This window comes from Medicago sativa, chromosome 7, assembly GCF_051527215.1.
Source record: "Medicago sativa cultivar Bolivia chromosome 7, Bolivia_mono, whole genome shotgun sequence".
NCBI lineage: Eukaryota > Viridiplantae > Streptophyta > Magnoliopsida > Fabales > Fabaceae > Medicago > Medicago sativa.
Window position 1 is genome coordinate 77,782,494 of NC_140755.1, and position 72,089 is coordinate 77,854,582.

Genomic DNA, 72,089 nt, shown 5'->3' on the forward strand with positions numbered 1-72,089 from the left:
ATACAAAAAGAAAAGGGAACACTTCAAAGTTCAAAAGAGAACCTCGATCATACATGGAAATTAAGCATAGTGAAAGTAGAAAATGGAGTGGTGTGGTCATCAAGTTCCCCGTGTCCCAGGCCTTGTAGTGAACATAATATCCTGAAGTCTTGGGAACTTAGTACCTTTGATTTTGTTATTGGCATCACCAGTGGTCTCTCTAGGGGGTGGCCTTGTACCGAAAACGTCTTGCATGCCGGGGAACTTATTAGTTCCTTTGGTGTTGTTGTTTGAACCAGACATTGCTAAAACAAAAGGTGTATAGAAAAGAAGTTTTTTTTTTTAGGGAAAGGGAAGAAAAGAAGTTTAGAGGGTTAATGAAATAGTGAGGAAATGTGCAATGAGAACAATGGAGAGAGGCTTTATTTATAGTACCAATGACAGTTAATTTATTTTAGATCTACTAATTTTTCCCAGTCGTTTCTGTTTTACGGTATTTAAGTTTTACTTTTAATTAATTGATCTCTTTCATTTTTCATTCCATTAATCTAGTTTTACAAGGGTATGTTATATTTTTTGTCAAAAAAAAAAAAAGGGTATGTTATATTTAAATATAATATTTTAATAAAAAAAATATTGCGACGGGGACAACTTGACAAGGGTATTTAATGTTAACTTTTTGACGAGTTTGTCTTTGTCATGTTGCTGGCAAATAGTACTAATTTTGGTCTTTAACCGACCAATGGATGAGAATTTTGTTGAACAATTAAACATTGATGAGACTTTTATCTATTGATGATCCTATTATTTTAGAGAAGGATCTATTAATAAGCCACGTGTCTAATCTCTGTTTTCAACTCAACTGCACCGTCAACAGATACGTCATGGCAATTCGTTCTTGACTTTAGTAAGTTATGTCGAAATTCGGTTGTTTATTAATTTTATATAGAAGAAAAAACCAACCTCACTTCTTCTGACTTGAATAAGGAAATTGTCCATCTTAAGAGATTACTAGTATTTTCATTAACCCTTTATATATTATTGATGATATTTATCTTTCAAATTCCAACTTTCGATTGGTAAAATATTATATTTTATAATGTCCAAAAACAAAAGGCTAGCGTGGGAGATGTGTATTCAACCTGCATAAGTGATATATATATATATATATATATATATATAGAGTCAGGATCCGTTGACACCAGGTGATTCGTTGACACCAAATCGTATCCGTCTATATATTTAATCAAACGGCTAACACTGATCGACATGATAAATTGAGTGGACTTCTTTTACAATCACGTGTTGCAGGTTTTCTTTTATCCTTGCTGGTGACTGTGTTTCCAGATTTATACCTCCATCTTCAGCGTCAGATCAAATTTAACTTTTATCCCAACAAAACCTTATAGGAATTATAATTGTCTCCTTCCCCCATTTAACATCAATTGACACGGGATACATAAGAGATTATTTCATCCTTGTTATTTGGTTATATAACATTGTAAACTATCTTTAATTGAATTAATTCATTGAATTATAATTGTCTTCGTTATTGGCACGGGATTCCACTTTTTAATTCAATGAATTGATTAAGTAATTTATTTTTTATTGATGGTGATATGAAATTGTTAGGAACGAAAATGGAACTTGGTTTGTTGTGAGAGAAACATGCTTGATTATGGTATCACGAGACCAGTGTTGGAGATGTAACAATCAGTTAAAGAAGACGAAGGATAACCACTTGTTTTTCGGCAACAAAAGATATGAAAAAGAGAAAATCACTCGTTTATTATGGAAGTCAATCAAAGAGAGATCACAATAAGGTTTAAGTAAATAATTATGAACCTTTAGATCAATTTGAATGGATGGTTGTGATTTGGTGTCAACGAATCCGTTGACACCAGGTGTCAACGGATCCTGACTCATATATATATATATATATAATGATGAGAGTAATTATTGTGAAAGATGGGAGGAGTAAATATAGAACTTTAAATCTAAATCAATGATGGATATTAAAAGATCCAATTAAAATGGTCTATATTTATTTCTCTCTTCTCATCTCTCACAATAATTACTCCCAGCAGTCCTCATGAGCTTAGCTCAGTTGGTATGGATAATGCATAAAATATGCAAGGTCCGGGGTTCGAACTCGACCACCACCCAAAAATAATAATTACTCCCAGCATTTGAGACATCCTAAATAATCAAACCAATAAACAACAACTACTATAAAAGAAAGACAAAATTACACTTCTTTTCCTTTAACTTAATTTCAGATAATAATTTTACAATAAACAACAACTACTATAAAAGAAAGACAAAATTACACTTCTTTTCCTTTAACTTAATTTCAGATAATAATTTTATCTTTTATAATCTTTTACGTTATTTTTGTGTTTTTGTTCACTTACATATGGATTTGACCTCAAAAGATTAGGGGTGGGCATGGTTCGGTTAACCCAAAAAACCGAACCAAACCAAACCGAAATTTTGAAATGGTTCGGAAATTTAATAATTTATAATATGATTGATTGTTTTGAAAGCACCTATAATATTTTATGGGTTCGGTTAACCCATAAAATAAACTGTTGTTTTGAATACGTTGTTTTTTGAAAATAAGCTGTTTTGAATAAGTTGTTTTTAAAATAAGGTGTTTTCATAAAATAAGTTATTTTTTTAAAATAAGTTGTTTTTCAAATAAGCTGTTTTGAATAAGCTGTTTTTTTAAAATAAGTTGTTTTTTCTTTAAAATAAGCTGTTTTTAATAAGTTGTTTTTTAAAATTAGGTGTTTGGCATAAAATAAGCTTTTTTGAATAAGGTTTTTTTTTTTTAAATAAGCTATTTTGCATAAAATAAGCTGTTTTTCAAATAAGCTGTTTTGAATAAGCTATTTTTTTAAAATAAGTTGTTTTCATAAAATAAGCTGTTTTTAAAATAAGGTGTTTTGCATAAAATAAGCTATTTTAAATAAGTTGTTTTTTTTGGAAAGATCCAACAAAGAGTTCAAGTGGTTTCCTTCATAAAATAAAATAAAAAGTTCAAGTGGTTTGGTTCAGTTCAAACGGTTCGGTTCGTGAACCATTATAATGGTTCGGTTATTTTTGGTTCGGTTCGGTTCGCGCAGTTCTGTTCAGTTCATGGTTCTCTTTGCCCACCCCTACAAAAGATCATATCAATCAAAAGGACAAAAATAAAGATATAAAACAAAGTTATTATCTTTTTGAAGGAAAAGTTATTATCTATACTATATATAAAGAAAACTACCCCTTTCAGCACACTTTTGGGTTGGAATTTTCTTTCCAAAAATACCCTTAATTTTAAATACAAATAGCCAATTATAAAATAACACGTGGATTAATAATCAATGTCACTAATCGTCACCGTTAACTTTCTTTTACCACCGTTAACAACAGATCAAACTCACAAAAAGTTTAAAAATTATATTTGCATTATTTATGTTTCTTCTCATGAATTCAAATCGATCCAGAATTCATCATAGTACCCTCTGATCACATCTCATCACCTCTAAAAAAATTAGAAAGTTCCAAGGCTCACGAACTTGATTAATACTTCTGAAGCACCATTGAATGGAATATCTTTAAGGTCCACTTCATGAATTGAATATCTTTCTGTTTTATCCTTCGAGCAATTTACTTTCCGCCAACATTACAATTCAAGCTTTGTTTTTACTTTTCTTTGTTAGAAGAATGAATGAATCAGAATTTGAGAAAATCAAAGTTGAACAATAATCACTTATGAAAAAAAAAATCCAAAGTTTATGTTTTTTCCTGCTTTATTTCTCACGAGTCTATGAGTTTTTTTAATTTTTTTTTAAACAAAAATAATAGCTGATGAGGATTGGACTATAAATCCTCTAAAAAAAATTAGTAACAAACGTGAGCAAAAAATATTGTTAAAGATTGAACTTTAAATCCTCTAAAAAAAAAATTAGTAACAAACATGAGCAAAAAATAATGTTAAAGATTAGACTTTAAATCCTCTAGAAAAAGATTAGTAACAAACGTGAGAAAAAAATAATGTTAAAGATTGAACTTTAAATACTCTAAAAAAAATATTAGTAACAAACGTGAGCAAAAAATAATGTTAAAGATTGGACTTTAAATCCTCTGGAAAAAAATATTAGTAACAAACGTGAGCAAAATATTATGTTAAAGATTAGACTTTAAATCCTCTAAAAAAATATTAGTAACAAATGTGAGCAAAAATTAATGTTAAAGGGCAGACCATTCTCAATGTCGGAATCTATCTTCCATGACATGTTTTTAGTCATGGTCAATTATATGTAGCTTTATCGAGAGGAGTTTCTCAAAATTCAACAAAAGTTCTCATTAATGAAGGGAAAATAGAAGGAGAAGATGGAGACTTTACGAAAAATGTAGTTTTTAAAGATATTCTTTTTGGATTTGATTCCATGGGTTTATCATTATACACATAAAGGAGGAGCCGTATGAGATGAAAATCTCACGTACGGTTCTGGAATGGAGATTCTTTGAACCGAATGACGACCGTAACGGATGTCGGCTCAATCTGAAGGAAATTATGCGGAAGCTTTACAAAATTATTATGAGGCTATGCGACTGGAAATTGATCCCTATGATCGAAGTTATATACTTTATAACATAGGCCTTATACACACAAGTAACGGAGAACATATACTCCCTCCGTTTCAAAATGAGTGTCGCTTTAGCCAAAAAAAATTGTTTCAAAATGAGTGTCGCTTTCAGTTTCCAATGCAATAATAACTTTTTCTTTTCATTTGTACCCTCCAATTAATACTCTGTACACTACTTCCAAAGTATTACTTTTAAAACTAACCAATAGTTAATAAGGATAATTTGGTAAAATAACCATTCTCTTTCTCTTAATCATTGCATTTCTTAATATGTGTGTAAACACCTAAAACGACACTCATTTTGAAACGGAGGGAGTATTAATTATATTAATATTTTTGTTGTTATATTAAATCCTCTTTATCTTATTAAGGTAATATTAATACTAGTACTTTTGCTGAACCACATACATCATTAATTGAATGAACCTAAAAAGTTAAATTTGCTTATATTTAGGACCGGATGGAGTAACTCCGAGAATTACTATATTCCAAATTCCAAATGTCATCACCAGTTCTACACGTGCAGTCGTGCACTTTGATTGTTTTTGTTTTATATTAGGTGAGCCTCCATTGGCCATCCTCATGACCAGTACACGTGCACTTACTAATTTTCAATTAAAGTGTTTTAGCCGCAAATTCTCTATCATGAATTGAAGAAAGCAAGTAAATTTGATTTTTGTAAGAATAGAAAATTTAAGATGAGAAATATAAATAAGGGTCTTGCTAACCAGTGCCCTCAGGGCAATGGTTAAGGAAACCAAAAGTAGTATATTTACATTGAATTCAACAATGTTTTGACTTTTAAAAAGTTAAATTCTTCACTTTTCACCATTTTCCAATGCAATGTTTCTATTTTTATCATCTTAACCAATATCACAAGGGCACTATTTAGCATTTCCCTATAAATAATAAACGATTAAAGAGATGCAATTTTTCAAGGGTAGATTTTGGCCAAAAATTAAGGTTATAAAGAGTTCGTTTGCTTCATTGATTCTCTTAGATTCTCTTATTTGTATCAACCTTATTAATGGTCCAAGGAGAAGTTCCACATATATGATGCGTTAATTAAAGATATCAATGATTTGATTTTTTAATGCAATGTGACAATTTCTCACACATTTAGAGAGGATAACCGGTGTGCGGATTATTTGACGAAACTTGAAGCTTTCTCAAATAATAACAGTTTAATCTATGATGCACCTCTGGAAAGCTTGCTCAATCTTCTTAGAAATGATGTTATATGTGCTTTCATCCCTCGAGAGTAGTTCTTCTTTCTTTTGGTTTTGTTTTGTTTGTTGATTAGCTTTGTAAAACAAAAATAAAAAATTACTTACTTGGCTGAGTAACAATTGGCCACAAGGGTTGCCGTTAGCCGGGTGTGGGATTAGTTACTTTATTAGTACAATTGACTTTTAGGGCATGTTTAAAGTTTGAGATTTATGAAACACATGATATTAATTCTAGGTTTAAACGTGTCTTTGGTCCCTGCATTTTCATCACTTTTTGCTATTAGTCCTTACATTTTTTTTGTTTGGTTTTAGTCCCTGCACTTTATAAAAAATTTGGTAATCGTCCCTCTGTTTACTTTTCTGTTAAAATAAATAAATAAAACTAACGGACTGCCACGTGGCCCAATCATTTCATGCCATGTGGAACACTAAAGACAAAATTATAAAATTAAAATAAATCAAATAAAATATATTTTTTAATTATTATTATTATTATTATTATTATTATTATTATTATTATTATTATTATTATTATTATTATTATTATTATTATTATTATTATTATTATTCAGAATTAAAATGAAAAAAAAACTCTCTCCGTCCCTTAATACTTGACACAGTTGACCTTATTACGCATATCAATGCATAATTTTGAGCTTAAATATCTTGAATAATATATTAGAAAAAATTACGAAAATTTGATATTTTGAAAATATTCATTGAGACAAATCTAACGACATCTTATATGATATTTTTTATCTTTGTATATTAGTAGAAAAATATGGTCAAAGTAAGTTAGGTCAGAATTACACATTTTCAAATGGGTCGTCTATTCCGGGACGGAGGGAGTATATTTTTTTAATTATTATTATTATTATTATTATTCAAAATTAATTAAAAAACAATTATTTTATTTGATTTATTTTAATTCTGAAATTTTGTCTTTTAGTGTGCCACGTGGCGTGAAATGATTGGACCACGTGGCACTCCGTTAGTTTTTTTTTTTAACAGAAAATTAACAGAGGAACCAATACCAATTTTTTTATAAAGTACAGGGACTAAAACCAAACAAAAAAAAAAGTGTAAGGACTAATAGCAAAAAGTGATGAAAGTGCACGAACCAAAGACACATTTAAACCTTGATTCTAACGCAAAAGTCTTAAATGAAAATGAAATAGGTTTGGGTTTGAATTTGATTTGGTCATCAGATTGCATCCTCAAAATGACTCATGTTTTGTGTCGATGAAGCCATGTTTTATTTCTCTTACAAAAAATGTGAATATGGATGAGTCAAGTTGAATTGGTCACACTATTTTTGAAGCATAACAACCTGGCACTACCACGACCAATTGGACGCATGTGAATCCCCCTTCTTCGTTTTCTTCTTCCCCAAGATAAATTCATTAATTGAATTTGATCTTATTCCAATTTTACCCAGCATCCATTTGTGCTTGTTTTGTCGTTTTATTCATCATCTCTTCATAAAGTCACGCTGCTATAATTTTCCATGGGGGAAACACCATTAATTTGACTACGAATAATCAAATGTACTATAGTCGGTGTTGAATTCTTCTTGGTGATGTCTTTGCTGTTCTTTTATGACTTAATTGCATCCCTAATTTGGTTATATTTTCCTCAAAAGCAGCATATTCTTCCAAGTAGACAGAAATATAATGTGATGTACTAGTGATTACGTTATTTTATAGTAGTCCATAAATGTGTAAGAAAGTGGTAAAAGGATTGGGACACCGAAGAAGATAAGACTTCAACTCTTTCTAACATTTTCTCCTCCCCTCTATCAATATATTTAACAAAGTAGTTTTTTTTTTAAGAGAATAACACATTTCAAGTTTTGTAATCTAAAAAATGTTAAATACATTCTGAATCATAAAAAACTTCAATAAATGTAAAAAAGTCAATTGTTTCACGTATGATAATAAATTAAAGTTGATAGGTGTGCTAATTAATATGTCGTAAAAATGCATATGACTATTTTTTTAACCTAGCCGCGCACCATATGCTAATCTCAAATCCACGGTCACCAAATATTATCTTAAATCTTGGCAGGCCATATGACTCAATCAGTGCTTCCTTGCATTTTGATTGGTTTTTCTTTACATAATTAATCGGACAATACATCATAATATAAAATTTGCTTCCATAAAATTTGCTTCCATATAACGACATAAATGATGTCAAAAGTTTTTGTCAAGCAAACTGTGCTTTGCCTTTTCTTTTTAGGAGTTTTTGGTGTTCAAGTAGGCTGATACCACGCCTAATCTCGTCATGTTTCTTAGACGTACCAAATTTGACGTTCAATTTCGAGTTTTATATATTGTTTTTTTCTCTATTTTTATAGACATATCGGAATTATACTCCATCTACCGTTGAATAGTAGATACATTTCTAAAGTGAGTAATTGTAAAATGTAAAAATTAAGACTTGTTATTATAACAAACTCGTGATTTGTTATTTACACGCTTAAGCCCTCTTCTTCTTCTTCACAAAACTAAACTGTCGTTATCGTTACCTTCTCGTCACGTCAATGATGCACTGCTAAATTTCAAAAGGGGTCGGAATCCCTTTTGACCACAAATAAAATAACAAAATATGTAGTATATACACAATAGTCATACTAGTTCACACTGCTTACAATGATCATAAGACATTCCACAATATACAAATCAAAGGATTAAAATTGGGCGGTGTTGAATTCTGCGCCTCATGCATGCATGAATTGACTTTGTGTTTATTAGTTTGGGTATCTTTCTTCTTAAGTATCCTTTTTCTATAAAGGGACAGAAAAGTACTAGAAATTCTTTCCAGTTTCATATGTAAAAATAAAAGAAATTATTTCTAAGTAGTTAATCTAGCTTGTCAAAAAATAAGTAGTTAATTTTACTTAATATTTATAATATACTAAAAATTATTTCACCCGCAATTTTTAACAAATTTGTCTAGCTTAAATATATAATTCATTAGTTTAGAATACTGAACCAATATTTAAACAATAAAATATCATTATTTGTTGTATTTCAATTCATCTAACTAATCTTATTTCCAAAAAAAAAAAATCATCTAACTCCAAGTAATATTTCAAATAATATTTAAACAATAAATGCCCTTTTTTTAAACTTATTTTAACATTGTTAGCATGTTTTTTTTAATTAACTACACCTAAAAAACTCAACGAACCAACCAATAAACAAAAAAAAAAAAAGGTGACCTAACCTAACACATGACATCAATCACGTCAATGAAGACTGAGTTTGGTTGTGGATCCCACTTAGATTTTCTTGCCGCTACACTGACAGGCTAACTAACTCTGACGATTATATTCCTATATGGCTATACACGTGCACTTGGATTGTCTTGGTGAGCCAGCAGAAGTCGTTGGCACTTGGTAGCAGCCAATTCTCCAACATTAATTACTTGTCATTCTTGTGGGAAAGTGTAAAAAAGGACAGAATTGGACTTAAAATGGACAAAAAAAAAAGACCTTAAAAAGACAGAAAAAATAATTAAAAGAAAAAATAATTAAAATTCGAAAATAATAAAAAGGAATAAAATAATAAGATAAAAAACAACTTAAAAAATAAATAAAATAATAATAAAAGACTTAAAAGTGTTGCCTTCGAAACCAAAATGAGGTATTTTAAAATACCTCTCCGCCAAAATTTCGTCTGAAGCGATGAAAAATTCCGGTTTAAAATACGAGTAAAAAATGGGGAATTTAGGTCAAGAAAATGGAGTATGACAGGTCTCATTTGTAAACTCTAGTATAAGGCCAACTCCAAATATGAAAAAGGTTATTCTCAAGGTCTAGGAAGGAGTGTGTTGGCATGTCCTTTGTTTGCCCCCACCGCACACTTTGGAACAAATTGTCAGAAAAGACATGGCGAGAAATGGAACGTGGATGGACCTCCGACTCTATGCTGAAATAGTTGGTTTTGAAATGGGTGACACCATTCTTGCAGAACTGATAGAAGATACAATATTGAATCTTGTGAGTCTAAATACAGAAAGTTGATGTTTTGTGTCTCAATTTGAATTGAAGGACAGCAAGAACGACATTAACTTGTAGATGACAACTCAGAGGAACCTCATGCACCAGAGCAGCATTAACTTGTTGAAAGTTAATGTTTTTTACTTCAAGGGAGGTAAAAAAAAAATTATACATCATGCAGGAAGAATAATGAGGTGTCTTAAACTTTTTAAGGCATGAATGGACTTTGGTACTATTTTTTTAATCATTCATGATGGAACATATAATGTGAATGAGGATACTCAATAAGAAATAATGAAGTCAAAAGAAAAATGTAGGAAGTTATAACCAGTTGCACTTGCTTCTTGCAAAAGTACTAAAGTAGGTTTGTTTTCAATGATAATCGACAATGTATCAGTTTTATTTGGTGTGACATACTACACCCTGTGAGGGCTAAAGGTGTTTGAGTGTAGACTTTGTAAAGTTTGATTTGTTGATCACATTAGTTGGTGTGTTATTTTTTGGTTTGACACCATATTTTGTATATTTGTTTTTTGGTTTAACCTATTGTATTGAGTGTGGGTGGAAATAATGAAATGTGAACTCAACATAGCATAGTATTCAAGAGAACAAGTAGAAATATGAAGGAGAATTAGTCATTTTAGTCCCTGAATAGGAAAGGAGTAGTCACTTTAGTCCCTGAATGCAGAGAAATTGCAAAACAATCCCTGAATGTAGACTTTGTTGGTCAATTTCAGGGACTAAAGTGACCAACGGAGTCTACATTCAGGGACTAAATTGACTAACAGAGTTTTCATTCAAGGACTAAATGGACTACAAAGTCTACATTCAGGGACTATTTTGCAGTTTATCTGCATTCAGGGACTAAAGTGACGACTCCTTTCCTATTTAGGGACTAAAGTGACTAATTCCCCAAATATGAATAATATGTGACACATTAAAGCAACTGGATCACTGTAGGATGCTTTGAATATGTTTATGTGAATTATAAGCTACTGATTTTGCTTCTTTTCCATGTACCTACCTTTCTGCAAAGGGAATGAGATGTTCAACATCAATCGAATTGATATTCAACATTAGTTTTAGAGATCTTTATATCAAGCATAAGCTAATTTTTGTTTATCAAAATTACTTTATTAAATAATTTTCTTTCATCTACTAACATAATTAAAATTAGGGGAATTAGTCACTTTAGTCCCTGAATGGGAGATGATTCGTCACTTTAGTCCCTGAATGAAGAGAAATTGCAAAACAGTCCCTGCATGGTCAATTTCAGGGACTAAAGTGACTAACGGAGTCTACATTCAGGGACTAAATTGACTAACGAAGTTTGCATTCAGGGACTAACGTGACGAATCCCTTCTGATTCAGGGACTAAAGTGACTAATTCCCCTTAAAATTACTATTTTTTATAATTAAAATTACTATTTTTTTATTAGAAAATTATTTCTCTCAAGTAATTGCATGTTGGCTATATACTTATTCCTTAAAAGTGAATAAATGAGAAATTTGAGGTTCAAACACTGGCTCCGACACATTGCAATACATTATCTCTTCCAATTAAACAATTTCAACTTATATACATTTCTTATGATAGTCAAAATGCGACCCTTTCAACTTATACATCGAATATTGAATAATTTGATGACTTAGTATAGATAAATTATAACAATTATTTTATTAAAGTTACTATTTATTAATTAAAAAAAAACTCAAAATCAATTTTGATTTTACAAAAATTAGTTTCGTACCATCTTTTTTATGGAAGCTTAGTTTGTGCCATTTAATTTGCATCATTGAAACTACAATAAATCATTTTTGTGTTCGGGGTTCGAACCTCAGACCTTTCATATATTATGTATTATCTTTATGCTCACGAGGACACAATAAATCATTTTATTATATTGGCACGTTCAGTGTGCCCTATTTATGTGTCATGATTTACGTGCGCTTTATCTATTTAAGGAATCCACGCCTATTTACTTGTTGGCCAAAACGTGTGTTTTTTGTCCAGAATCAGATGTGTGATTATTTCCTAAAGTAGTGACAATATTTTAGAAAACTTTGGATGTGATTTGGTTCTAATCCTTGTGAGCAGATCTTTTGATGGATCATCATTGTTTTCTAAAGCCCAACAAGAAGGTCAAGCCCGTACTACTTCAGACTATACGAGGAAGGACGCAAAACCTAATTCACTCATTCAAGCTGTCATTTACATATTAGAGCTTTTAAGGTTCTGAGTCATTGTTTATTGTGAGCCTTTTCTTGTGTCACCTTAATACATGATAAGGACTGTGTTTTATTGAGTTGTAATTGTGTATACTACTCCTAAGCTTTGAAGCACGGAGGTAGTTTGTGTTTGAAGGTAACTTCATCATTGTTTTGTAATCAGATAATCACAGGGTGTGTGATTGAGTGGAAGTGAGATTAGATCTCAGATCTAGGAGTTCCTAGGTTGAAATCAGTACGGGTAGGTCCTAGGTTATTAGTGTAAATTTGGAATTTGCTGAGAACTTAGAACAAGGACAACACTAGTGGATTTTCTTCCTGGCTTGGTAGCCCCCAGATTAGGTGTGTTTGTCATCGAACTGGGTTAACAAATCTCTTTTGCCTTTTACTTTATGTCCTTTACTTTTACCTTGTTATGTTTGTTATTGTTAGCACGATGTTTAAACATTAATCATTAATCTCAACATTTGTTTTGTGTCTGGTGTTGAAACATGGTATAAAACATTTGAAAGCTAACGTGCCAAAATTAAAGATATGGATAATTGTAAGTAAAAAATGGAGGAATTTAATTTGAAATCACTCTTATAAGAAAATCAAATTAGCATACGATTGAAATAAAAATATATATAAGTGAAATATCAAGAGAAAATAACGGATCTGATTTGGAAGGATGAACATTACCTATATATATTTGACAGATACTACCCACACCCCAAATAATCCAAGTTACACCCCAAAGTTACTAATATATCCTTTATTCATGTTCACTGCACATTAATTATGTATAAGTAAATTCAGTTTACATGGTGTATGTAAACTCAGTTTACGTAGTGTATGTAAACTCAGTTTACATGAGTTAAGTAAATTGAGTTTACATACATTACGTACACTGAGTTTACATACACTATGTAAACTGAATTTACATACACTATGTAAACTGAATTTACCTAAGTAAGTTAAGACTGAGTTTTAGTTCATGTAAACTAAGTTTACGTAGTTTATGTAAACTGAGTTTACATACACCAAGTAAACTGAGTTTAGGTGTATGTTATTCCTTTTTAGAATATGTACGTAAACTAAATTCACGTGAGACCTATATGTAAACTTAAATTACGTTACATTTCTACGTAAACTTAAATCAAACAAATCGATGTAGATAGACAAACGTGAAATTAACAACAATTATAAACATTCATAAATCATAGAGCAAACGATAAATAGAAACTCGAAGAAATTTATGAAATTCACTTACTTGTATTAATCGAGTACGTATCGATGGAAGAGATGTTGATTCAATTGACGATTTTAGTAGGTATTGATTGCATATTCATGGTAGTTTGTGGGTGAAAAATGGATGAGGGTTCAGAATGATAGTAAAAGAAGGGTTTTTAGAAATTTAGATGAAGAGGGGTAATTTTGGTATTATTGTAAAAAAATTAATAAATTTGGGTGTAACTATGATTATATGGGGTGAAACTAGAAAGAGTCTATATATTTTAATCAGATATTTAGCAACAAGGCTGATTTTTTTTTTGGTGGTGGCCGAGGTTTGAACCCCGGACCTTGCATATTTTATGCATTGTCCTAACCAACTGAGTTAAGCTCACGAGGACCAACAAGGCTGATTTAACTCTATAACAAAGTTCTCGACCAAAACAAGAATTGAAACAATAAATAATTAAAACTTGTTAATAATACGAGAGAAAGCCACAAACATGTCTCCTGATGTTTCTTTTCGTACTATTGAATCAAATGGCAAGCATAAAAACAAATCATGTAGTTCAATAGAAATAGATAAAAATAAAAGTAGACTTAAACCTTTAAATGCAATCATTCTAAAATATATTTTAAAAACTTGAGTTTTGACTAGTCGGAGGTAGGAAAAACATATTAGGTATTGTTTAAATTAAAGATCAAATACTCGCAATGATAATTTTAATTTTAAACTTAATCTACAATTAAAATTTTACTTAATTTAGAAATTTAAGTGTTGGTAGTATTAATTAAATAAAAATATATAATAAATTCATCATTAATTTAAACAAAAATCAATTGTAGAATACTATATAAATCACACAATTGATTTTCACTCATTCTCATGAATTAAATATGATAGTTGAAGTCGTTCATTTCAATCACAAAGAATAGCATCAACTACATGCATGAAACCATCAATATTTCTTGCAAACAATGTATGTCTTTCTAATTATTCATGTATGAAATATGACTCATGTAGTCATGTATGTCATGTGAAATGAATATTATATATATATATAATAAATACAAAGTTATTGTGAATTTTAACTTTTATTACATTTGTGTATTATGTATTCATTATATATCAAATAACTGATTTTTTGTTTTAAATCATCTCATAAAATTTATAACGTTCTATCATTTTATTGACAAATTATTCTATCAAAATAAATTTTATGCACAATTTATAAATAAAATATATTTTTACTCTTTTTCTTTCTTCTATTTGTGCACATGCATAAAAATAAAAGACATTTTTGAGAACACAGTAGTATCCAAAAAAAAATTAATCCTTTAACCATAGTTTTAAAAATTGATTTGATGATCAACTCAGTAAGGGTACTAGGTCATTGACTCAGTGGTCAAACCATTAAATCATTGGTCGAACCATGTGATTGAACCAAATAAAATCGAATGACTCGTTCGAATAACCCGGTCTCTATAAAATATATATATATATATATATTCTAAAAAATAATATCATATGTATAGTATTTTTTTTAAGGATCGTATGTATAGTATTTTTTGGACAAAATATATTTTAGTATAGTTGATGTAAAACAAGTAGAATAATACGGTGGTTAAACTTCACAACCATGCAAATGGTTCGAGTCCTGAATAATTTGAAAAACAAAACAAGAATAAAATGGTTGCAGTGTGTTGAAGAGTTTGGATACGATGGCCGACATCAATAACAAACTTAGTAGTCTAACTGATGATATAATGAAAAACATGTTTTCTAATGTTTATATTGGTTAATTTCAATTGTTTCATTTAAATTTTGTTTTTTTTTAATTAATCAAATATATTATCAACTCCATATATTTTTTAATTAATCAAAGCCTAGACACGAGATGCATAGCAACCAAAACAGCAATCATCAAAACAGCAATCAGCTTGCGATTGCGATTCATGTAAAATTAAATAAATCATTCCATTCATCAATAAAAGCATGAAACACAAAACGAAAAAACAGATCGAGTTCTTCGTTGATTCACCCTGTCACGATGAAGAACAAAAGCATAGCAATGAGAACGAGAAGGATCAATGCAAGGCCAATGACAAACTCCATTTTTGCACAGCAAAATAAAGAGATGAATGATAATTGAAAACGAAAAATGAAGAAAAAATGTGTATCAAACAAACAAACCTTTCTGAGGATTTGAGAAGAAGAGAAAGATATTGAGAACATAGAGAAATTAGTGTAGTACACTTTTTGAATTTCAAATTTAACTTTTGCTCTTATATAAAGTTAGAATTTTGCTCTTTACCCAAAAAAAATTCTCATTCCCAATTGAAAATACCATTTTGCCCCTTTATTAATATTCAACTTTATTTTTTAATTTATTTAATACGCAAATTCACGTCGGGTTTAATTAGTGTTCGAAGACATTATATTATTAGCGTCAAATTATTTTTCTTAACGGTACGAATTGTCAAATTAATTCTATGTTGGCTCCATTTGAAAACATAAGTGGACCTTCTTATCAAATATTTCCATTTCCAACATACGAGAACTATATACACCAAAGTCTGAGATTTGAAATTTGAATGGAAGAGAGATTTTTAGGAAATCCACCAGCATGTGAGCATCCACAATCCTCATCCGTCTCTAATGAAACACTCCTTCCACCTCCGATCACTATTATAACAAAAAACTATATTTTAAATTTATTGAATAACTAATGTATCTAATCAATAATATAAACTAGACATGTCAATTTACAGTCAACTCGAAAAGGCGTGGGAAGCTAACCCGTAGGGGAACTCCACCCACCCAGTTATCAATCCAAAAATAAGTCTCTTCTCCTCCACCTACTACCCTTCAAAAATTATCTTCACACCAACTCCCAAACCGTCACCATTGCGAATTCTACACATCATCTGCCACCACAAAGAACTCTCCCTACCACTCTCCTTCAACCTACCTCCCTCCTCCCCGTACCTAGCCTTTAAGACTTGATACCATAATCTATCATTCTCTTCTAACATCCGCCAACACCACTTTCTTAATAATGCAACATTAAATTCACATAACCTTCGCACCCCCAAACATCCTTCCTCCTTTGGAAGACAAATTGAAGTCCTATCTACCCATGAAATTTTCCTAGATTCCTTACAACACCCCTCCTCCCCCCTCCCCCCACACCCCAAAAAAAAAGAAATAGATTCACTAGAAGAATATATACCTGTGGGTACCTTGAAGAAGGAAAGAAAGTATCGGCTCCTTATTTCTTCACTATTCATATCGGCTCCTTAATAGCTATCTTATCAACTATCTATGACTTCATTTTTAAAACAGAATCTTATTAGTTGAATCAAGTTTTAAATTTTTTAAAATAAAATCTTATTAGTTGAATCAAGTTTTAAATAAAAGGTATTGCCAACAAGTGCTCATTGACCCCCTAAAAAAAAGTTGATGAATGACATTTGTTAAGAAAACAACAATTTTTAAACATTCAAAAAGTTGACTATACACTTTCTCACCATTTCTCAAGATAACATTTTTATTTTAATTTTATTAATAAGTGTCCTAAAGACATTATTTAGCATCTCCATTAAATAAATTAAGTTGGCGTGTTTTCCTAAATTAAAATAATATTTATTAGAAAAGTCAAATACTTCAATTTTCAATACATTAGAGGCAAAAAAATTATAAAATCTTATCATTCAAAGTACTTAAAAGTGCCTCTTTAACATTTTCCAATATAAATAATGAGAAGAGGGAAGAAAATACAACGGTTCAAAAGTATAAGAGGTATTCAAAGGAAGACAATTGTTGTAGTTGGAAGGTTCATTCTAACTACAACAATTGTCTTACCTTTAAATGGGGTAAATTCAAACTTGCCAAATAGCAGGGCTCCAACGTTCGTCCGGCATACCCATGGTTCCATTCAAAAGATTAAATTATTGTTAGGCTTGGTTTAAATAATGGTATTGAAATGTCAAAAGAATGAGGTTCACACCTTGACACTTCAATACCTTTATCTAAACCAGCCTAACAAGAATTTAATCTTTTGAAAGGAACAATGGGAATGTCGGTCGAATGTTGGAGTCCCGCCGTTTGGCAAGTTTGAATTACCCCATTTAAAGGAAGACAATTGTTGTAGCTGGAAGGTGCATTCCCTACCTAATCACGATCTTATGGCAGAATCAGACTCTTGATGATATTTTCAGTTGATCTCAACAACGTTACCCGCATATCGATCCATTGGAACATGCCGTGCTCCCAAAACATGCTCGTCACGTTTTCGTCGTTCTTTAACTCTACCCAAGTGAATGATACTCCCCTCGTCTAGCGTTGGCCATTTATACCGAACATTTTGCACCCTCCTTGTGTCTCCGGGGTTGACTCCTTGGTTGAATTCATCCAGTTCATCCTTGAAACCTCTTAACGTTACACCAAGACACCGAACCTTCAACCTATGAGGTTCTCCACCGTTGAATTGTGCATGAACGTCGATCCACCCGACCATTGTTTCAAATCTACACAATAAGAAATTGAAAACAATCAATGAAAAACTCATTCAAACATTTCATCAAACACTTGAAGTGTAAATTTTACATAAACCCTAAAATTCATAAAAATAACCCTAAAATGTTTTACCCTAAAAAAAAACATAAAAATAATGTAAAATATAACAAAATTATTCAACTTATATCTAATCTTAAAAATAAATCATACATGTAAATATACTTAAAAACTAAAATAAAAAAATAAATATAAAATACCAAAATAAAAAATAACCCTAAAATTCTAAATTATAACATAAACATCATGCAAACATTTTAACAACATTAATCAACTAACATCTCCTCTAAAAATGAATTATAACATGTAAATCTACTCAAAAACTAAAATAAAATAAATATACTCAAAACCTAAATAATAAAAACATTTATAACAACTAAAATGTAAGTTAATAGCATTATAATTACATACTTGTGATTTTGTTGAATTAATTTGGTTGGATTTGGTTGGGTTTTTTACAGAGATTTGGAAAAAAAATTGTAAGATGAGATGAATAATGGATGAGAGAGCTTCTGCCAGATTTGTAGCAGAAGATCATCGACAGTTAACTGCCGAGGTTTTCCTCGGTAGTTCAACCGGTTTTGAAGAAACTCGACAGTTAACTGTCGAGGGGTATTTGGGTAAATTACTCGTGTTTCTCAGTCTTTGCATATGTGTCAACCAGAATTTTCAATCTATCTATTCTATATATATCTTTGAATTTGAAACTTGAACTATTCTTATGCAAGAGTTTTGATGATGTGGCATGTCTAAATGAGCTTCAATTTCTCATTCTCTATTGATTGAAACTTTGTCACTCTATAAAGAGTTCTTTCACTATTTTTAAACCAATTCAATGTCTAATTATATAACTTCTACAACAAAAAACTGATGCTTTAAATTAAATATGTAAATGTATGTGTATATTTAAAAGGTTTCATATGATTAGACCCATTGTCTTCTTTGAGCAAAAAAAAACCGTTGCTTTTATAACTTAATATTTAAAAGGTTTGGTTTATCTCCACAAAATGGTCATTAAATCACAACCGATGCAACTCTTGGTGGAATTTACAAGTGGCTTTTAAGAGTTTATTTTTGAAGGAGGATTTTAAGAATTAAAACTACTTTTTTTGACAACAAGAATTAAAACTACCTAACTATTGTGTGTAGTTTTAAACAAAATATTGTTCCAAGCCAAAAATTAATTTAATAAAATAAAATTATATTAGTATATACAGACATTTATCAAAGAAACGAAAGTAATTTTTTTTATGTGATCTATAAAGTATTTTGACCCATGAGCTTAAATATGTTTAAAACCCACCAATTATTCTAACACATACATAGTTATTCAAAGGTTCGATCATTGAATACATGATAAAAAATTCTTTTAATGAACCAATCGTTTTCACATATAAAATCTCACCCTCCATTATTGATTCATGAAGAAAAAAAATTACATACATAATTTAACTTCTTTCCATTTTTCTCTAACATGCAATTCTTAGATGAAACTCTTCAAACTCTTGGTGATACTCTGGAATTTAGTTTTGTTGTTTTTGCTTATCTATCTTACTCTTCACATATATCTTGATTATTCATTTAGTACTACTTTTCTACCTTTATTTTTTATTTTCTTTTATTGTCTAATATATATGTGACTATATTTTCCGTGTGAACAAGGAGAAAAGGAAAAAATAGGCTTCTATTTTTGCTTTCGTTGCACCCTTGATGCTCTAGCCTTAGAAAAACTACATCTCATAGCGTAAGTATATGTCTTTTACATTAATACTTGCCTATACTGAATTAAATTATGTAATTTTTATTGCAATTGTTTTATGTAGTAAATTTTATAGGTTTATTCTAAAAGATAAATTTAAATTAATTATTTTAATTTTTTAAGTCAGAATATTTTATTGTTATACTTATGAGTTTTATATTAAATTGACAACAAGTTGATGTTGCAGACATTCAATCAAAGGATGACAGACCGCGATGAATTTAGGAATATAAAACATGTGTCTTATTTTTAAATATATGTTGTATACAAAGTGTTTGTGATCTATTTCGATGTCATGAGAATGATAGAAACTAAGTGGGAAGTAAAAGATTTTGAAGTTGTCATCCATGTTGTGATATGGTTATTGTAACATAAGAATGAAAATGATGGAACTCGACTATTCGGTGATTTTGTCTCTTTTTCTCTCATATATATTGAAAATGCAATTCATGTGCTTATATAACACTCTTTTGGATTTTCCTATCATTTTTAATATTAAGTTAGAATTATGATTATGTGTAACTATTTGAAAAACTTTTCACTTACCCCTATCTAATAATCTCTAATACTATTAATGTAATTAAGATTCACTTACATAAAAAATTCACCCTTCTTTACTTCATACACATATATGAAGTAACCTTTGAATTGTGTGTGATTGAATAGTACTAAATGAATTCTCATCTTAAAATAATAGTGATGTATTCTCACTATAATAGTGCTATATAGCAAAACATAATAATAAAAGAAAAAAGTCAAACAAAAATATTGGAGAACATAAACGTGATCCAAAAAAAATAATAATAATAAGATTACGTAGAGTGACATGGAGGTAAACTAAGTTGTTGACTAAAAATGTCCGGACCAATTATAAAAGTCGGAATAGAATCCCAAAGGTGGAGGTTACGTAGGAAACTTTAAAAGAAGCTAATTTTTCAACACAAGAATAAATCTTTTTAATAAATATGAGAGACCTTAAATAAGATAGAAAAACAAGAGTAAGCACTTACGTCACATTGCGTAGTTTTCAAGAACATGATAAAAAAAAAGAAGGTAATCTTATATAATTACACTATTAGGATAACTATGACATGTGTTTAAACTTATAGAATATTATAAGATCCATCAAAAATCATATTCACTATCCATAAAATATTTACGTAAACCTACGATGTAAATCATGACAACTTCCGATATTTTTAAACAATACACATATTATTAATATAAATCAATATTAAACATAATCGTATCACTATATTTCAAAAAGAATATATAAATCTTTTGATAAAAAAAAAATTACAAATCATTGAATTATATATGAGTATGCTTATCACAATTTTTATTTTCTCATTTGAAAGAAAAAATACAAGCACTATTTTAATCAAACCCGTGCAACGCACGGGTTATATACCTAGTACTTAATAAAAGTACCTTAGTAAAATTAACTTTTTCCATTTATAGATTTTTTTTAAATTGTCAAATGTAGAGTTTAGTAATGCTGGGATAAGAGTTCTTTGGGAATAACAACAATTTATAGTTAGTTATAAGTATTAAATGAAAGTTAAATGAATGTTTAGAGACTTAAAAAAAACAGGCACTTAAGAAAAAGCCGAAAAATTGAAGGATTTTTTTTGGAAATCATGACATTTTTGGGTCTTAATTCGTTGCACCTTGCGAATGACCACATGCACCCTCCCCTTGGCACTTGCAATAGCACCAAGACAAGATCCAAATTTTTTCAACACCCAATCTTCTTTTCCGGTCGTAGGTAGTGTAGTTTCAAAGAAAGTTATGAAGAAAAGGAAGACTTTTTTTTTTTTTTTGCGTAGAAACAAGTATCACAAGGTGAATCTGACTTATAACAATTGGAACAAAAGGAAGATTTTATTGATATCAACAAGTTTATCAAATGATGAATGACCAAATCGTATATTCTTCCCCTAACTCCTCTTCCACATGAAGATGAACCTCTACCATAAGATGGAGAGTATTATGCAGCAGCCAAGATCTTAGATTCATCAAGAGGGAGAATATCATTCCTTTCTTGTTGCACAAGTAAATAGTAATCCCAAGTAATGGAATCATGATCTTCATTGGGAGAACGAGGTAAAACACCACCATTGATGAAATGGTGTTTATGTTTTAATTCAAAGCAACAATGATGAAGCGTGACCAAAAATAGTAATTGGATCCATTCAACTAAGGCGTTGTAAGAATATTTCCTGGATTCTCATTGAGATGCATGAAATAAAGGTTTAACATATCATTTTGATAATCCTTTTGATGAGTAGGAACATGTCCTCCATTGACACTACTAGCGATACTATTCATAAACATGATAAAAGATGAAGATGAATTGCAGAAAGATAACAAAAAATATTTTTGTTATAAGCAGTATGATTATTATAAGCAGTGTAATAGTTCACACACACTGCTTGATATTCCATAATATACAATTCAACGGATTAAAATTGGGCGGTGTTGAATCTGCGCCTCATATGATAAAATTCACACAAGCTAAGTAAAATTAAGCTAAATAAAATTCATGCATAACGTGTTTTAACAATTCGTGCTCCATTCGTGCATGTGGTGTGTCGCACCATTTAGCACTACTCATACTAAAACTTATTTCACCCGCCTCATTATAAAAATGCCCTTTTGACAATATTTGTCTATCTTAAATGCATAGTAATTGATTAGTTTAGAATACTAAACCAATATTTAAACAATAAAGTATCATTATTCGTTGTATTTCAATTTATCTAACTTCTCTACTAACTACGTACATTTAAAACATTATTTTAACAAATCAAATTCATTTTATCATTAAAATTAACCCAGCTAATTTTTCTTTAGAATGTGCAAAACATAGACACATAAAATAAGACAGGGAGCAGAGTATTTCTCATAGAAACTTATTCCATGGTTATGCATGAAGATCAGATAGTGACAATACTTTTTTTTTTTGAGAGAAGATAGTGACAATACATGACATTTTTTGTTGTTTATATTTTAGAAAGGATAAAGTACACTTTTACTTTTCAAACAAATTACGTGAACGCTATACAGGTCTGGCTCCAGCCATCCAATTTTGCAAACTAACCTAATTTTTTAGAAAAAGGATAAGTGACAAAGTATCATCATTAATTAATATAGTAATGAAAGAATTAGCAAGGCATATATGATGTCGCCAAGACCATTAGACCTAGTTGGATCCACGTAACCTTTGGCATATACTTACTATTCCGTTCTTAAATTTCTTTTATGTCCTGCTAACCGGTGCTCCGGACACTGGTTAAGCATACCATAAAAGGGAATTATTATCATAAAAGGAAACTGTTTTTGACTTTATTATAAATTAATTACACAATTTCCAGGGGCGGAGGCAGGAATTTAAAGCTAGGGGGACTGAGTATATGGAACATAATTTGATTAAAAAATAATTTTTTAAATACAAAAGGTATATAAGAAACCCTAAACTAATATTTTCTTTTTTGATATAGATAGACGAATTGACAAAATTATTATAAACTCACGCACATAAATATCGGACGGGGTTCGAACCCCGATTATTGTGTCCATCAAACAATTTTGAAATTTTTTGTCAGTTAAGCTAGAACTTGTGGGCAATTTATAACTATATTTAGTATGAGAGGAATTAATCCGTAAGTATAGTCAACATACATTAATATCTTTTATGTATGGGGAGGACCATATCAATATATTTTACGAAATTTGAGATAATTTAAAATAATATAAAGTATAAAACTATTGATATTAGTTGTCAATTAATCTAATAACATGGTAAAAAAAATACATTTTTTGATAGAAAGAATAGACATATTAATTAGATTAATTGGGGGGACCGTCACCTAATACATACCTTACTAAACATTTTAACCTAGTTAATTGTAGCATATAAAAAAATCATTGCAAATGTAGGGGGGACCATATGGCCCCTAAAGGCCCCCCACTACCTCCGCCACTGACAATTTCAATGCATTAACTATTATATAATATTCATTTTTCATATCTTTAACCAGTGCCCCGGGGGCACCGGTTAGCATTTCCCTTTTCTTTTAAAACGATGGAGATATCTTTTTTGAAGGGAAAAAAAATGGAGATGTTAACCCATTGAATGTGATTGATTCTAATTCAATAAGTTAATATCATATTTTTGATAAATAAAATTTAATATGATTCTAATTAATAAATGTCCATTCTTAGCAAAATAACACTTTATGACCGTAAAGCATAAAGTTATATTTTCTATAAATTACAAAATTTATATTTATTTTTTGGCTTCAAAATAAAAGTTGTCTTTTTTAATTTCTTAATCTTTTTTTTTCTTAATCTAAAGATATACTTGTTGCATTTTTTTAAAATTATCTACACATGAAAATCCCAACTAACCAACCAAATAAACAAAAAGAAAGAAATATGTGACCTAACCAAACACATAATCAATAGTAACGTCAATGAAGACATGAGTTTGGTTGTGGTCCCCACTTAGATTTTCTTGCCACTACATTGACACACTAACTCTAACGATTACTCTCTCCGTCCCGCAATAGATGATCTATTTAAAAATGTGCAATTTTGACCTAACTTACTTTGACCATATTTTTCTACTAATATACAAAGATAAATAATATCATATAAGATGTCGTTAGATTCGTTTCGACGAGTATTTTTAAAATATCAAATTTTTCATAATTTTTTCTAATATATTTATTCAACATATTTAAGCTCAAAGTTATGCATTGCTATGCGTAATAGGGTCAACTGTGTCATGTATTATGGGATGGAGGGAGTATACTCCTATATGACAGTACACGTGCACTTGGATTGTCTTGATGACCCCACGAATTCGACTTAGGTAACATAGTGGCGGGCTATGTCACATGACATAGCCAGTAATATTGTGCCACGTGTCATTTCTTTTTTCTTTTTTTTTTTAAAATAAAATAAAATAAAAGAAAACAACAAAAGTGGAACACGATCCCTCACTTCTTCTTCTCCTTCAAAACGCTTTCGTCGTTCCCTCATTTCTCCCTGTGCTACCCACCCACAATCAGCTGTGCACAGGCCGCCTTCACTTCTCCACCATTCACCGCCTCCTTCCTTCATCCCCGCCTCCCTCTGCCGCTGGAATCATCTATGCACAGGTCACACAGGTACCGTCGATTTTCATGAAGTGATGGATTGATGAAATGCGTCGTAGAGATATTGTTTCTTGGTCAACTTTAACATCTAGTCTTGTTAAAAACAATCTTCCAGCTGAAGCACTTTCTGTTTTCCAACAGATGCAGAAGGGTCATTCTAATCTTCAAAATTCGCTTGATTGGGCTATTATGTTGAGTTTGATATATGCGGTTTCAAGCATAGGTGTGATTGAGTTGGGTATTTGGGTTCATTCTTTTACTGTCAGGATGAGGATTGTTATTACTGTTCCATTGGGTACTGCTCTTATTAATATGTATTCGAGATGTTTGATGAAATGCCGGAAATAAATATAGTCACCTGGACTGCGTTGATTAATGGGCTTGTTGACGTAGTAGGGAAGCTTTAAAAGTTTTTGATGTCTGGAAAGAGTCTAGTTTGAGCCCACATATGTCATAGGTAGCACTAGCAGCCAATTCTCCAACATTAGTTATTGTCTTTCTTTTGGAAAGTGTAACACCACCTTTTTTCTCTAAATATAGAATCTCTAAAAAAATTACTTCAGGATTAAAATAAGAATCATGTTAATGAGTGTCTCTACGACACTCCTTAAAAAGTTAAAAGATAAAATTTTAAATTAAAAATGATATTTTTAAAATTTTTAATAAATTGATTAAGCAACTTCCAATGCAAATATTACTTTTGGGGTACTATGTTTGATTCGTTAATCAGCGTTCCAGGGGAACCGATTAAAATATGGGTTTTGCTACCAATTATCATAATAAGGATATTGTTTAAGAAACTCATAAATAAAAATTTTGTCTTCAAATTATAAGTCAAACACATATAAAAGTCATAACTAAACAATTTTTAATTCAAAAGTTATTAATTTTGGATGGTTGAACAATGTCCTAAGCAGGGCCGGCCCTAGGCATAGGCCGGGAGTGCGACGGCCTTGGGCCTTGCCGGTAGGGGGCCCTTAAAAAAAAAATTACAACAGGGGGTGTGTATAGAAATATTTGTTTTTTGGGCGGTGTGTATAGCAAAGTTTACTGAAAGGCCCAACCATGTTGATAGGCTGTGCTGAAGCCCGTTAATGTTTATGGTCCTTTTGTCTCAATTTGCTATATACACCCCTTGTATACGAAGTTTCTATATACACCCTCCCAATAAATTTTTTAGTTTTTCTTAATAATTTGCCAAAAAAATTATTATCGAAAAAATTTGTGATATTGTTTTGGGCCCTTTGTTTCTGATAATGTGCCTCACTAATATTAAATATATTAGTCATATTTATTATCCAAGAAATTGGGAATTTTATAATAAAACAAATTATATTTTAGTTGAAAATAAGCCTACTAGATAAATTAATCTTAATGTTGTCTTTCAATTGTTCCAAAAAATCAAATTATATCATTATGCTAGACGAATTTAGGATCATGTGACCCACTCATCTTTCTTTGTTTTTTTGTTCTTTTTTGGTATTAAAAAGCGGGGAAAAACGAAAAGAATACCTGATAAAATCACAACAATGAGGTAATTTTTTTTTTAATGTATTATGTAAGGGATCCTTTTCTCATATTATGTCTAAGGCCTGTAAAACTCTAGGAACGGCCCTGGTCCTAAGGACACTTGTTAAGACATTCTTTAAAAAGTTGCAAAAGTTATGATTAAGTGCCTTAAGTGCACTTTTTAAGGATTCCTAATGACTTTGTCAAAACAAAAAAAAAAGGATTCCTAATGACAAAATTAATATTCTTTAAAAAAGTCAAAAACTCTAATTTTCAATATATTGATTACATAAATTTTCAATATCTTATTTACTAAAGCTTAACCCGTAAAGCTAACCCTAAACCTAATATTTTCCCCCCATTTTTTCCTCTACTTTTCTAAGCCATTGGATCTTGCGCATTTAGGCGCCATTCAATTTTAGCCATTGATCATATTTCATATTTATCTCTTCTATTTTCTGAAACAACTATTTCGTATTTATCTCTACTATTTTTCGAAACAATTATTTCATATTTATCTCTTCTATTTTCCGAAACAAATATTTCATATTTATCTCTTCTATTTTCCGAAACAACTATTTCATATTTATCTCTTTTGTTTTTCGAAACAACTATTTCATATTTATCTATAGCCCTAATTTTCCGAAACAACTATTTCATATTTATCTCTTGTGTTTTCCGAAACAACTATTTCATATTTATCTCTTCTGCTAGATAGTGAACAAATCTATTTCTATTTATTTTTATCTATAAAAGTTAACCCGTAAGCTAATGTTAGCCCTAATTTTAACCTAAACCTTAGGGGTTAAATTTCCTGTTTTAACCCTAACCTAAAGCTTAATTCCGGAACAACTATAGCCCTATTTTTCCGAAAAAATCTTATCTTCTTATATATAAAAGTTAACCCGGGTGAATATTTTAGCCCTAATTTTAACCTAAACCTATTGCATAGATTTACTGTTTTAACCCTAATGCTTATTTTCTGGTTTAACCTTATCTGCTTCATACTCTTTCTCTTATTATTATTATTATTATTATTATTATTATTATTATTATTATTATTATTATTATTATTATTATTATTATTATTATTATTATTATTATTATTATTATTATTATTATTATTATTATCTTCTTATCTCTTATTTATTAAAGTTAACCCGGACGCTAAATGTTGCCCTAATTTTAACTTAAATTTTATGCTTACTTTTACTGTATTATCCCTGTTTAATTAAACCTATTTAATTTAGTTAATTTAATCAAATTCTTATTTTCAAACGGAGAGATCTCTTATCTCTTATCTCTTATTTATTAAAGTTAACCTGGACGCTAACGGTTGCCCTAATTTTAACCTAAATTCTACGCTTACTTTTACTGTATTACCCCTGTTTAATTAAACCTATTTAATTTAATTAATTTAATCAATTTAATCAAAATCTTATTTTCAAACGGAGAGATCTCTTATCTCTTATTTATTAAAGTTAACCCGGACGCTAAATGTTTCATCCTATAATCGTTGCTCCTATTTTCAACTCATCGTTGCTACTTTGTTTTTACTAAACGGAGTCCATCCTATAACAGTTTCCTCCTATTTTGTTTCCCTGCTCCTACTTTGTTTGCAAGATAAACAATAAAAAATATATATACTACTAAATCTTGAGGTGTGACGGTACTTGAAATTTTTAGAAATTGCAACTTTAGAATATAATTGTTCTTGAATGTATGATTTAGGGTGTCTCTATCACCCCTAATTTCCCAAATGTTGATGGCTTCTACTTGGAAATAGGAATAAAACTTAATAGACTGATCAATTCAATATGCTATATTTATTATTATAAAAATATTAGTGGATGGTAAGAAAAAAGAGAACATGAGTGGACCTTTAATTAAAAAAATAAAATTTAGTATAAGTGAACCAAGTGGATATGAAAGCATGGGTGGCGAACGGTTAATATGCACATGAGTCCTATAGGGGTCCTATATATTTCATGGGTGGCGGCTGCCCCTTTTCATTAGTACCTAGCTTCGTCCCTGTACTTAACATATGATGTTACGTTACGGTATCAAGGACGATGTCATGGAAAATTATGTTATAGTACAGTACCAACGTCTATGATTCTTAATATTATGAAATACTATATGACAATCATAACATTTATCTAAACTATTTTGTTACTTATTACCGTCAAATATTACCTTCCATATGACCCGTGCGTTAGCACGGGTCGATGGTCTAGTATTGCTGGTAAGCACCTCCGGTCACTGGGAAAACCCTACCTTTTTCCATCTTAAAAATTTACTATTAATTATTAAAAAAAAAGTGATGTATTTAATGGAACAAATTAAAAAAATGTGATAAAAAGTTGGTTTTACTCAATCATATGTACATATTAACTATAACTATTGATGTATTTTTACTATTATAAGTGCATAGTGAACAAAAAAGGTCATGATCCATGTAATAATAATTATAGGGCACAATTAAAAAATAAAACAATAAAGTTGTTCTGGAAATTTAATGTTACGCTGTTTTATGACATTTCATTTTTACAAACGTGATAAAAAAAATTTTGAACCGAAACAAACGTGATAATTTTATGCGACTGAAAACGGATGTTTATCAAAATTCCTCAAGTGATAATATATGACTGCCTCCTCGGCTCCTCCGGCCAAACAAAGCACCAAAGCAAGAGATTAGAAAGAAGGTATGGTGGTTTGGGGGGTGAGACGGATTAGGGAATTCAATATGGCGTTACTTGGAAAATGGTGTTGGAGGATGAGGGTGGAGGTTAGGAGTCTTTGGTATAGAGTCTTAGTGGCGAGATATGGGGAGGTCAGTGGATGTTTAGCGGAGGAGGGAAGAGCAAACTCAGTTTGGTGGAATAATTTGATTAATATTAAAAGTGGAGTTGGTGTGGGAGGTTGTCGGTGGTTTGATGAGCATTTAGGGAGAAAGATTGGCGATGGTACTGAAACTTTATTTTGGTGGGATCCATGACTTGATGGTATGATCTTAAAAAATAGTTTTAGTCGCCTTTTTCATCTTGCTGATAATAAAATGGCAACGGTGACTGAAATGTTCTCTCTTGGGTTGGGGGAGGGTGGTGAAGCTTGGAAGTGGCGGTGTCGGTTATTAGCTTGGGAGGAAGATCAAGTTCGGGAGTGTTGTGTGATTTTAACTAAGTGAGGCACCCTAAGTGAGGTGCCACATGTTAATTTTTTTTTTTTTTTGTCTTGGGGGGCCAAAACAGCTATTGTTGCAAAACTTAGGGGCAGTTTTGTAGTTTTTTTCTTAGGGGGCCAAAATCGCAGCTTCGTAAAAGTTAGGGGGTGAAAACTGCTATTAAGCCTTTTCTTTTTTAAATCAAGCAAGATGTTTTTGTTTTTTAAATTATGGTGAATTTGTTGTTTTTGGAATTTGTCTAGGCACCACCAGTTTGGTAATTTGAAAAGAAAGAAGTTTTCAGTTTTATGCCAACTTGAATTTTTTATATATATATATATATATATATATATATATATATATATATATATATATATATATATCCTTGATTTCAATCTTACTAATTTGTTCGTCTTTACACCCATGAGGCCATGACCATCAAGATGATAAAAAAAAAAAGGCATAAAGTAGAGAGAGCGAAAGAATAATACTGGAGAGGAAGTTGGGTAGTAAATGAATGTTGAAGTTTTCTACCGATGAAGACGATGGAATTTGGTAAGGTTGCAAGAATAAATTATCACTTATTTTTTATTTATTGAAAATGAAGTATTTGCTTTTGTTTAACGGAACATTGATGGAGCTAACGGCAGGGGGTGTCTTTGTTGAGTAAGAAACTAGAGGGGAGGTGGAGTATATTCACATAAATTTCAGGGGAGGTTACTGCAATTTTCCCTAGATTTTAATTTATTTGGACACTCTGAGTGTGTTAGGGATTTAGGCCCATTAAACATATGGTCAGGGGTTTTGCTAAATGACAGTGGAAACTTCGAACGAATATCATAGTAACTAAAACAATAAAAGGTTACTCATTATCAATCAAAGGTTATGATTCAACAACGTTGCTAATCAACTGATACATTTTTTTTCCTTTGAATTTGGATAAGACAAAAAAGACAAGAGAAATAGAAATACAGCCCGGCACCATGATGCTATGACTAAAGTCCACATTAGTACAACCTTTGACAGATATAACACAATTACAAACAAAGAGCAGACTCATTCCAAATAATCTAAAACAAATTAGCCACAGGTATTGAAAATGGTGAAAAATTGACAGTTAGTTATAAGCCTTGTCAAAATTCGGACGATATAAAAAAAATGGGTTAATTACGTTTGATTTCTTTTGATTTAGTCTTCTATAAAATTTCTTCAACTGTGAGATTTTCAAGTTTTCTATCCACACTTTTTATCCTTATTTTTAAGTCAAATCATATGTAGCATTTAGATTTTCGGGTGAGTTGTTTTAGACTTGTTAAGAATAATATAAAAATCTCTAAAATAGAAAGTTAGAATTTTTTAACAAAAAATAAATTAAAATGAACTTTTAAACGGCAACAATATAAAAATACATAGTTAATTCAAGTTTTGTTAATAAATTCTAATTTTTTTTGGAGAGATATAATATTTTAGATATGACTATGAAAAAAATTTAAAATTTATATTTTGACTTAAAAGTAGCGACCAAAGTGGTGATAGAAATCTTATTGAAGATAAAATTTTAGGGGAGCTAAAACGAAAAATTTATACAAACAAAATACATACGGGTTATGTTAACAAGGGCACTAGTTAAGAAAGTACAAAATAGAAACTTTTACTAGAAAACAACAAAGTTTTGAATTTTAAAAAGTTGAACATACAACTTTTTAACAATTTCCAATCCAAACTTTCTATATTAGTCTCCTTAACTAATGCCCCACGGGCATTAGTTAACATTACCCAAAACATATTTAACACATACAAAATTTACATTGTTTTTATCACAATTCTTTTATAAAAATGTTCATAAAAAATACATGTCTTATAAGAATTTCTTGTGATATTGAAACAAAAATGTTTAGAAATGAAATGAGGAAGGTTTTAAAGTCACATTATCTTTACGATCAGACAAAAATAGTGTGTATTAGGTCCATTGATGCTTGAAATGGTGTATCAAAACACGTTTTCACTAAAATTTTGTTTTATTTTAGCAACAATTTTTTGTTATAGATTAAATACAATACTAAAACATTTTTATTTTTAAATTTTTAATATCAAGACAAAAATTGAATAAATTTTCTGGAAGGACTAAAACTAAAATAATTTATAATCTACGAGACTAGAAATATATTTTTTCCTTAAATCTAATATATTGGCTTTAGAAATATTTTATTGTTTCTTTATATTTGGCCCATGCTTAAGTGTTTTGGAGCATCGTGAAAACCAGGAAGAAAAAGGAAACCGGTAACGAAACCCTTATTTGGAGCATCGTGAAAACCCTAGTCCCCCTTCCAGAGTTCCTTCGTGATTAATGGGAAACGATAAGCAGAAAACAAATGGAAAGAATAGTCAAAGTCTGGCACAGTGGATGAAGGTGGCCGTAGTAGGAAATTTTCAAGAAGCATTGAAGAAACTTGGCACCCCGTTGTCGGCGGTGATGACATTGATTAATTCTTTCATACTTTTATTTTCGTCCTTTTGGAAAGCAGAAGGAGATTAGCTTTCAGGAGTTTAATATTAAGGTTTTGGAACCAGGCTTAGTAGACCATATTGTTGTCTCCAACAAAGAACTTGCCAAAATATATGTGAAGAAGAGTAGTAATCAAAGTGAAGTAGGAACCCATCCTCCTGCAAAATATGAATATTATTTTAAGATTGGAAGTGTTGATTCTTTTGAGAGGAAGTTAGAGAAAGCACAAGAAGGACTAGGCATTGACCATCATGATTTTGTTCGTGTTACGTATTCTTCTGAAACCGATTGGGTTTCGGTGTTTATCATATTATCTACACTCTTGTTGGCTTTTGGAGTTCTCTTTCATAATAAGGAAAGTATTGATGGAATATTAAACCTCGGAAAAGCACATGTTACTAAAGTAGACAAATATGCTGAAAACAAGGTTGGTTAATTAGTACCTTCTTTTGTAAATATTTTCTATATTTGTTTTCTAACACCATGTTCCCCTAGTGACCATTGACATTGTCTTTCCCATTCTCACTTTTTCCTTAGTGGTGAATGAATAACTTAATTTAAGAGAATATTTTTCTTATATGAATTCATTTTGTTCAGGTCTATTTTAAAGATGTTGCTGGCTGTGATGAGGCAAAGCAAGAAGTTATGGAGTTTGTGCGCTTCCTCAAGAATCCCAAGAAATTCCAAGAGCTTGGCGCCAAACTTCCAAAAGGTGCTCTTCTGGTTGGTCCTCCAGGTACAGGAAAAACCCTTTTAGCAAAAGCAACTGCAGGGGAGTCTGGTGTACCGTTTCTTTCTATATCCGGTTCTGATTTCTTGGAAATGTTTGTCGGTGTTGGAGCAGCTAGGGTGAGAAACTTGTTTAAGGAAGCAAGGAAGTGTGCTCCTAGTATAGTATTTATTGATGAAATTGATGCAATTGGTCGAGCAAGGAGTAGTGGAGGTTACTCTCGTTCAAGTGATGAACATGAACGTACTTTAAATCAATTGTTGGTGGAGATGGATGGTTTAGGAACCACTGCTGGAGTTGTTGTGCTTGCAGGTACGAATAGTCCTGATATACTAGACAAAGCCCTGCTTAGGCCTGGGCGTTTCGATCGCCAAATAACAGTTGATAAACCCGACATCAAAGGTCATGACCAGATATTTCAGATTTACTTGAACAAGATCAAACTTTCCCACGAACCTTTGTATTTTTCACAAAGGCTTGCATCCCTTACTCAAGGATTTACTGGAGCAGAGATTGCTAATGTTTGCAATGAAGCTGCTCTAATTGCTGCGAGGACTGAAGAAGCACAAGTCACAATGGATCATTTCGAGGCAGCTATTGATAGAATCATTGGCGGTTTAGAGAAGAAGAATCGTGTAATAAGTAAGCAGGAAAGGCGTACTGTTGCTTACCATGAAGCAGGCCATGCTGTTGTTTGTTGGTTCTTGGAACATACCGAGCCATTGTTGAAAGTAACTATTGTTCCTCGTGGAACAGCAGCTCTTGGGTTTGCCCAATATGTTTCAAATGAGAACCTTCTCATGACAAAAGAGCAACTTTTTGATAGGACTTGCATGACCCTTGGTGGTCGGGCTGCCGAGCAGGTTTTCATTGGGACAATCACTACCGGAGCACAAAATGACTTGGAGAAAGTCACCAAGATGACATATGCTCAAGTAGCCATCTATGGTTTCAGCGAAAAAGTTGGCCTCCTCTCTTTCCCTCAAAGAGAGGACTCTTCTGAGACGTTCAAACCATACAGCAGCAAAACTGGTGAAATCATTGATAATGAAGTACGAGAATGGGTGAACAAAGCATACAAACATACCATTCAACTTATAGAAGAACACAAGGGAAAAGTAGCTGAAATTGCAGAGTTACTGCTCTAAAAAGAAGTACTTCACCAAGATGATTTGCTCCAAGTCTTGGGTCCGCGACCCTTACCCTTCAAGAGTGCTGAACTCTGTAATTATGATCAATTTAAGCTAGGGGTTCAAGATGAGGAGAAAGATGTCGAAATAATTGTTGATGGAACCCAAGGTTGTTCCCACATAGTTGAGTAAGTTTATTTCTGTTGCTATGAAACTATTTTGAAGTTATCAAGTTCAAATGAAAAAGGGATTGAGGGTATGATCTTAGTCGATACATTTTATTAGTTTAATTACTGATTCAGTAATAATTCTATCTACAAATATGAATCCTATATTTGACTTAATTATATTATATTCCATTTTTATACTGGTCCTGTTAATGTTGGTAACCAAGATTTAACTTTATGGATTTTTTTTCTCTTTAAGATTTAACTATATGATGTTTAAGGAGTCTGATGTACAGTTGACAATTTTTATAACGGAGAAATTGTTGTATATGATTTAAAACTATATACATGAGTACTCTTATCTGTAAATTGACATGACTGAAAATATTCAGGGTGCATGTATGATGTAACGAAAAGTAACTCATACAGTTATGGTTAGATGAGTCGTATCTAGTCGAATTGATCTAGATGAAGGGAGTATGCTAGTGGGTTTGATTTCTGTGTGTAATATTGGAATACAAGCTGGGAAATACAAATATGCTACTGCTCCAGCAACTTCACATGCAATACTAAGGTGACTGTCCCATGAAAGGGATTACTCATTGTAACTAGAATGCCAGCATGTATGCATCCTTCCACTTGAAAGAAAATATTCTAAGAACCAAAATTGAGTTAATTCAAACCTAAAATTATATGGATTAAGTAAACTAAATACAAAATGCATATAATCAACTCACTACTCTGTCTGCAAGATATCTATTCACAAGGAAAGCAACTAGCGCGCAAAATAGTGCTAAACTCGTGTCTTCAACTAGCATCACAGAAATATTAAGTTGTCTACGATATCATTAAGTTTGACTCAAAGAAGCCATAAATAACATACAGTAGTTTTCTGCATCTAATGTATTATTCCTCAAGGAATTAGCCATGATGTAATATTGGCAAAAGCTGAAATTAAATTGACAGCCCTCCATATGTCCAGGACTAGGTTTGCACAAAGGAAAGTCAAAATCATAGCCGTGATGATCAGAAAATCATTACAAGATATAGTTTTAGAACAGCAAACTCAAGAAGTATGTGCATGACTAGCAACCTGTAATTGTTTGAGTGATATTATGGTCACATGCAAGACTAAGATTACAGAAACATGTATGATGTACCTGTGCTGCCTTTAACCTTCAAATCCTTAAAATCAAAAGGCATTCATTTTTTAACTCTATATCCTAGAATTTTAAACCATCATTGGGAAGGCTTTGACTTGGTTACTTTTATCAAAATGCATTAGTCATTGAGGACAGTACAGTTTAGAAATATTGAAGTTAAGCATTTTTATTGATGCCTATAATTTTACAAGTTGATGTAGAAATTATATATTTTTTTTTCCTTTATATGGAATGGTTCTGGATTTTAAATTCTTTATGTTGCTACAGATATTATGGTTCATTTATTCCATTGTTGCTTGAAGCTTGCGATGATGAATGTTCAGATGTTCGACAGGTTCCCATCTTTGGTTTATACTTTATTTCAAGTTATTCTATGTCTAGGAAAGGAGAAGCATGGAAATCACGAACTCAATGCTGCATGTGAAAACAACGGCTCCAGAGGAAAAACTGTTGGTAAAGATAAATTTGAAATGAGATCTCCTAATAAAGACCATTTCTTCACTGAACAAATTGCAAGACCTATGTTTTATGTTGTGAAAGGAAACAAGACTGCTACAATGAAAGACTCCAAATTTAATGTGGAATGTGAAAGTGGTTCTACAAAGGAAAAGGTTTCGAACATATACTTTGAGGCTAAGAAACATTTATCTGAGATGCTAGATAACGGAGATGATAATAACACAAGCATTTCTGGCAGCCAGATTCCTAAAACCCTTGGCAGAATACTATCTCTTCCTGAGTACAACTTCTCTCCTCTTGGAAGTCCTGGAGGGAACTTGGAGCATCATCTTGTGACTGCACATTCAAGACTTTCATCTTCAGATAAAACTTTGGAGGATAATGAGGATCACTTGTCGCCCAAGGACGCAACCTCTATTGATCAACCAGAGCAGGAAACAAGTAATCCAGCAAACCAGTCAAGTGTTTGTGGTTTAAATGAAAGATCTAATGAAGTACTAGAAATTGAGTGGGAGTCAACTTTGTCGCAAGATCTTGGTCATGTTAATACTTCTGAAGCCGGTTATCTTGTTGGAGATGAGATAGTTGCTGAAGGTACTAGTTCAAACTACATGATTCAAATTATAGATACTATGATAAACTTCAGCCTGTGTTCTTACGTACAATTACTTATATTCTTTCATTTTTCATTTGTCCTTTCTTCACCCTGGCTACTCCACTTGTCAGCCTGGTAAAATTCTTGCACTAGAACCTTGAGGACCCTCTGGCTATGTTATTAAAGTTCAAATAAATATTTTGAAAACAAAATATCCCCTGCATATAGAGAAAAGTTGGAAGTGTTTTAGAAAAACCAACTAACCTCTTTACTTACCATATTAAATTTAATCTTGTAACACATTCATTCATGATTTTTAGTTAAACTACAAATTCGATTTGAGGAACACGACTCTTCACCAGTGGATCGATTCGATAGCGGAAATGTTGTTTTGAACAAAATGAATTGATATCTAAGTACATAAATGTTGGCTTGACACAAGACCAATTATTGATGAAATGTCTTTCCTCAGACAAGATACTAGATCCTTCGTTGTTTGATCAGGTAGAGATCTTCTCAAACATGCTTTGCCATGAACAGAAGCTCCTATTTGATTGTATCAACGAGTTTCTCGTGGAGGTTTGTTGGCATTACTTTGGGGTCTCGCCATGGGTATCATTTGTAAACTCTAGTACATCAAGCATAAGCTAATTTTTGTTTGTCAAAATTTCTTTAATAAATAATTTTCTCTCATCTACTAACATAATTAAAATTAGGGTTAAATATGTTTTTGGTCCCTATAAATATTTCAACTTTTCGTTTTAGTCCCTCTAAAATTTTCCTTCGACTTTTAGTCCCTATAAAATTTTTAATCTTCACTTTTGGTCCCTCTTTTAAAGTAAACTCATATGTAGAATTCATATTATTTAATAAAAATTTTCATAAAAATTCAAAATATTATAAGAATCACTCCAAAAAAACTCAGAATTTTTTAACAAAACATGAATTTAATATGAATTTTTATATTTTTTACGGTTAAAAATTCATATTTAATTTGTGTTTTGTTAAAAAATTCTAATTTTTTTAGAATATTTTACACATTTCTGCACAGTTTTATTAAAAAAAATACAAAAATTAAATTAAAAATAGGGACCAAAAGTAGTGATTGAAAATTTTATAGGGACTAAAAGTTGAAGGAAAATTTTAGAGGGACTAAAACGAAAAGTTAACATATTTATAGGGACCAAAAACATATTTAACCCTTAAAATTACTATTTCTTTTATTAGAAAATTATTTCTCTCAAATAATTGCATGTTGGCTATATTCTTATTCCTTAAAAGTGAATAAGTGAGAAATTTGAGGTTTGAACTTTGTCTCCGACTCATTGCAATACATTATCTCGACCAATTAAACAATTTCAACTTATATATACATTTTTTTATGATAGTCAAAATGAGACCCTTTCAACTTATACAACGAATATTGAATAATTTGATGACTATTAATTTGATGACTATTAATACTTAGAATAGATAAATATACCAATTATTTTATTAAAGTTACTTTTTATTAATTAAAAAAACTCAGAATCAATTTCGATTTTACAAAAAATAATTTTGTACCATCTTTTTGACGAATGCTTAGTTTGTGCCATTTAGTTTGCACCATTGAAACTACAACAAATCATTTTTTTATGTATTCGGGGTTCGAACCTCAAAGTTTACATATATTATGCATTGTTCCTACCAACTGAGTTAAACTCATGAGTACATAATAAATCATTTATATAAACTAGTTTAATATAATAAATAGAAAGTAAATATTTATTACTTATTCCTACTTTAATTTATTTTTCTAATGAGTATATGGAAACTAAAAAAATCGAAACCTCTAAAAACTACGATGCTTCTCTCACATGTTACTATTTTTTCATTTTCATTGCTTAAATAATAAAGTATCGTGTTGTGCACTTGTGTTTTAATTTCCACGAATTTAAAAATTGGGACGGTGTCAAAGTATGATAATTGCTAAGCATGTGTAATAATACAAGTAACGATAAAAAAAATATATCTACAACTATTATGACCCTCGCAGTATAAAATGTCGATACAATGAGTGATAATGTGCGAGAAGAATACAATGTTACGTATCTCTGAAATTTATCATTGATTCATGGAGAGAAGAGGAGAGAGAGGGAGAGTGGAAGAGAGAGAGTCTATGATTTAACAGTGTATGGTTTAGTCGAAAAAGAAAAAGAAAAGAAAAATAATATGGTTATGATATGGATAAAAGAGTGCACTGGCACGGCTACCGCTTCAGTTTTGGTTAATGGGTCTCCAACTGATGGGTTCTCTTTGGGGAGGGGCCTGAGGCAGGGTGACCCTTTGTCGCCCTTTTTGTTTCTTTTAGCGTCAGAGGGTTTTCATGTGTTGATGGAATCTATGTTGATGAATAATTTGCTTACTGGTTATCGAGTTGGAAACAATGGTACTACGATTGTTTCTCATCTTCAATTCGCAGATGATACTTTAATATTTGGTGAGAAATCTTGGGCTAACATTCGGGCTATCCGGGCTGTTCTCCTTCTTTTTCAAGCTTTGTCGGGCTTAAAAGTTAACTTCTCAAAGAGTCTTTTGGTTGGGTCCAATGTCGCAACGTCTTGGTTAAATGAGGAGGCTATGGTGTTGAATTGTAAAGTTGGTTCTATCCCTTTTATGTATCTGGGGCTGCCTATTGGTGTGAATGCTCGTCGGTTGTCATTTTGGGAACCGCTCATTAATCGGTTCAAATCTAGACTGTCGGGTTGGAAGTTGAAACACTTATCTTTGGGTGGTCGTCTGGTTTTACTGAAGTCTGTCCTGTCGTCACTGCCTGTTTATGCCCTTGCCTTATTCAAGGCTCTGTCAGGTATTGTCTCCTCTATTGAATCTATTTTAAAATCTTTTTTTGGTTGGGGGGGGGGGGGGGGGATGACCATAAGAAAATATCTTGGGTGGATTGGAACACTGTTTGTAGTAGTAAGGAGGTTGGTGGTTTGGGGGTAAGGAGAATTAGGGAGTTTAATTAATACTTCTTTGTTAGGAAAATGGTGTTGGAGGGTGTTGGAGGATACTCATAGTCTTTGGTACAGGGTGTTGTCAGCTAGGTATGGCATAGAGGGTGGGCGCCTGATGGGGGAAGGCCGTGATGCATCCCTTTGGTGGCGTGATATTCATGCTATGTGTGGGGAAGAGTGGTTTACTAATCATGTTAGTCGTTCGGTGGGTAATGGTAGGAATACGCTTTTTTGGGTGGATGTCTGGATTGGTGGGGTGGAGCTTAGTGTCAGGTTTAGCAGGTTATATGAATTGTCGTTGGATAGGGAGGTATCAGTGTCTGATATGTTTCAGGCAGGGTGGGGTGGTGATGGTGAGGCGTGGAGATGGAGGCGGAGGTTGTTTGTGTGGGAGGAAGAGATGTTAAGGGATCTTATGTTACTTCTTCAGAATGTGATTTTGCAGGTTGATAAGGATGACAAATGGCTTTGGACTTTGGAATCATCCCATGTTTTCTCTGTTCGAAGTGTTTATAATTTCCTTACTTCTCAACCTCCGATTGAATTACCGGGGGATGTTTCTTCTTTGTGGCATAAAGATGTTCCTTTGAAGGTTGTGCTCTTTGCTTGACGGCTATTCCGTGACAGGTTGCCTACTAAGGACAATCTACACCGGCGTGGTGTTTTAGATTAAGCTTCCACGTTATGTGTGTCATGATGTGGATCGACAGAAACTTCAAATCATTTATTTTTACATTGTAATATTTTTGGGTCAATTTGGCATTTCATTAATAGGTGGATTGGCACATCAGTGGTTGTCCCGTTTTGCCAGATCATTTTTAATCAATTCAAATTTAGTGGTGGTATCTCCAAGGTGCACCGTTCTCTTATTCAAGTTATATGGTTCGCTACGGTGTGGGAAATTTGGAAGGAACGAAATAACAGGCTCTTCAATGATAAAGTTTGCTCGGTTATTCAGGTGGTGGAAAAGATTAAGTCTCTTGCTTATACGTGCTTGAAGGCGAAATTTGTTTCACTTCCCTTCAACTACCATGGCTGGTGACTTAGTCCATTTGCCATCTTGGGCATAGGCTAGAGTTTTTTTTCTGTTCGTGTGTTTTTTAATTTTGTACAGGTTTCCTTTGTAAATATTGTTTCGACTTTGGTGTTGCTTTCTTGGTACATCTTGTGCTAAGGAAGACACTTTATTTTGGTAATATATTCCATTTTAGTCTCTTCAAAAAAAAAAAACCGGATTTATAAAAGTGGATGACCGACAATTTTAGAAATATGGTTATGGATATGGACATGAACATCCAATAGAATATGGTTAATTATTTTTTTTTTTAAGAAACAAAATATGGTTAATTATTGTTTACAAATATCCGGTTATTTGAATATAGTTTTGGAAACATCCAATCAAATATGGTTAATTCTTGTTTACAAATACCTGATTATTTGAATATAGTTTTGGATTTGGATATGGTGTTCTTCATGTCACCAGATATTTTGCTCACCCCTAGTTTAGTCATTATTACGCTAAAATAAAAAGAAATGAGTGTACATATAAGTAAAAAAGTAATAGTAATATTTTTTTTTTTGAGGGAAAGTAATAGTAATATTTAGAACTAGGGTTACAATGACTAGTGGGTCGAGGCCCAAAAAATACAAAAGCCCGGAGCAAAACCTATAAATTAGGATAATTTCTCTTCTCCTATCTCTTTTTACTCATTTCCATTTAAATAGGTGAGTGCAAATGTATTTTCAGCGTGAGTTAACTCACGCAAGTGTATTGAACGGGAATGAGCAAAAACAGATAGAACAAGAGAAATTCTCATAAATTAGAGACACGCTGCTTTCATTCAAAGGTTATGATTCTTCAATGGTAGGAAACAATTGATTTCATTCCGTATACGAAATTTTCTCACAATTCGAAGGTGTTGGTGGTTTCGTCTCATTGTCGGGTTCTTTTTTCTTCAACGGTTTGGATTCTTGAATTTCAAGTTTGTGCCCATATCTAACTCTATCTTGATTTTCATGTTTTGATTCTTGAATTTTCATAAACCCTATACAATTGGTACGTGTTGGGAATTTTGTTGTTAGGATAGCCACTATCATTCTTGCTTATTCAACTTCAATCTTCTGCTTTAACAACAACAACCCTATACAATTTTGTAAATCAAAATTTTAACAGGTTATATTATAATATTTAATATACAAACCCTATAAAGCTGTGAAACGCTGCATGATAATTTTTAAACGGTTAGGGTGCCTTGAGGATTTTAAAGAATTCATAATGTAGAGTTCGATGATATCTTTTATGACCTAAATGGAATTCATTACTCTGTATGAGTTTAAATCAATTTTTTTAATATGAAAAGGGGATGATATAATCCTAAAACCAAATGGTAGAAAATGATGAATATTAACTAAATAAAATAATTACAAGTCTTCGATCTTTGAGTTGACTTCTCAAGCCTCTCCACCGACGTCCTTGTTTGCGCTATGGTCATAACTATACACCTCTAAATAATTAAATAATTAAAATTAATCATTCACACAAGTTATTTTCCATAATAGAAAACAACGTGTATAAAGAAATATTGGACCGAATCAGTATGATCAAATCGTCACCAAATCAAATTATATATCTCATATATGGCTTAACATTTGATTTCAAAATCCAAAAGGAAATAAAGTCTCAATCAATACAATATTGATAACCAATAACTGATATTTACTCTTTTGAAAATATTCAAATCATGTATACCGATCTTGTATTTCAAACATGTTTAATTTTGCTATTTTAAATATAATTGAATCTTTTTATTCTAAAGCAAAAGTAAACAAAATCAAACAATATCATGAAACAATTTCATAAAAGATACATACAAATTTCAATATTCTTAAAAGGCAATCAAGCTCATGGCATAGTGAGAATTCAAAACTGTATATCGCATATGTATGTACATCTCATGCACGGCAAACATGTATTCGGTTAGATTGAATCATATTCAAAACTCTAATTGATTGATATGTTTGATAATAACAACAGGCCATATTCAAGTCATATTCAATTTTGTGAATACGTTGCTAAAATCAAGTCATATTCAATTTTGACAATAATCCAATTGAATTCAAGTCTCTTTTGAAACAAGTCATGCGGCAATTATTCATTCAAACATTTTTTTGAAACAAAGTACCTTAGACAAATATGTTCTTCTCTTTTAGATCAAAACATATCAAAATTGAATTCAAATATATGAACACGTGATTATGATCTTAGAAAATGGATATGAGATACATCTCCCTAAAACAATTTGTGAGCCGATGATATATCACCATAAAACTCTTTCTTTACTGATTCAAACAAATCATCAGCAAATTAACCAAAACGATATCATAAATGAATACGAATCATATTCATACCAACATGTTATCAAAACATATTCGAATTGAATGATTTAACCATGATTGGATGCTCTAATACCACTGAAAAGATTTTAAGAGGGGTTTTTTCAAAATTTTAATCCTCTTAGCGGAACAAATCTCATTGGAACAGATTATGATTAAATCATAATCACAAATCAAACATGAAAAATACTTAAACACTTTAAGGATTCGTGTTTACCTCTTGAAGCGCAGAACCTTTGTAGCAGAATAGTTTTCGATCACGAGCAAAGCAACGTAACGATGCTACTCAGTCAACACGAACAGAACTTCTGATGCTAGCCAATTCCAACAGAGATTCAGAGAGACTATGGTTTAGAGAGTGGCGGCTAGGTCTATTACTTTGTGAATTAGGTTAAGTGCTCAACAACCAAATGCTTCAGCACAAGGGTTCTATTTATAGAACGACTCGCTTGGTCATCAAGGCAAGCACTTAATTACACTACGGTGCACCATATTTCACTTAAACACTTTGTACTTTACAGTGGACGGACTGTGTCTCTCTATTTTAATAAACTAAAATAATAAGTCATACTTAATTATTTAATTACTAATAAGTCCCACTTATTATTTTATAAATAAGTCTTACTTATTTATTTCCCTCATTTATCTGTCATTTGTGTGTGACCCTATAGGTTCTCGTAACTTTGGCACTAATATTAAATCATATATTTATATTATAAACAGTGAGCGGTATCTAGCAACACATCACTGCTCCCAAGCGACGAGAATGTCATGTTATTTGACGAAACATTTATGTGATAATGATCATGTGTATAATTTCCCTTTTGTCCTCATGTCTATATTGAACACAAGGCATAACATGTCACCCTTGTCCAGTTCAATATTGGGCCCCTAGACATTTCTCCTGTTATGTAGGAGGGGTAAATTCCATCTAGGTCACTCATGTCCCTCAACATGATTCATGGAGTACCCATCAACCAACTTTATGGTCATCTTGTTATAGACAACGTTTGAATGATGATAAAGCACTCAACTCCAACATCTAGGGTACATAGTGGTTTCAGGTCAAAGGGTAGAATACAACATTATCACTATGAGAATATCTTATGACACTTTCATAACCTTTACTATGTAGTATTCTCAAGGTGGGTCAATCCAGTATAAATATTACTCTTAATATTTATACTTATGTGAAGACATTATAACTCTTTATCTATGATCCGTGAGATGTGATCATTGGTCTACCCACATAATAATCTCTATGTTTTAATGTTATCCCTTTTCACAATAAAGCTTGACTACGGACACTTTAAGAATAATGTCCTTTTGTTTAATGGGTCACACGATTAAGTCACATTTAATGCTCCATTAAACGGACTAATTATTCTTGGGACTTTATTATTTTTGAAACAAAAGAAAATCAATAAAGAAATGTCTTACTATTATATATTCACAACATATATTTATATCAATATCATAATACAAAGGCAAACTCAATCAATATAGGTTGGTTATTAGCGCTTACTCCAACAGTATTCTCTTAGGATTTGTTTGTGAGTTTGGAGGGGAAATGAAGGAAAGGCTTGGAAAAAATGAAGGAGTAAGTGGAAGAAATAGAGGGCAATGGAAGGAGGAGCTTTGAGAACATTGGAAGAAATAAAGGCTTGAAATTTCTTAATCGTGTAATGAAAAACATGTTTTCTTCTGTTTATATTGGTTAATTTCAATTGTTTCATTTAAACTTTATTATTATTTTTTAATTAATCAAATATATTATCAACTCGATATATTTTTTACTCCCTCCGTTTCACAATAATTATCGCTTTTGAAGAATAATTTTATTTCATTATACTTGTTACTTTCAAGTTTCAATGCAACATTAATTATTAGTTTGTCAACAATACTTTAACCTAGTTATTGTAGAGAGAAAAATAATAGAATGAAATAATAAATGATTAAGGATATTATAGAAAAACACAAAGAATTTCATCAAAAATAACAATATTTATTTGATTACTTGGTATGTGTAAATTCATCAAGAGCGACAAATATTATGAAACAGATGGAGTAATACTTAACACAAATATCAACTAAAGAGAACATGTATTAATATTTTATTATTATTATTATTTGAAAGAATGTTTTAATATTTTATTGATATTTAACTTAATTCAACTTGTTAATTATATGATTGATAAAAAAACAAATTACATTAAATTTACAAGTAAAGTTTGACTTTATATTGCAACCTGTCATCAAGTACAGTTCTATAATCCTTTGATACATTTAATTCAAATAACAATGGTTTCAAACTGTGTTGCATATTCTAATCCCCGGAGTATATAAATACCAAAAAAATTTAAAAGAATTCAATGAAAAACTCTTTGAAGAATTGTCAAAAAAATATATTTGAAAAATAAATAAAACAATAAATGTTATAATGTGTTCAATATATGGTATTGAACAAGTCCATGCAAGTATTTTTTTTCCATCTGCATCTGCAATAGGGATCATAGTATGTAAACACAATTAACGAAAAGATATGATATCTAGTGATTGGTAAATGTATGTTTTATTAATTCAATAAAAGATAAAGATAAATATATGATTAATATATCATTAATTTTAAATTAAAAAAATCAATTTTATTGTTAGATAAATCATACATAATTGATTTTCTCTTATTCTTGTGAATTCAACATGACTTTGAATGTCATGGATTTCAAATGCAAACAACAACAACAACATTAAGTACATGAACGAACCGCAACTAGATGTTGCAAATAATACATATCACGTGAGAACAATATTTTATATATTGGAAATACATAAAATTTTGTAATGTTCTATTATGTTATAGACTAATTATAAATAACATCAGTTGTCACTTTGAAATTAGATAAAAAACGTCAACAACGTTGATTATATCTTTGGTCGCTCATATGTCTTAATCTATTCTTTTGTATTTTCTAATTTCATTTCTTCTTTTTCCATACTAGTTTAGATACCCGGCGTTGCCCGGGTTAGATATTAAATAAGTTTTATAAGTTTGTGTGCACGAATACACGTGTCAGTATATTAGATTGAATTTATTTAAATTTACAATTATAATAATATCATAAAAATAAATATAAATATTTAAAAAAAAATTAAAAATAAATATAAATGATGAGATGAATGTCCAATGCAAGAATAAAAAGTGTAACAAAATCAATAATGAATTAGTCCAAGTGGTAATAGTTTTGGGTCCTTTAAACATGGACTATTACTTTCCCCCCCTATTGCCTTCTCCCGCGCCCTGTAAAATTTCTAAAAATGTCCTTGTGCATTCCGGATTTTAAAATTTGGATTCATGTTTACTATTTCGGATTTCATAATACGGACAATTCTTATGTATAATCAGCCATCAGACTCTCTCACATTTCAATAGTTTTGAGTTTTCCTTTTAAAAACAACCAAAAACTAAGTAAAAAATGCTAAAAACCTGTCAAATAAAATCATAAAAATATAAAAAATAGTACCAAAAAATTCTAAAATCAAATAAAACTAATGGAAATTTTTTCAGATTTTTCTGAGAATATGAAAAATTAATAAAAATGAAAAATGGGTCTAAACATGGAATTTTGGATTTTGAGGGGCGGAGTCCCGTAAGAAGTCCCTTTTACGGGAGTCATGGTCCTTGAATTTTTTTCTGATTTTCTGGGGATGTTTCGGAGCAATCCGATCAAGTAACCCGAAAACCCGATTTTTGTTAAATAAAATATTGGTTTTTAAAAATAGAAAAAATAATAAAAATATTGAGAGTGAATGTGGAAGTGACATGTGGCATAAAAAACCTTACTTTATATATATATACTATTGATTGATTGATTGATGTGTAGTTTGTTGAGATAAAAAATACTGAGTGCATAAGATCAAAAGTTTGTTGAGATATTTATGTTAAATAAAATAGAAAAAATAATAAAAATATTGAGAATGAATGTGGAAGTGACATGTGGCATAAAAAACCTTACTTTATATATATACTATTGATTGATTGATTGATGTGTAGTTTGTTGAGATAAAAAATACTGAGTGCATAAGATCAAAAGTTTGTTGAGATATTTATGTTAAATAAAATAGAAAAAATAATAAAAATATTGAGAATGAATGTGGAAGTGACATGTGGCATAAAAAACCTTACTTTATATATATACTATTGATTGATTGATTGATGTGTAGTTTGTTGAGATAAAAAATACTGAGTGCATAAGATCAAAAAATTGTTGAGATAATTATGTTAAATAAAATAGAAAAAATAATAAAAATATTGAGAATGAATGTGGAAGTGACATGTGGCATAAAAAACCTTACTTTATATATATACTATTGATTGATTGATTGATGTGTAGTTTGTTGAGATAAAAAATACTGAGTGCATAAGATCAAAAGTTTGTTGAGATATTTATGTTAAATAAAATAGAAAAAATAATAAAAATATTGAGAATGAATGTGGAAGTGACATGTGGCATAAAAAACCTTACTTTATATATATATACCATTGATTGATTGATTGGTGTGTAGTTTGTTGAGATAAAGAATACTGAGTGCATAAGATCAAAAGTTTGTTGAGATATTTATGTTAAATAAAATAGAAAAAATAATAAAAATATTGAGAATGAATGTGGAAGTGACATGTGGCATAAAAAACCTTACTTTATATATATACTATTGATTGATTGATTGATGTGTAGTTTGTTGAGATAAAAAATACTGAGTGCATAAGATCAAAAGTTTGTTGAGATATTTATGTTAAATAAAATAGAAAAAATAATAAAAATATTGAGAATGAATGTTGAAGTGACATGTGGCATAAAAAAACTTACTTTATATATATACTATTGATTGATTGATTGATGTGTAGTTTGTTGAGATAAAAAATACTGAGTGCATAAGATCAAAAGTTTGTTGAGATATTTATGTTAAATAAAATAGAAAAAAATAATAAAAATATTGAGAAGGAATGAGGAAGTGACATGTGGCATAAAAAACCTTACTTTATATATATACTATTGATATGCGTTAAAATAAAAGCCATTTTTTATGGGTACCACAAATTTTTAGTCTTAAACTATTAACATATATTACTATATAAAAATTTAGTTTCCTCTAAATAATTATATATTTTCTTCTACATTGCTTATCATAAATAAAATATTTTTTACTTCCTCCATTTCACAATACTTGTCGCTTTTGAAGAATAATTTTATTTCACTATACTTGTTACTTTCAAGTTTCAATGCAACATTAATTATTAGTTTGTCAATAATACTTTAACCTATTAAGTTTGTCAATAATATCAACTAATGAGAATATGTTTCAATATTTTATTATTATTTTTTGAAAGAATGTTTTAATATTTTATTAATATTTAACTTAATTCAACTCATTAATTCTATGATTGACAAAAAACAAATTACATTAAATTTTCAAGTAAAATTTGACTTTATATTGCAACATCTAATCGAGTACAGTTCTATAATCCTTCGGTACATTTAATTCAATTAACAATGGTTCCAAACTGTGTTGCATATTCTAATCTTTGAAGTATATAAAAACCAAAAATCTTAGAAGAATTCAATAAAAAAAAACTCTTTGAAGAATTGTCAAAAAAATATATTTGAAACTAAGCCAACAGAACATACGAGATCAAACAGACATTATCAAACAAAGCTTAACAAAACATAACACAATTTCTGAAACAAAACTTAACACAACACAATGTTGTAGATCTGAGCTTTATTACATGAAACAAAATAAGTATAATAAAACTCAGTGAGACAAAAAATAACATTACATGATTCGATTCAATGACATGAATCTCAATCACAAAAGCATGAAATTAAAACTAAATCTGACTTTGATTTTTATTACACAAAAGTAAAGTAGTTATAGAACAACTACATTATTCAATGCAATGTTGATTCGAGCTTTCTTCAATCGCGTAGCACATTGGACACGGTCGACGACACGAGAAGTATCACAAACAAAACCGCAATCATCTTCACTTTCTTGTTATTCCTATAAAATGAAATAATAACAGACATATTATGCAGAACTAAAAAACAGACATTAAAACAACACAACATTCAATTCAATTTCTAAAACTAACATAATAAGATTCAAAACACAAAATGTAGATCTGTGAGTTTTATTCCATCAAACAAAATCAGAAAAACAAACAGCATTACAACGATTCAACAAGATATCATGAATCTAAATGTAAACCTGATTTTGATTTTTATTTTACTAAATAGATCTATCTAAATCTCCATAAGCAACAAAACAAGAAACTGTAGAAATGTAATGCTCATTTGATCTTATTTTCTTCAATCATGCATCACTTTCTTCAATCGCGATCGATCGCCGACACGAGATGCATAGCAACCAATACAGCAATCATCAAAACAGCAATCAGCTTGCGATTGCGACTCCTGTAAAAATTAAATAAATCATTCCATTCATCAGTAAAAGAATGAAACAGAAAACGAAAAAACAGATCGAGTTCTTCGTTGATTCACCCTGTCACCATGAAGAACAAAAGCAGAGCAATGAGAACGAGAAGGATCAATGCAAGGCCAATGACAACCTCCACTTCTGCACAGCAAAATAAAGAGATAAATGATAATTGAAAATGAAAATGAAGAAAAAATGTGTATCAAACAAACAAACCCGTCTGAGAACTTGAGAAGAAGAGAAGAAGAGAAAGAGATTGAGAACAGAGAGAAATTAGTTTCGTACACTTTTTGAATTTCAAATTTAACTTTTGCTCTTATATATAGCTAGAATTTTGCTCTTTACCCAAAAAAAAATCTCATTCCTGATTGAAAATACCATTTTGCCCCTTTATTAATATGCAACTTTATTTTTTAATTTATTTAATACGCAATTTTAATATGCAAATTCACGTCGGGTTTAATTAGTGTTTGAAGACATTATATTATTTAGATGACCAAATCATTAAATAAATGCAAATATAAATAAAAATAAAGGAAGAAAGGAACATAAATAAAACATATAAAATTTTATTTTATTAATAATTGATACATTTACAATAATTGGTACATTTTATTTCAATTTACCAAATCTATTTATTTGGGGTAATAAGAGACCAACCTTCTTGGGGTAAAAAGACTTCAACCCTAGGGGTAAATCTAAATCAGGTTCTTTTTTTATACCGGTAAAAAGAAGCGGATTTACTAGTTTCAACAAAATATTAATGGAATAAAGACCAGCATAAAAAGATTGTCATTGTTGCTTGCATATTCTAGTTTCAACAAAACACCATCAACCTCACTTTGTGCTTGATTTGTTGAACACCTTACAAACATTGAACACAAGACGTGTATAAAACATCAATATTTTGGCAACTTAGAAGCTTCAATTTCCAACAAAACAAACAAATTTGAAATTAAATTAATTAATTAACTAAATAATGGGTAACAAAAATTATGTTTAAGCTCCAAAAATTCAGTTTAAGCTCCAAAAATTATGTAAGACCGCAGGTCCTTGGTGTAACACCATACTTTTATTAAAGCGATAAAACACGCGAATAATACAAATATTCAAGGAATAGACGTTACGTCTTCAACAGATTTCAAAACAACATGCATATATAAAAAATTTCAACAGTCGCAGCGGATATATAAAACATACATATCCAAGTATACATGTTATAACTTCAAATATGGCAATACATGAAAATCTCCAAATTCCGACATATGGGTAATATCTAAACAACATGTTCAATCCAAAACAAACATAACGACTGACATCCTAGATCAGAGCCTAATCTAAGACATCGAAACAGATAACTAGAGGAAGCTCCCGCTATCCTCGAGCAACTCACCAAACAAGCAACTACTTCTGCACTCCGTCAACTCATTCATACAAACAAGTAGGCTGTCAAAACCACTGGGGGTTAGCTTCACATCAATCATAATTAACATAAACAAACATAAGCATTTAATGATTCATGCATAACAACTACACATATGCAACATTCCTAGAATACTATCACCACTTACATATTATCCTTCATTCCATACTTATCATGCTATCACCATTCTAACATAGAATAACAAGCATATTCAATTGCTAATCAAGTCATCGACATAAGCTCATCATTTATCAACATCAATCAAAGAAACGATTACTCACCTTATTCCTCATTTAGCATACTTAACTCAACAAGTACAATTCATCATTTCAAAGTTATAACCAATCAATTATCATTATCAAAGGAATCACCACATCATATATATACACACACACATACAATTCTCACCTCATTACTATTACCAAAGTAATTATCATCAATTAGATTCATCAAGTGCATAAGCACAAGCAAGTAAGACACTCAATTAGAGCTTAGTTCAAATATTCATAATTATCAACAAAAATCCAGCAATGTACATATACACCAATCCACATAATCACAACATTCAACAAATTTCACCAATGCACAAATTCACCAAGTCACATATTCAATTATGACACAATTCATCAATCATTCAAATGCATGCAATGTTCTAGACTCTTCTAGATGCATGCGGTACCGTCACCAACAACAAAGGTCGTCACCTCATGACGCAACAAAAACATCATATGTAAGATTTCACACCCGTTTTACATTTCAACGAAGTAAAAGTTCACCACCCTTTTACAACACATATGACCCAATATGACTATGATGCATGGACATACAAGCAAAGACTCGATAATGCAAAATCACCTCATATATATTCAACAACAACAATGTAAGAGATCACCTCCATTTACGTTGATCAACTTCAACAACAATTGCATTATCGAGTATTTACGCCCACTTAATCAACAAGTCATAATCCAAATAAGAGTCGTCACCACATTATCATCAACCTAATCATCATCATAATTATCAACAGACATCAACATCACCATCATCATAATTAACATATATGCATTACTCAACATCAATTATGTTTAACATATATGCATTCACCAACAATATCACCATCAATTAACATATATGCATTCACCAGCAATATCAACATCAATTGATATATATGCATTCACCAACAATATCACCATCAATTCACATATATGCATTAATCAACGTCAACTATATCATATAGTTTTTACAACTCCATACAATTTCTCACAATCCAAGTAAAGGAGAAAATACAACACATTATGATAAATATCATATTCAACACCTATAAATCATTCACACATCTTCATATAATCATATCAAACTATCCACACAAAAATTTGCCAAGTATTGGGTCTTAAAGATTATTTTTGACAAAGTTAGTCTCTCATTTTACAACTTTAAAACAATTGAGTCAAAACTTAGCAAACAAGTTCTAGTGCCTCAACTATGTATACACTTAAATCACATATGAGTGTAGTAGCGTATACATGTGTGTTTCACCGGCCAATACCGATAAATCCCAAAAATTCACCTAAGTTCGTCTCATGGTATCATTTTGCAAGACCAATTCATTTTCAAAATGAAACCAAATTAAATCACTCTTAAACATCACAGCTTCATGTTTACATACTCATTTATTCACTATAAAGACTTCTTAACACTCAATATAAATTTTGAAGATGTTTCATGATTTAGTGAAAAAGTTATGACAAGGTTTCATGAAAAATGCAGCATGACCTATGTGTATTAATTTGGTCATAAATCAAGTTCTATAAAACATTTTGAAGTGGAACCAAAGCCATTGGAAAGATGACATCCATATCTAAAACTTTTATGTTTACAACTAATGCTGAATCGATTCACGTCCTGTTTGAATCGATTCAAACAAGTAAGAGAGAAAAATGAGACGATTCAAAACTGTCTGAATCGATTCAAATCTGCCCATATGCAGATTGATACGATTCAAACCTTTCTGAATCGACTCAAAGGCATGGAAAACACATTTTGAGCTACTGGTTCATCCCCAAATCATCCCAAAAATCTCTATTTTGATCCCCCTAACATACCCAAAACGATAAAAATCATTTTCCAAAGTTCGAATGCATCAATTAGACTCTTTTTGCAACAATACTAAACAACTTATATATCAATTCATTTAATTCTTCAAGGTTCCAATCAACAACTTAAACGCAACAACACATATGTCACACTCAATTCATGAAATGACATTATCAACAACACTCAACAACAAACACAACTCACAATCATGAATTCAACCACAATTCAACAACACAATATCACAATTCATCAATTTGAGCAAAATTCACAAAGTACCCATTTATATATAACATGAACATGCAAATTCATCATCAACAACTCAATTATCATCAAACTCACATACCCAAACATAGCACTAAAACAAGAGCACGAATTTTAACAATTAAGTTCACAATAATCACTTATCTCAATTAAGCACTTTTGAATATAATTGGAGAAGAGATTACAACTAAGAGATTATGATAGAAAACTAGCCCCCTTACCTCAATTAACAATAATCCTAGCAAGAGCTTCAATTTAGCTCCTAGAATCTCTACCACCTCTTGATTCTTCAAGCCTTTCTCTTCTAACCCTTTTTCTCTTCCTTTTGCTCTTTCTCTCTCTACCTCTCTCAAATTCTTATGAAATGAATGTGAACCATATTTTTCTACAAAGACTGGAGCTTAAATAGTGTCCACGCTAATGGGCTTAACCCTTAAAAAGTCTTAATGGACCTAAGACTCTCAATGACTAATCCACAAAGTATTTACTCGCTTACGGCTAAAAGTTATCAAATAGTTACTGCTCATAGCTAATTACCACAACTACACTAGTAACTTAGTAAAATAATGATTCTCACTTGAAACACTAAAAATAATCCTCACAGAGAAATTACTAATTTACCCTTGCTCACACAATGACCAAAATACCCCTAAGTCCAAAATGACTAAAATACCCTTCAAACACCGAATTCTAATAATCCCAACCAAAATACATACAGAGGCAATTAATCACGTATAAGCACGTATAAACACATATAAAAACAATTAAAATAAATCTAACGAAAAATCAGGTTGTTACACTTGGTCCTTCCTATCCTTAGGCAGGGGCTACAACGAGTTCTCCTTTGCCTTTGAAACCGATATACGCACAGTTTGGGCAATGGGAACTAAGCATCTGAAGCCGAGCATTTTGAGACTTTTTGAATAGACAAGGGACTTTAATAACAATCATCATAAGAATACTCATGCGCAAATTTGGATCCGTTTAATGGCACTTCCACATGAATACTGGATGGAGAGAATGCTCTGGGAAATTGCAAGTGCGGTTGGTACGCCGTTGGTGATTGATAACGCCACGTCCAAAAGGATTTACGGACATTATGCTTAGTTGACATGGACTTTTTGAAGAAATTATTTTATGAGATTTTGGTTGAAAAGGAGGGTTTTTCCTTTCATGTGGAGGTTGTTTATGAGTGGCTTCTAAATTTTTGCTCTCACTGTCAGAATCTCGGCCATGATGTCACCGGTTGCCGTTGGTTGTATCTAAGAAAGGAAAGTCAAGTGCCCCACGAGATCGTTGTTAAAGGAAAGGCGCAAGTTCAGCCAAAGAAGCAAGCTTGGGTGCCGTTGAAAGATAACCCCTCTGGTGTTGGATCTTCCACGGCCTTTGCAGCCCCATCCGAAAAACATTTCACTGTTGCACCCCCCAAAGATATGGCAGCTAAATCTTTTAGTTTAGCGTTGCAAAATGTGACAGACGAAATTCCTCAAGGTGTCTTGCCCCATTCGGACATGCCTGTGTTGGAATTGGTGACTGTTGATGCGCACGATGACGTGCATTTATGTGAAAGGTAGGGAACAATGTCAGTTACTATAGACACAACCATTACAAAGGTTTCGGTTTTTTCCGCTTCGCTTTCACATTTGAATGACCACGTTGACGTGCATGAAGTGGTTAATGTTGATGCCTCGACCTTGATTACAGATGGAAGCGATATGCCTATTCATACTATTAAAGATACAAAATTAGATTCAGTAGACCTTCCTCAAAGTTTCAATACGGCCCTTGATGATGATGTTTCGACCAGGTGCAACAGGTTGGGATCGGTTCAGCCACATGTTCAGCCTCCGATGGAATTATCAGCTCTTTGAATGCCCGTGCAGCTGGCATGCAACATAGTAACCCACGTATTCAACAAGACTTGGATCTCTGGCAGAGGATCAAAGACTATAATAATCGCTCAACATAAACTCCATTTGTTCCGATCTTGTCTAAATAGCGGATTTACTAGTTTAAAAAAATATCTACTAACAATATATAAAAATCGAAGTACAACAAAATTTCATAATCGTTCACTTTAAAACTCAAGATCTCCTTAATTTTATGTGCATAATGGTCATTTTGCAAAATTTAATTTAATTGTTTTTAAAAAAAATTAATTATGGATACTGGTCAACACAACTGTACAAATTTCCACGGATAACTATGAAATTAATTAATTTGTCTACTAACAATATATAAAAATTGAAATGAAGCAAAATTTCATATGATTACCACAATGTTATGCAACCCGTGCGGAAGCACAGGTCTATCACTAGTTAATGGAATAAACACCAGCATAAAAAGATTGTCATTGTTGCTTGCATATTCTAGTTTCAACAAAACACCATCAACCTCACTCCTACAAGTCTCTTGAGCTTGATTTGTTGAACACCTTACAAACATTGAACACAAGTCGTGTATAAACCATCAATATTTTGGCAACTTCGAAGCTTCAATTTCCAACAAAACAAACAAATTTGAAATTAAATTAATTAATTAACTAATTAATGGGTAACACAATTAGATACATCAATTATTTAATAAATTTAATTTTTTTTTCTTCTTATATTTAGAATTGAAGGGATCGCATAACAATGCTTTAAAAAAATGATAAGAAAAATGAGATATAGACCCTGTTTGACAAGCCGGGTTTTTGATCTTATATATGACTAAATTAAAATAGACTTGTTTTAAAATGATTTTTTTTCTTCACAAGTCTACAACATTTATTAATAACTCTTATCATTTTTTATGATCTTTTTTCAGGTAAAGTTTGAGCTTGTAGTTATCATTTTTCCTCTTAGTTTTACATTTATTGTCTTAATTAAAAAAGTTTCAATTAATTTAAAATATCTTTTTATGTCACTTCATATTTATTAATGAATTCAATTATTAATTTTATCAAACACTACAAATTAATCTCTCTAGTATTCATATATTAGTTTACTTATTTATTCACTATTCACTAAGGAAATTGTTGTGCAGATAAATTAGTGGATTATGGGCATTCCATTACGGGCACTGCTTGGTTAGGTTCTCTACCACAGTCCTTGTCGGCTGACTTTTTCTGTGACAGGGTGGCTTTGCCGAACTATCGGTTTCCTTGGTTTCTAGGTGTTTGTTTTTTCTTCTGAGAGTTTTGCCCTAGTCCCCCCTCTTCTACATATTATTTTCTCCTTTTTTAATAATATATATAAAGTAGGTGGTAGAGGTTGGATGTGACAGTTGGATGTCAACTTAATTGGGTTGTTTCTGTCTCCTCCTGATACCCTCCCTTCTTCTTTGCCAATAAAAGAAAAAAACATGTTTAGAAAAAAATAATAATAAATGTATCTAGTAATTTCTATAAGAGCTTACATTGAAGGACAATTTTTTTCTCAAAGAGTATGTAAAATAAGGGTTTTGCTAACCAGTCCTAAGGGCAATGGTTAAGGATGTCAAAAATAGAAAATTTCATTAAAAACAACAATTTTTTGACCTTCATAAAGTTAAACATTCAACTTTTCACCAATTTCCAATGCATAATTTCTATATTAATCTTCTTATCTAGTGCCCTAAGGGCACTAGTTAGCATTTCCTTTAGAATAAGGGCGGAGAGAGTATTTAATATAAATTACACAAATTTCAATACAACTTACTATTTTAAACTTCTAAACACGTGCATTTGAGTTTCCTCTGGATAGAAAAATTCTTACATGTTAAAGGGAACATGTAAGTATTTAATTTACTTATTCATGTTCACGTTACACGCAAGGTGCGGCTGGCAGATGGGACGAGTGACTTTGACTATAGTTGCATTTGCATTCTCTAGGGAACAACTGTGTTTGGGTGGAGGGTTTATGAGGGAAGAGAATGGAGGGTTTACTTTTAAATTACGGATACTATGAAATATTTTTTAAAAAGTTAACATTTTAACATTATAAACCATCATATAATACTTCAATCACACTTAATTTATTTTTGAAAAACATGTTATATAGTTCGTAATTTAAAAAAGAAAAGTAAACCTTCTCCTTCCTGCCCCTCCTAAACCTTCAATCCAAACACACCCTTAATTTAAGAGACCAACTTCTTTTAGTTAATATTATATACACACATTAACCTAAAGTTAATATTATATACCATGTAAACCATGACACACCATTGATTTGCCACACAGCTAATTTACATGGACAGTTTTATATATATTATTACTCCTATATCAGAGAAAAAACCTTTCATTTATAAATAAATAAAACCTTTAATTGATCAGCAACAGCAACAAAAAGTCGTTAAGAGCCAACTGTAACCGACGTGCAGAATGAGTGAACATTATGTCATGTAGTTTTCAATCTAGCAGCTGATGTCTGCTATAACTTAAAAGACAAATTCCAAATTCGTAGAAAATAACCAATCATACAGATAGTCATAGTTTTGAAAGCTTAAGAGTGATATGGATTTTAATTAATTACTTTATTCGAAGATATTCACTTAATTAGTTATTTTATTCATTTAATTTTTTAAAGAATATTAAAACAATAACAATGGAATATTTCCCTCTAAAAAAACATGGAATATTTCATACAATATTTAAAAATTATATTTTGGGTACTTAAAAATGTAATGTACAATGTTGCTTGTCAAATTCTCCACCATTTAATTACAAATAATCATAAATATACGACTTTATGTATAAATCAAATGGATTAACGTCGGTGTTTAATTCCTCTTGGTCTATTATATTTTCCTCTAAAGCAACATATATATATATATTCTTCAAAATAGACGATAAATAGTAATTACAGTAGTACTAGGAAAGTGACACATTTTTCTTTTCATTTTTATTTTTTCACAGCCGTTTGCATTGGTTTTCTTTTTAATTCAATATTATTAAGACTCTCCGATACGTGGAAAAAATAATGTAGTACTAGGAAAGTGACTATAGTTGCATAAACGAGGGTGCTAATAACCTCCCACCACCACCCTCAAAAAATTGACGTGTGGGCCAGAATTTCCATTTGGGCTACCTAACCAATACGTGCCCAGAATTTTGTTAGAAAATTGCTCTTTTAGGCTTCACTGTTTGCTCTCAGACACTTCAAAGTGATATACTTACCCCCAACAAAGAAAATGGTGTATGGTTCCCAAGGAACTTGTGAATGTTTTGTTTCAATTTTTCCTTGTTACCGTATACGCGGGTCTGAATCTGGAACGAAACTTAGCTATGGCGACACTTAACTATTGTTGGGGTAAAAATGTCATTTCGGGTTGCTTGAGAGCAATAGTGAAGTCAAAGAGCAATTTTCTTTTTGTTATGAGAGGTGGGAGCTTCAAATTCTAATTAGGTTTTTACATGGTGATATCTTTCCTATCTCTAATCTTTAGGAATAATTGTACAAATTTTGTCAAGATGCTCTTGATATCACTGATTTCTTTACTCAATTGAAGGTTCTATGGGATCAATTGAAAAATTATAGACTTATTCCGTATTGTAAATGTTGTTTAAATCACGTGTTCTTGTGGAGCGCGATTAACTCGATCAAAACCTATTGGCAACAAGATAATGTGATTAGCTATGACAAGTTTTCTCATACCTAATGACGTTATCTTGTTTTCTTCTATTGGTGGTGGTGAATGTTATACTCTTTGGACTCTATACATTGGTGCCCTTGATAGCATCACTTTCAATCTTAGTTCCTTTAACATGTATAAGAAAATCATTCCCATGCTCGTGTCTAATGTCTTTAACAAATGGCTCAAAAATATTAGCTTACATTTCTGGCACTGTCACCATTTCCTCATCCATTACCTTACTTAATTTCTATCACTAAACACTAGTTAGTATAAGTGACTACTTTGTGAATTTCACATCCCATTCCTAAGAACTTTTGTCTAATTCTACCAATGCAGTGGTTGGTAAACTAGTTAGTACAAACGGGATTATATGTCATAGACGTTGAATACCTAATTGATTATGTTTCTCGTATTGTTTCTTCTACTTGTAATTCTACATGTAGTGCTTCTTCTCTTTTAAGGCATTTAAGATTATGCCATATTTCTACTGGTGGTTTAAATGTTAGTTCTAAATTTTTCCCCTTTGTATCAAATAAGCAAACAATACCACTGCTTACATAGACATGTTATCTCTTAAGAAGATCTAGTAGAACCATCCAACATCCTATATTTACTAAGAGAATTTTCATTGTAATTTTGTTTTAAGTGTTACTAGCATTAGCTTCAATAAGGGTTGACATCTTCAACAATTAGACGTCAACTATGCTTTCTTGCATGGTGATCTTAATGAAGATGTATATATGTTCCTTCCCCTGGATATATTTCTAATGTTGGTCCACATATAATATGTAGATTACATAAGTCTCGTTTATGGCTTGAAGCAAGCTAGTAGACAATGGTATATTAAGTTTCCTTATGCTCTTATTTCTTTGATTTATGTTCAATCTCAATCTGATAATTCATTATACATAAGTCCACTGGTAATGCCTATACTGCATTAATTGTGTATGTTGATGATATTGTTTTAGCTGCTAATTCTCCTCTTGAAATTCAAACAATTAAGCTTTTTCTTGATCAAAAAATTAAGATCAAGAATCTTGGTAAGCTGAGGTATTCTTAGGAACTGAGATTGCAATATCACCTCAGGGTATATTTGTTATTGCAAGATTCTGGTTTTCTAGCTACAAAACCAGTCAACATATCCTTTAATCCTAGCAATAAGTTGTCTATCACTAATGGTGGTGCATTTGATGTTCCTTCATCATATAGAAGACTCATTTAAAGACATCTATAGCTTTAAACGCAATCAAAAGGCAAAAACGCCATCTACCTTAACAAAGCTTTAATGAATCAAAACAGAACACAACACAAAAATAATAGATCTTGTCATTTTGATAAGACATGAACACACAAAAGCAGTAAAACAGAGCTTGAAACATGAATCTCAATCGAACGCAAGCATGAAATTGAAGGTAAATATGAGTTGCTTTTATTACATGAATGAATCTAAATCCAAAAGTAGTTATAAAACAACTACATTTTATTACATGATTCAATGTCCATCTGAGTTCTCCTCAACCGCGCAACACATCGATCGCCGAAACGAGGTGGATTGCAACGAGTATTAGTTTATTTTATTGTTCAATAATAAGATGCAACCACTAGTACAAAAAACAAAAAACACTTTTTAGAGATGATGCTTAAGTCGATTCTCGATGCCACCCGACTTAATAAGTAACACGGTGGCAGTTTTGCAATTATTTCCATCTTTCTTAAGACAGTTATACTTAAACAAATTTCTAAAGTACGGTTGACTACCGCTTAGTTGCCGGTTCGACTCTTGACTCCGTAAAAAAGAAACATAATCTATTAAAAATCCCAAAAAAAAACCCATTATCTCTCAAAATTTAAAAACCATTGCCCCTCTTCTTCTTTTACGTGTCTCTTGATACCCTTATCACTCAACCTGAACACCTCTCTCTCTCAGAACCTCTATGTGTCTCTCAAAACTCCATCACTTCTCACTCCTCGTTACCATTTCTCACATCAGAACCCTCCATCACCCTCTCACTCTCTCTCTCACCACCTATTTCAGTTTACAAAATTTTGCTCACTCACTCAGTCCACAATCCATCTTCTCACTCGAAATTCATCTAGAAAGGTTAGTGAATTACAATATCCATTTTGTATATTGATTTTATTGTTGTTAAGTCGTAATTTTAAATTTTATGGTTTCTGATTTGGGGTTTTTTATTTATGTGTTCCTTCACCTTTGATTTGTTGCGAGTTTATGATTTGGGGTTTTTGATTTATGTCATCCTTCACCTTTGATTCGGTATATCTACATGTTTGTATATTGGTCATGTGCCACGGCCAAGATTCATTTTTTCTATCTATCATAAATTTAATTAATTTGATGATAAATAACAAATACATTAACATTTTGTTTTTAAGGAACATATACATTAACATGAAATCATTTGTTTTAGTATATATTTTTTTTTTGAAACATTGTTTTAGTATATTTAAGAAGACTAATTTGACATAAATTTAAGATTTTAATGACTAATTTGAATATTTTCTTTTATTTTATATTTTAGAGTAAATATTTATTCTAATCTTTAAAAAAATGTAGAACTGATTTATTCTTTAGATAATATAGATTATTTTAAGAGTTTAAATTTTTCTCTTAAAAAAATAGTTTAAATTTCTATTAGTGAGGGATTAATATATTTCTGTGTTGACCATAGGCAGAGATACTATTTATAAGTTAATTTTTTGGTTGATTAGGCATAATGTATTTATTAGAGTATAAAATATTTTATCTTAAATTAATAATTTAAAAATACTATTTCCACATTTCTCTTTATAAGAGCTAAACTTTTCTTTTTGGGTACACAAGAAGAGCTAAAACTTTATTTGCTAAAGAACTAAACTTAATTCTATTTTTGTAGGAGAATTAAATATTATGTATACAAATTTATAGGAGAATTAAATATTTTATAATATTACTCTCTCCGTTTATAATATTACCCGTGTGTTCTTCCAAGTCTATTATTTTTATGCATAGAAAGAAAAAAAATGAGGAAAATACAAAATGTTAGAGGAAAATAAATGAGAAACTAAACAAATAATCAATGTTGATGATGTTCCTCGTCCCGGTTCAAAGTGATTAGTGATCTAATTTCTAACTTGTCCCATAAAATAATGAAGTGGTGCAAGATAAATGTGATTATCTTAAAAAAAAAAAAGAGTTACGTAGTAGATTTATTTATTTATTTTTGGCAAAAGGAAAAATAAATGGGTTTAGAATTTAGTAGATAATAGATGCATAATACATAATATAATATGAGTTTAGAATTTACCATCACATTGTATTTCTAACATATAATATTCATTCTCAAATCACATGCATGATTTCCAAAAGTCATATTATATACATGAATGTGAGGAGAATATATTCTTTTGCAAGATATATTAGTGGTGTCATGCATATAGTTTGTGATGTTCATTGTGATTGAAATGCACAACTCTAATACTCATATTTAAATTATGAGAATGAAGGAGAATAAATTGTGTGTGATTTATCTAATATTTAAAATTGATTTTTAATCTAAACTAAATGATATGTTAATTGTATTTTTATATTATCTTTTCTTAATATTCGTAGTGTAACACCCTATTTCTATTAAGCGGTAAAACGCGCGAATATATCAGAAATATTCTAGAAATAGATGTTACGTCTCCGAATAAACCACAATCATACATGCATAAAGATCATGTTACACAACATAGCAGCGGAACAAACAGATAAATTCATAAAAACATCTCCAGATCTCAACAAAATACAATTGTATTCTCCAAATCTCAAATAACAAATAACATCTCAACTCCAAAATACATGGTCCAAAAATAAAAACCAACATGCAAGAACTATCCTAGATCAGAGCCCTAATCTAGACACTTGCATGAAAAAGAGGAACTCCACTCCTCGGCATCAACAAGCAAACAACTAAGCATCCTGCACGTCGTCTACCCGTCCATACAGAAAGGTAGGCGGTCCACCACAGACCACTGAGGGTTAGCATTACATCATCATAATCCATAAAAGATTTAAACAAGAACACTGGAAATGAAAGATATATTCAAGAATACAGAATAACAAATCATACATGTATTCACAAGTATTCATGATTCTCATACCATTCAAAACCATTCCATATCATCATTCCAAGTTCATATCAACAAGTGTACCATACACGTATCACATATACATAACCCTTCCTCCTAGAACACTAGCATCACATGATTATTATTATCCCCCATCACTTACATTTCAAGCTATCACATTATTATCATAGCATAGCATGCATATTCAACCTCTAATCAAGTCATCAACAAAAACTCATCATTTATCAACATCAATCAATGAAAACATTACTCACTTCATTACTCATCTAGCATGCTTATCTCAACAAGTACAATTCATCATTTCCAAATTATAAGCAAGCAATCATCATTATCAAAGAAATCACCATATCATATGTATGTATGTATATATACAATTCTCACCTCATCATTATTATCCAATTAATTATCATCAAATAGATTCACCAAGTGTATAAGTACAAACAATTAAGACATGCAATTAGAGCATAAATCAATTATTCACAACCATCCACAAAATTCACCAATGTACTTATACATCAATCCACACAATCACAACATTCACCAAATTTCACCAATGTACTTATACATCAATCCACACAATCACAACATTCACCAAATTTCACCAATACACAAATTCGCCAAGTCATATATTCAATTATGACACAACTCATCAATTATTCAAATGCATGCAATGTTCTAGACTCTTCTCTAGATGCATGTGGTACCAAAACACCTCAAGGTCGTCACCTTCGATGCAACAAAAACATCGTACTCACCTCAATTGGATATAAAATCCGCCACCATCAGTCTTGGATATAAAATCCACCACCATCAGTCATGAATGCATGAACATATGACTCAACTACAAATGCATATGTTCACACAAACAATAATCACCTCACCATCACCAATACATGTATATAAGCAATCATCAATAATTCACCACCAATATATCATATATACAATCACCAACAACATTCAAAAATCACACAACATAAAGTTGTCACATAATTACACCACCAATCATTTTCACATAACATATAACAATTCTCCATAAAGGATTCACAATCAATTGGTTCTCAAAAGTCATCTTTAGTCAAGTTCGTCTCTCAAAATCACAACAATTAAATTAATTGAACATTTAAGTCAAAACCAAGTAAACAAGTTCCAATGCCTCAACTAAGCATACATCTAGACCACATATGAGTGTAGTAGAGGATACCTTGTCGTTTCACCGGCCAAATACGACGAATTCTTGAAAAACTCAAAGTTCGTCTCATTTTATCACTTTCCCAAAATTTTCCATTTTCAAAGAAAAACAAGTTCAAACTTGATGAAACCAATCACAAGCATTTTTAGAAATCATATAAACATTATACAACTCTAATCCCACTGCAATTTCCGGAGAAAAACGAGTTTTCGGAAAAAAAATCGACGTTTAGACCGTTTTTATAAAAGTTAGACGATTTTCACAAATCCAAGTCCAAACCAATTCAAATCATGTTCCAGTAGGATTATAGGTATAAACAGAGGTTAATTAAGTCCAAAGAAACATTTTAGAAGTATCAGATTGGTCCCCAAGTGCAAGAAACGAAAAATCAAAAGTGGTTAAACCTGTGCAGGTTCGCTTAAGCGAAGGCACAGTTCGCTTGAACGAACTCAAGTCAGAACCTACATGCTGGTTCGCTTACGCGTTCGCTTAGAGTTCGCTTAAGCGAAACATCACAGTTCTGCAGCAAAAATATTATGGGTTCCAACCCTTTTCACCCCAAATTCCAATTTTCAATCCCCCAATTCACCAAAACAAGTTCCAGAAAGTGTTTATAGGTAAATATAAGTTCAATACACTTAAACACATACAAGTTTTGGAATTAAAGCATCAACATAACAAAATTCACCAAATAATCATCACTTCTTCAACTTTCAACAACAATACAAAATCTCTTCATCAATTCATCAATCTTGATACCCAAAGCACCAAATCAACAACCACATATTCCAAATCAATAACAACAACCAATGAACACAAATTCATGCATAATTCAACACCACAACATCAATTCTTATCAAACTTGCTCAAGAACACAAAGCACCAACAACTATGCAATTAAACATGTTAATTCACATACTAACATACAATTATCTTATAAATCATGTTCTCAAACATAACAACAACAATCATGCACGAATTTACAACAATTAGATTCAATTCATCAATTTCACAAAAATGGGTAAAGAGAAAAAGTTATGAATTATGGTTGAAATCTAACCCTCTTACCTCTAACACCAAGATTCTCTAACCCAAGCCTCAATTTTGCTTCTAGATGTTGAATCCCCTCTTTGCCTTCTAACCCTTGTTGTTGTTGCTGCCTCTAGTCTCTATCTCTTCTCTTCCCAAATGAAATGAAATGAATAATGTTTGTAAAACCTAGTGTTACCAACAACTAGAGTTTATATACTAGCTCTACTCAATTGGGCTTATCTCTTAAACCTTAATGGGCCTAACCCATTTCTATTCTAACACCCAAAATGTCACTACTCACTTAATGGTAAATTATAACACTAACGGTCACTTAATGGTAATTAAAATAATTACTACACCCTCTATAGTAACTTGGTAAAATAATACTCCTACTAAACATTAAAAATAATCCTCATCGAAAATTATAAAATTACCCCTACTCTCAAAATGACCAAAATGCCCCTAAGTCCAGAATGACTAAAATACCCTTCTAACACCGAATTCTACGAATCCCAACAAAAAATACACATAGAGGCAAATAATCACATAAGAGCACATATAACACACATAAATAAATAATAAATAAAATAGTGAAAATCGGGCTGTTACACGTAGCAAATAAATTTCTAAGTTAACAGTAAATTCTCAGTTTTTTAGTAAATTTTCATTTTATTAATTAAAAGTATTTAAATTTGATCTCTAGTTTAAATAGTTGATAGATTTTATTTATCTCACGATTGAAATTAAAATTACCAGAGCTTCTTTTCTTCGAAAATTGGAGGGATAATACTGAATCCTAAGTTTTTATCTATCTGTCAACATTTTTAAATATCAACATCATAATATGTTAAAGAATAAAACAACAAATATAAAAATATTCAATAATAATAATGATAATGATAATAATTTTCTTGAAAAAAATTGTAAAAAAAAAATGGAAGAATATTAATCATATGAAATAATTTGAGGTAAAAGTATTCAAACTAAATTTGAATCTTGTCGGTTTTTGATCTCTTTAACATCTCTTATTAAGGAGTCATCGTTTTAATTTGCCAAAAACATCAAAAATCATTTGACTAAGATCATTATACTGAAGTGGAGCCATGGGAACTTAGAGGGTAAATTTCAACACATATGTATCCACTATGGGTATAGTACATGGTATGAGTATGGGTGCCAGATAAGATGATTAAAAAATCAATTAGGTACGTGCACTTAAAAAAAAAAAAAGAGTTTTTATATATAATATAACATAAAACAATTAAATTGTTCAATTCACGACAAATTACATCACCATAGAAGTTTAAAAGTAAAAAAAAAATGTGTACGGTTACAACAACAAAAAAACTTAAATACACAAAATATATAAGAAAATAACAAATTTCACTAGCAATGAGGATATATGGAGTATCGGACAATTAAATTATTCAATTCACAACTAAATTGTTTAATTCACAAGAAAACATCCCAATAAATGTTTAAAAAGTCAAAATGTGTTTGGTTACATCAACAATGAAATTCAAATACACAACTAATGAAGAAAAATAGAGGATCAGACAAACGTCATGCGTACTAGTATCTGACTATCAGTATACATCAACATTTAGTACACAAATATCTTTCTTTAAGATATGACCTCCACTAATGTAGGCAAGAGATGAATGGATATGCTATTGTTGGCTTAATTTGATGCAATTTTAATTTAGGAGTTAAAACCCAATTATGTTTCCCTTAAAAAGAAACCAATTATGTTGTAATATATTTATTTTTTCTAGTATAAAAGAGGGCAAAGCCCAAGAAAAAAAGAACAAAACTAAACGAACATTCCTATGCATGCATGCCCTAAAAATATTATAAAAAATAAGCTTTTGAAGCTCCCTGGGAGGGGTCTACAGAGCAAACAAATCAAAGTTATCCATAGAAATGCTAAGTTAACAAGTTATTCAACACTCATGTTTCCTTCACGTCAAGTATGATTGATTTTCACACCCACCTCATCTTCAACAATTGTCGGATACGGTGAACTAAAATAGGGATATTTCCATTGAACTTAAAATTGTCGGAGGTCATGTAAACTAGATTCTTCGAACCGCGTTCCACTATAAGGTGAAAAAAATGTTCCCTCCAAGCCTTTTCCAAGGCCAAGTACAATCCCCCATATCACAACATGTAAAGCATCACAAACTCTTATCTTCTTAGCATAACCATTGATCCATTTTCCGTTTGAATCACAAAAAAGGCCACCACACCTGACAATCCAACCCAGATCTTTGCAAGCACCATCACTATTAAGTTTGATCCATTCTTCTCGCGGTCGCTTCCAACCTATGTGGACAATCACCTTTAGCTGAGACCCTTTATGAAGAGGCTTCAAATTGCAGTTTTCAATGTCTCTAACTAATCTTTGGATCATTGAAGGCAGGTTGAGCATCGTCTTTGAAAATGGTATATTAAGTTTCCTTATGCTCTTATTTCTTTGATTTATGTACAGTCTCAGTCTGATAATTCATTATACATCAAGTCCATTGACACTGCCTTTATTGCATTACTAGTGTATGTTGATGATATTGTTTTAGTTGATAATTCTCCTCTTGAAATTCAGACAATTAACCTTTTTTTGATAAACAATTTAAGAGCAAGGATCTTGGTAGGCTTAGGTATTTCTTAGTATCGGATATTGCAAGATCACCTCATGATATAGTTGTTAATCAAAGGATGTACACTCTTGAATTATTACAAGATTCTGGTTCTCTAGCTACAAAACCAGTCAACATATCCATTAATCATACCAATAAGTTGTCTAGCACTATTGATGGTGCATTCGATGATCCTTCACAATCCCACTTTTCTTGAGAATCAAACGTATTGAATTAGACTACTGATGTGGATCCAATAAGGATTCACCATACAAGGATCTTTGACCTAAGTGTAAATTTCTTGAATTTTAATAGAAAATGAAGGAAAATGATAGAAAATCTAAGAAAATTGACCAAACTAGGAATAGAAAGAAAACATACGAATGAAATTAGATGAGAAGTGGGAAGAACGATTGTCACATTCAAGATGAACGATAAGATCAAATCGCGGATCCGCCACAAGAATAAGATGCTCTTGATAAGGATCTAGATTTGGTTCATCCAAGAACCTAGAAGAGCAATTCTAACTCTCCATTTAATCAAACATTGCAAAATATCAAATTGTATTAACCTCTTTCAAAATGATAACAAATTTGTTATTTATACTTACACATTGGCCATCACATATAAGGCTCAATAAGGAACTAGAAAAACAAGGAGCATTATCCAACTCCAAAATAAAAGTAATCTAATACTTTTAAAACTAAACACTATTACAATCAATATTCACTAAAGAGAGATAGCGTATTGGTCCTCGTCAACTACCATGTGATTCGAGAAAATGTATTGTAACACTTCCGTTTTATTTCGAATTCTCAACACTCACACTTTGTAAAACTTCCTCGTGTATTTCTTATTCAACCATTCTTTTTTTTTTTTTGAAGAAGCTAAAATGAAATATATTAACTCAACAAAGGCCTTCCTAGCACAAGGTGTGCCCAGGAATAATAACCTCAAAGGCGATACAAAGTAACAAATTTACAAACAAGAGCCTGCACCATAGTACATCCAGGAAACAGAAACAACAATTAGCCTATTCCTAGTAAAGTAAAAAGACTAAGCCACCAACCATGATAATTAAAGGGAAGAGTGACAAACTTCACCTTCAACCACTTGAAAGTTAATAGCTTAATCTTGTCCACCACTTGCATAATAGAGCTTTCCTTTGCATTAAAAATTCTATTGTTCCTTTCCTTCCAAATTTCCCACATTGTCGCAAACCAAATCACCTGAAGAATAGATTGCCTCGACTTAGAGGCACCGCATAACAAACTAAACTGATTACAATGCCCTTTAACATCGTTAGGCAAGACCGAAACTACACCTAGCCATTGGAAAATAAAATTCCAAACCGAACCAAAAAGATTACAATGTAAAAAAAGATGATTGGATGTTTCAATAAGACCACACCCACCAACACAATTTTGAGCATCAAAAGCTAAAACACGACGCCGGTGAAGATTATCTTTTGTAGAAAGCCGATCACGAAACAACCGCCACACAAAAAGCACCACCTTCAACGGAACATCCTTATGCCAAATGGGATGCGTTGGCATCACATTATCAACTTGAACCTGGGCGATGAGAGAATTGTATGCACTTTGAATTGTGTAACAAGAAGAAGGATCCACATTCCACTTCCACATATCCCTTCGAGAAACCTGTAAAGAAACATTGTGAAGTAAAAGTCGAAGCTCCCCTACCGACTCCTCTTCCCACGCAAACAGTCTACGCCTCCACCTCCACGCATCACCCTCTTCTCCCCACCCTAAAGCTCGCATCGAAGCTACCGTCTCCCCCTTTAATAATGACAATTCATACAACCTACTAAATCTATCACGTAACGACAACTCTCCCACCCAAACATCCGACCAAAACAATATATTAGTACCATCCCCCAAAGACCGACTAACATTATTATGAAACCAACCCTCCGAACGCATGGCCGCGATATTCCGCCACCACGCGGAACACTCCCTCCCTCCAGCTCTCAAAAAACCATCCTCCAACCCATTCCTCGCCGCTAAGACCCTAAACCATAAACTATCCCTATCCACCAACACCCGCCAACACCACTTCCCTAATAACGCTAAATTAAATTCTTTCAATCTCCTTACCCCCAAACCTCCAACCTCCGGACTCCGACAAACAGATTTCCAATCAACCCAAATTATTTTCCTGTGGTCAACACTCCCCCCATAAAAAATTATTAAAAATAGATTTGATAGAGGAAACAATACCTGACGGAGCCTTGAAAAAAGAAAGAGCATAAACAGGCAAGGACGATAGGACAGACTTCAGTAAAACCAAGCGGCCACCCAAAGACAAGTGTTTCGACTTCCAACTAGACAGTCTAGAATTAATACGTTTAATGAGAGAATCCCAAAACACCAACCGATTTGCATTCCCTCCAATTGGCAATCCGAGATACATAAAGGGGATGGAGCCAACCTTGCAATTTAAAACCATTGCTGCTTCTGACAACCAAGATCCAAGAACATTTACCCCTACCAAAAGGCTCTTAGAGAAATTCACCTTAAGACCAGATAGATCTTCAAAAAGTAATAATGTGGCGCGCAATGCTCTGATATTAGCCCAAGATTTGTCACATAAAATAATAGTGTCGTCCGCGAATTGAAGATGCGACACTGCCACCGGGACATGGCTGCCCACAAAGTAACTATTAAAGAGATTATTTGCAACCATAGCCTCCATAAGCACATGAAACCCTTCCGCCGCCAAGAGAAACAAGAACGGAGATAGAGGATCCCCTTGCCTCAAACCCCTACCCAAAGGAAACTCATTTGTTGGAGAACCATTGACTAACACCAAAGTTGTGGCCGTCCCCACACACTCCTTGATCCATTTACGCCAAAGAGTAGGAAAACCCATTTTCACCATCACTTCCTCCAAGTACTTCCAATCAATGGAGTCATAAGCTTTCTCGAAATCAACCTTAAAAATTAAAAGATCCTTTTTGCGTTTACGAGCATCATCAACAACCTCATTCGCCACCAATATCCCATCTAAAATCTGGCGACCTTTAATAAAAGCTGACTGAGTATCAGAAACCACAAAACCAATTACTGAACGAAGTCGATTAACAAAAACCTTCGCCAAAATTTTATAAATGCTACCAACCAGCGAAATGGGCCGAAAATCATTCAGACTTTGAGGGCTGTCAACCTTAGGAATAAGAGCAATGAACGTGCTATTTATTCCTTTAGCCAACTTTCCGTTCCTATGGAATTCCACCAAAAAACGCATCACATCACTCTTCAGCATATCCCAAAAATCTTTTAAAAACCCAAAAGTAATACCATCAGGACCAGGACTTTTATAACTATCACAATCCCACACTGCATTCTTGACCTCCTCCTCGGTAAAAGGTTTAATCAAATCTATCCCTTCACGAACATTTAAGGATCGAAAAGTCAATCCATCCATACTTGCCGATTCACTCTGTGAGCTTGATAATGAGAAGAAAAATGATCATATACCGCTGCCTGTACATTTTCTACCCCTTCCACCAACACACCGTTTACAAGAAAAAATGGGATAGCATTCTGACGACTCCTATGAGACATTATTTTGTGAAAGAACTTAGAATTTGCATCCCCTTCACGCAACCATTGCAAACGTGACTGTTGCCAACAAATACTAGCCGGTATACGAGACAAGGAAAACAATTCCTCCGAAAAACCATGCATTTCTTCTATCTCCTCCTCCATCAAGGCTGAAGTCTCGGCCTTTATCTCAAATGCCTCAATACGATCCTTCAATGAAGTAATTCTAGCTGGTAAATTACTAGAGTGTTTCCTATGCCACTCCTTTAAAGCTAATTTGATCAACTTTAATTTTTCTCTCAAAACAAAACCACCCCAACCATCCAAATGATAAGACTGCTCTTATTCAACCATTCTATCCACGGGGGTTCCTTTTTATCCATTACAAAGGTATTGCTTTGATTCATTCATAACTCGTCAACTACAAATGTCTACAAGGAAAGAATGACATACACGGCCTTATTTGATATTAAACTTTTGTATGATTTTTTTTTTATATATAACAAATAGCTTAGAGAGTTGGGTTATCAACATCAACAAGGTAAGGGTGGAGTTCAAACTCTAAAAACCTTGTTACATATGCATTCGTAAAATATATCTACCAATAAGATTTTTTATACGCAACTGTATATGAAACAAAAATAAAAATATCTTAAATTGTCCATTACAAATTTAAGATATACTTGCATTCTTAGTGGACAAGAAATTGTTTTATTCTAAGATTAAATTAATTTAGGCTCTGTTTGGTAAAAAGAAGCTATAAGCTAGCTGATAGCTGATAAGCTAGCTGATAGCTGAAAAGCTAGCTGGTAGCTGGTAGCTGATAACTGATAGCTGATAGCTTAAAAGCTACTAATTTAAAATTAAAGTGTTTGGTAAATTTAGCTGTTTTAAATATAAAATGACCTAAAAGTACATGACAATTTAATTTACAAAAAATCAAAATTATGTAAAAAAAAAATATAACCTTTGAAAATAAATATTCATCAAAACCTACGAAAGTCACGTATTATCTTTGGTCCCTTCTTCATACATCAAAATGAACATACTATAATGATAAATTT

At 31.5% G+C, this 72,089-nt stretch overlaps 1 protein-coding gene, 2 long non-coding RNA genes and 1 pseudogene across 3 annotated transcripts; 3 read left to right on the top strand and 1 right to left on the bottom strand.

Annotated features, from left to right (window-relative positions):
- Nucleotides 1-19,439: 19,439 nt before the first annotated feature.
- On the top strand, nt 19,440-20,092 carry LOC146908769 (uncharacterized). The gene is made up of 2 exons (XR_015020420.1): nt 19,440-19,612; nt 19,815-20,092. It is a non-coding gene; the product is annotated as an uncharacterized LOC146908769 (long non-coding RNA).
- An 11,719-nt stretch (nt 20,093-31,811) lies between these two features.
- Nucleotides 31,812-34,088, top strand: LOC146908770 (ATP-dependent zinc metalloprotease FTSH 8, mitochondrial-like; annotated as a pseudogene).
- A 771-nt stretch (nt 34,089-34,859) lies between these two features.
- LOC146908771 (uncharacterized) lies at nt 34,860-36,871 on the top strand. Its single transcript, XM_085727274.1, has 2 exons — nt 34,860-36,213; nt 36,535-36,871. The coding sequence occupies exons 1-2, from the start codon at nt 35,433-35,435 to the stop codon at nt 36,621-36,623; spliced, it is 870 nt and encodes a 289-aa protein (XP_085583400.1). The 5' UTR covers nt 34,860-35,432; the 3' UTR covers nt 36,624-36,871.
- A 13,394-nt stretch (nt 36,872-50,265) lies between these two features.
- Nucleotides 50,266-53,238, bottom strand: LOC146908772 (uncharacterized). The gene is made up of 3 exons (XR_015019620.1): nt 53,098-53,238; nt 51,414-51,522; nt 50,266-50,544 (listed from the first exon to the last, which is right to left on the bottom strand). It is a non-coding gene; the product is annotated as an uncharacterized LOC146908772 (long non-coding RNA).
- Nucleotides 53,239-72,089: the final 18,851 nt, after the last annotated feature.

Coding starts and splice junctions, on each gene's coding strand:
- LOC146908771 (XM_085727274.1), top strand. CDS start 35,433: ATGGTTCATTTATTCCATTGTTGCTTGAAGCTTGCGATGATGAATGTT. Junction 36,214..36,534: donor AGATGAGATAGTTGCTGAAG/GTACTAGTTCAA, acceptor CATGATTTTTAG/TTAAACTACAAATTCGATTT.